The following is a 72089-nucleotide window of genomic DNA, read 5'->3' on the forward strand; positions in this document are numbered from 1 at the left end:
TTTTTCTAATAATTCCAACTGATACTTTTAATTAATATCCTGACTAAGACTAATAAAATAAACATAGCTTGCTTCAAACCAATAATCTCCGTGGGATCGACCCTTACTTACGTAAGGTATTACTTGGACGATCCAGTGCACTTGCTGGTTAGTGGTACGAAGCTGTGTTAAATAGTCCATTAATATTGGCATACACAATTTCGTGCACCAGTCCTAATTACATCAAACTAGCTCCTATTTATACACTTTCTATTCTTGGATTTTGGAATTTGGATGGGCTTTTGAATTGGTGGAGAAATGAATTAAGTTGGATTTTTAATTGAATTTTCAGCCCATGTGAAAATTCCTCCCAGGAGGATGCTCAGCTCAAGTGGGGAGCAGAGCATTAAAACTTTGTGTGGTGATCCTTTGTAGCGTGCCTTGGCTGGGAGAAGCACCAGGGGAATGCTCTGCTCACAAGGGGAGCTGAGCATTGGGGCCTTGTGCGCATGTCTTGCGCCCTCAACTCCCTGGCCGTGTCAAATGTTGCGCCTTGCCTTCCTTGGTCCGTGTCAAGCTCTTGTGTGATGCACCAAGGAGTAGCGCTCAGCTCTCCAAGTGAGCTGAGCATTGGAGCTTCCAAGGGAGGTCCTTGGTTTAAAACTTGAGGGAAGCATGCGCTGGTGGTATTTTCTTAGTTTCCTTGTAGCTCCTTGCTCCTTTCCTTGGGTCATGGGTTCAAACCTTGGAGCAAGCATTTGGCAAACAATTTCCTTGAATTTCTTGTGATGAATGCCCGATAATGCTCCCTTGGTGAGCTGAGCATTGTTTTTCCTTTCCTTGTTTCTTGGCTTCAAATTGTGCTCAGCTCACAAGGTGAGCAGAGCATTGAAACATTGCTTCCTTGGAATTTTTTGTTGTGCTCCTTTGGAGAGCGCTGAGCTCTTGGGGAGAGCATTGTGGCTTCCCTCCTTTCATGTGCCACGCTTCCTCATGTTATTTTCTTTTCCTTGAGCCACACTTCTTAAGCCACGCTTTCTTGTTTTCTTCTTTTCTTCACCTACAATTAATCAAAACAACCAATCAAAGTATCACCAAATTCACAAGGTTTATAAATCATCAAAAATATCAATTAAATTTAGCTTGAACCTCATGATTTAGCATCAATTAAAGGGTGGTTGAGTGATTCAAATAAAACATGCAATTCCACTCTAAATTACTTACTTATAAAGCAAGAAAGTGCATAAAAACTAGTGAAACAAGTGAAATTAGCTAAGAAAAATGGGTATAAGATGATGTGTCATCACAACACCAAACTTAATCTTGCTTGTCCCCAAGCAAGCATAAAAAATAAGAGGAAATGAAGTGAAAAAGAGAAGCTTGCATATCGTTATTAGGCATATAGTTGAACTTGGTTTATGGAGTTTTTATGCAGACAATGAAAGCTCACTTATTGTTTGCTGTTACATAATATACACTTTTCCTCAAAGGCTTACTAAACTTGCTGTTGTAAGGTTTCCTTTTTACTTGCTCCCTTGCTAACTTTTCTTTTCTTATTTTGCTTAACAAGCTTATTATTCTTTGAAGGCTTGGTGTCAAATGCTACAGCAGCCTTTGGCTTTATTTTTGCCCAACATTTCTTCACCACAGACACATGGCTCACCTTTTTCCTCCTAGGATTATTGATGCACAGCATCTCTTTGGATAACTAAATGCTTTGTAACTAGGTTGCTCTTTATTATGGACTTTCAATTGGCCATCCCAAATCAGTTGATCTAAGTGGCCAGGTTTTGAAATACCCCTTAGAATTTACTTATCCAAGCATATCCTAGTACAAGAACACCACAGGCATGTGTCCTAGGGTCCAAGCTATTGGTGCCTAGCCTTATTCTTTGTTTTTCTTGCCACATTGGCTTTTTCTTCTTCCTTTTCTTTCTGTGTTATTTTGTTCTCAAGGGATTTTTATTGATAAAAAAACTTTATGACAGCAGGCTAGTTCACACTTTTATGCAAATGATATTATGCAGCAATTATTTCATGAGTCTTACATTTAATCAAACACATATACCACTACTAACTTCCATTCTAACTTATGCAACATTGGATATTCGCTTTCTAATTCAAACATAGCTCTTTTATTTAGGCATATGGGAAACAAAACAAAATTTAAACTCAATGAAGGATGACAAAATTATGCAGATTATTATACTTAGCAATTTATTTCACTTTCAAACAAATGGACACTTCAGCAAGACGTACAAGATTCCCAAATCAAAATAATTCACAACAGCAAGGATTAAGTTTAGATACAACCTTTGAAGTTGCAACCCTTTGGTTCTTCCTTCCGTTGTGTCCTTTTTGAGTTAAGATGCACAATATCTTCAATGGTTGACTAATGTCCTGCATAATTCTCAAAGGTTACTTGCTTCTCAAGCCTTTGTGCAACTAGTTAGTCTAAAAATGATTATGGCTTCTCGAACTTACTTTGGTGTGTTGATGAGCGGATAATTTGTATGCTTTTTGGCATTGTTTTTAGTATGTTTTTAGTATCTTTTAGTTAGTTTTTAGTATATTTTTATTAGTTTTTAATTAAAATTCACTTTTCTGGACTTTACTATGAGTTTGTGTGTTTTTCTGTGATTTCAGGTATTTTCTGACTGAAATTGAGGGTCCTGAGCAAAAATCTGATCCAGAGACTGAAAAGGACTGCAGATGATGTTGGATTCTGACCTCCCTGCACTCAAAGTGGATTTTCTGGAGCTATAGAAGCCCAATTGGCGCGCTCTCAACGGCATTGGAAAGTAGACATCCTGGGCTTTCCAGCAATATATAATAGTCCATACTTTGCCCAATATTTGATGGCTCAAACCGGCGCTCAAAGTCACCTACAGAAATTCCAGCGTTAAACGCCGGAACTGGCATAAAATTTGGAGTTAAACGCCCAAACTGGCATGAAAGCTGGCGTTTAACTCCAGAAAAGGTCTCTACACGAAATTCCTTCATTGCTCAGCCCAAGCACACACCAAGTGGGCCCGGAAGTGGATTTTTCTGTCATTTACTCAATTCTGTAAACCTTAGGACACTAGTTTACTACTTATAGGATCTGTTGACATTGTATCCGTACCTTATGACCTCATAACATTTTGTACACGTTTCTTTCCACAGTATGAGCCTCTAAACCCCATGGTTGGGGGTGAGGAGCTCTGCTGTGTCTTGATGGATTAATGCAATTACTACTGTTTCTTATTCAATCATGCTTGCTTCGATTCTAAGATAACACTTGTTCTTAATCCGGATGAATGTGATGATCCGTGACATCATCATCATTCTCAACTATGAACACGTGCCTGACAACCACCTCTGTTCTATCTTAGATTGAGTAGTTATCTCTTGGGTTCTTTAATCGGAATCTTCGTGGTATAGGCAGGACCTGATGGCAGCATTCAAGAGAATCCGGAAGGTCTAAGCCTTGTCTGTGGTATTCTGAGTAGGATTCAATGATTGAATGACTGTGACGTGCTTCAAACCTGTAACCTACTGGGCGTTAGTGACAGACGCAAAAGAGGGATTCTATTCCAGTAGGGGAGGGAACCAAACCGGTGATTGGCAGTACTGTGACAGAGTGCGTGCATTAGCTTTCACTGCGCGGATGGGAGGTAGCCATTGACAACGGTGAAACCCTACATGAGCTTGCCATGGAAGGAGGCTTGCGTGTTTGATGAAGAAGACAGTAGGAAAGCAGAGATTCAGAAGATGGAGCATCTCCAAACCTCAACCCATTCTCCATTACTGCAATACAAGTAACCATTACATGTTCTTTTGCTTTTTACAATCAATCCTGATAATTTCTGATATCCTGACTAAGATTTACAAGATAACCATAGCTTGCTTCAAGCCGACAATCTCCGTGGGATCGACCCTTGCTCACGCAAGGTATTACTTGGACGACCCAGTGCACTTGCTGGTTAGTTGTGCGGGATTGCAAAAGTGTTATTGCAATTTCGTGCACCAAGTTTTTGGCGCCGTTGCCGGGGATTGTTCGAGTTTGGACAACTGACGGCTTATCTTGTTGCTTAGATTAGGACTGTTTTATTTTTGTTGGTTTAGAGTCTTTTAGTTGAGTCTAGTTTCATATTCTAAGTTTGGTGTCAATTGCATGCTTTTATTTTTTTCTTTTAAAATTTTCGTTTTTGCATAGTCTTAGTCCCTTTTTGATTCATAAAAATTCTAAGTTTGGTGTCCTCTTTGTGTTTTTCTCTTAAAATTTTCGAAAATTTAGTGTTTGATTTTCTAAAAATTTTAAGTTTGGTGTCTTTTGTGTTTTTCTCTTTCCTCTTTTTAAAAATCAAATCTTTTTCATAAAAATTTTTCAATCATATCTTCTTAATTGCTGTTTTCAAAATCTTTTTTTTCACTAATTGATTCAGTTCTCAATTTACTTTGATCTTATTTTATTTTTAATTTTCGAATTTTATTTTATTTTCCTTTTATTTTATTTTATTGTATTTTATTTTTTCGGTTATTTCAAAAAAAAAAAATAAAAATAAACAAAATTTATCTATTTGCAATCATTCTCATTTCCCTTTTGTCCATTATGGACTTAAGTGGAATTAATCAGTCCAAGAGGACTCTGGGGTCTTATGCTAACCCCATTACAGCTGCATATGGGAGCAGCATCTGTATACCTCCCATCAAAGCAAGCAGCTTTGAGCTAAATCCTCAACTCATTATCATAGTGCAGCAAAATTGCCAGTATTCCGGTCTTCCACAGGAAGAACCTACTGAGTTTCTGGCACAGTTTTTACAAATTGCTGACACAGTACATGATAAAGAGGTGGATCAGGATATCTACAGACTATTACTGTTTCCATTTGCTGTAAAAGATCAAGCTAAAAGGTGGTTGAATAACCAACCTACAGCAAGCATAAAGACATGGAAACAGTTGTCAGACAAATTCCTGAATCATTTTTATCCTCCAAAGAGGATGACACAGCTAAGGCTGGACATCCAAGGCTTTAAACAAGAGGATAATGAATCCCTTTACAATGCCTGGGAGAGGTATAGAGGTATGCTAAGAAAATGTCCCTCTGAAATGTTTTCAGAGTGGGTACAGTTAGACATTTTCTACTATGGGCTTACAGAAAAAGCTCAGATGTCTTTAGACCACTCAGCTGGTGGATCTATACACATGAGGAAGACAATTGAAGAAGCTCAAGAGCTTATAGGCACTGTTGCTAGAAACCAATATCTGTACTCTAGCAATGAGTTCTCTCCAGAAGAGGAAGTCATGACAGTAGTCACTGACTCTAATCCTCAAGAACAGATAATGGAGCTCAATCAACAACTACTCCTGATGACAGAACAGTTAGCAGAATTTAAAGAAATGCTCCATGATACTAAGGTTGCTAATAAGAGCATAGAACTGCAGTTGAATCAAGCAAAACAACAAATATCTAAACAAATAACAGAGGAATGTCAAGCAGTTCAATTGAGGAGTGGGAAGACCTTGAATAACACTGCTCAAAAGAGCAAAAAGCCAAACAAGGAACAATTGACAGAGGACAACCAAACCTCTGTTCAAAATCCCTCTGAGGACAGTAAGAGCCCAGAGAGGAATATTGGCGTTCAAACGCCAGAAAGGGAAGGAAAGCTGGCGTTAAACGCCCATTCCTTGCCCAGTTCTGGCGTTCAAACGCCAGAAAAGGAAGGGAAGTTGGCGTTTAACGCCCAAACTTCACCCATTCCTGGCGTTCAAACGCCAAGGGAGGATCAGACACCTGAGAGTGCTGACAGTAATCCCTCTAACAAGGCTTCTTCAACCACTTCTGTAAGGAATAAACCTGCAGCATCTAAGGTTGAAGAATATCAAGCCAAGATGCCTTATCCTCAGAAACTCCGCAAAGCGGAACAGGATAAACAATTTGCCCGCTTTGCAGACTATTTAAGGACTCTCGAAATAAAGATTCCGTTTGCAGAGGCACTTGAGCAAATACCTTCTTATGCTAAGTTCATGAAGGAAATCTTAAGTCATAAGAAGGATTGGAGAGAAACTGAAAAAGTGTTTCTCACTGAAGAATGCAGTGCAGTCATTCTAAAAAGCTTACCAGAAAAGCTTCAAGATCCTGGAAGCTTTCTGATACCATGCACATTAGAAGGCACTTGCACCAAGACAGCTTTATGTGATCTTGGAGCAAGCATCAATCTAATACCTGCATCCACTATCAGAAAGCTTGGGCTGATTGGAGAAGTCAAACCAACCAGGATATGCCTCCAACTTGCTGATGGCTCCATTAAACACCCATCAGGCATAATAGAGGACATGATTGTCAAGGTTGGGCCATTTGCCTTTCCAACTGACTTTGTGATGCTGGAAATGGAGGAGCACAAGAGTGCAACTCTCATTCTAGGAAGACCTTTCCTAGCAACTGGACGAACTCTCATTGATGTACAAAAAGGGGAAGTAACCTTGAGAGTCAATGAGGATGAGTTCAAGTTGAATGCTGTAAAAGCTATGCAGCATCCAGACACACCAGAGGACTGCATGGGCGCTGACATTATTGACTCTCTGGTAGAAGAGATCAATATGGCTGAAAGCCTAGAATCAGAGCTTGAGGACATCTTCAAAGATGCTCAAACTGATCAGGAAGAGCCAGAGGAGGCAAAGGAATTTTCGAAAATTCCTCAGGAGGAGGATAAGCCTCCTAAGCCTGAACTCAAACCATTACCACCATCCCTGAAATATGCATTTCTGGGAGAGGGTGAAACTTTTCCAGTGATTATAAGCTCTGCTTTAAATCCACAGGAAGAGGAAGCACTGATTAAAGTGCTAAGGACACACAAGACAGCTCTTGGGTGGTCCATAGGTGATCTCAAGGGCATTAGCCCAGCCAGATGCATGCACAAGATCCTATTGGAGGATAATGCCAAACCAGTGGTTCAACCACAGAGGAGGCTAAATCCAGCCATGAAGGAGGTGGTGCAGAAAGAGGTCACTAAATTACTAGAGGCTGGGATTATTTATCCTATTTCTGATAGCCCCTGGGTGAGCTCTGTCCAAGTTGTTCCCAAAAAGGGAGGCATGACAGTGGTTCATAATGAAAAAAATGAACTGGTTCCTACAAGAACAGTCACAGGGTGGCGCATGTGTATTGACTACAGAAGGCTCAATACAGCCACCAGAAAGGATCATTTTCCTTTACCATTCAAAGACCAAATGCTAGAAAGACTAGCTGGTCATGATTATTACTGCTTTTTGGATGGCTACTCAGGCTACAACCAAATTGCAGTAGATCATCAAGACCAAGAGAAAACAGCATTCACATGCCCTTCTGGCGTGTTTGCCTATAGGAGAATGCCTTTTGGTCTGTGCAATGCACCTGCAACCTTTCAAAGATGCATGCTCTCTATCTTCTCAGATATGGTAGAGAAATTTCTGGAAGTCTTCATGGATGACTTCTCAGTATATGGAGACTCATTCAGCTCCTGTCTTAACCACCTATCACTTGTCCTGAAAAGATGCCAAGAGACCAACCTAGTTTTAAACTGGGAGAAATGTCACTTTATGGTGACTGAAGGAATTGTCCTTGGGCACAAAATTTCAAGCAGGGGAATAGAGGTGGATAAGGCAAAGGTAGAGGTAATTGAAAAATTACCACCACCTGCCAATGTTAAGGCAATCAGAACCTTTCCGGGGCATGCAGGATTCTACAGAAGGTTTATCAAGGATTTTTCGAAAATTGCTAAACCTTTGAGTAACCTGTTAGCTGCTGACACACCATTTGTGTTTGACACACAGTGTTTGCAGGCATTTGAGACCCTGAAAGCTAAACTGGTCACAGCACCAGTCATCTCTGCACCAGATTGGGCATTACCATTTGAATTAATGTGTGATGCCAGTGATCATGCCATTGGTGCAGTGTTGGGACAGAGGCATAACAAACTTCTGCATGTCATTTATTATGCTAGCCGTGTTCTAAATGATGCACAGAAGAATTACACAACCACAGAAAAAGAATTACTTGCAGTGGTCTATGCCATTGACAAGTTTAGATCCTACCTAGTGGGATCAAAGGTGATTGTGTACACTGACCATGCTGCTCTTAAATACTTACTCACAAAGCAGGATTCAAAACCCAGGCTTATCAGATGGGTGTTGCTTCTGCAAGAGTTTGATATAGAAATAAGAGACAGAAAAGGGACAGAGAATCAAGTAGCTGATCATCTGTCTAGAATAGAACTAGTAGCTGGGGCGTCCCTCCCTTCTACTGAGATCTCTGAGACTTTCCCAAATGAGCAACTCTTTGCCATCCAGGAAGCTCCATGGTTTGCAGATATTGCAAACTATAAAGCTGTGAGGTTCATACCCAAAGAGTACAGTTATGTGCAGAGAAAGAAATTAATTTCAGATGCCAAATACTACCTTTGGGATGAACCATATCTCTTTAAGAGATGTGCTGACGGAGTGATCCGCAGGTGTGTACCCAGAGAGGAAGCACGAAGGATCCTATGGCACTGCCATGGATCACAGTATGGAGGACATTTTGGAAGTGAGCGAACAGCCACTAAAGTTCTCCAGTGCGGCTTCTACTGGCCTACTCTCTATAAAGATTCCCGAGAGTTTGTGCGTAACTGTGATAGTTGCCAAAGAGCTGGTAACCTGCCTCACGGATATGCCATGCCTCAACAAGGAATATTAGAGATAGAATTGTTTGATGTATGGGGAATTGATTTCATGGGACCATTCCCACCATCATACTCAAACACTTATATTCTGGTGGCAGTGGACTATGTATCTAAGTGGGTAGAAGCAATTGCTACACCCACTAATGATACCAAAACCGTGCTGAAATTTCTCCAGAAAAACATTTTCAGCAGGTTTGGCGTCCCCAGAGTGCTAATCAGTGATGGGGGCACTCATTTCTGCAATAAACAGCTATACTCTGCTATGGTTAGATATGGAATCAGCCATAAAGTGGCAACTCCGTATCATCCACAGACAAATGGGCAAGCTGAAGTCTCTAACAGAGAGCTAAAAAGAATCCTGGAACGGACTGTAATGGCCCGAAGAAAGGATTGGGCAAAGAGCTTGGATGATGCTCTGTGGGCATACAGAACAGCATTCAAGACTCCTATAGGAACCTCTCCATACCAATTGGTGTATGGGAAGGCCTGTCATTTGCCTGTGGAACTGGAACACAAAGCCTACTGGGCAACCAGATTCCTCAACATGGATGCACAGTTAGCTGGTGAGAAAAGACTGCTCCAGCTAAATGAGCTAGAGGAGTTCAGACTCAATGCCTTTGAAAATGCAAAAATTTATAAGGAAAAGGCAAAGAAGTGGCATGACAAGAGATTGTCAACCAGAGTCTTTGAGCCAGGACAGAAAGTTCTGCTCTTCAACTCCAGGCTCAAACTGTTTCCAGGGAAACTCAAGTCCCGGTGGAGGGGTCCGTATGTGATTACAGGAGTATCACCATATGGATATGTTGAGCTTCAGGATATTGATTCTGACAAGAAGTTCATTGTTAATGGACAGAGAATCAAGCACTATCTTGAAGGAAATTTTGAGCAGGAATGCTCAAAACTGAGACTTGAGTGATTCTCAGTGAAAGTCCAGCTAAAGACAGTAAAGAAGTGCTTGCTGGGAGGCAACCCAGTCATTAGGAAGGTGTATGATTAGTTCTTACAGAGGCAAGTATCAAAAATGAAGGAATTCACAGAGTTACAGAAGGATTCAGCTCAAAAAGCAGAGAAAATGAGCTTACTGGCGAAAAAACGCCAGTAAGGGGCATTTTGGGCGTTAAACGCCAGAATGGGCACCATTCTGGGCGTTTAACGCCAGTAATGGTACCATTTTGGGCGTTAAACGCCAGAATGGGCACCATTCTGGGCGTTTAACGCCAGGTGTGCAGCATCCTGGGCGTTTTGGAAAAACGCCCAGTGATAAAGGATTTCTGGCGTTTAACGCCAGCCAGGGCACCTGGCTGGGCGTTAAACGCCCAAAAGGGGTAGGAAATGGGCGTTAAACGCCAGAATGGGTGCCATTCTGGGCGTTTAACGCCAGAAAGGTGGGGGACCACATTTTTGTTTTCAACTCAATTTTTTTCAAACTTTCCTCTTTTTAACCATACTCTTCTACATAAATGCACTTCAACCTTTCATTATTCACTTTCAAATCTTCACAAATCAAAACCATTCTTCAAATCTATTTCAAATTAATCCCAAATCTTCTTCAAAAACTCACCCTTTTCTCAATTTCTTTTCATATCTTCTCAAATCTCCTTTCAAATTTCTATTTTTTTCGAAATCTCTTCTCCCCTCCCTTATAAATTCACGTTTGGGACCCCCTTTCACCCACACCATTCGAATTTTCTCTTCCTCCCCCTCTCTTCTCTCTTTCCTTTTGCTTGAGGACAAGCAAACCTCTAAGTTTGGTGTGCTTTTCCGTGATCACTAAGCCAAGATTCATCAATATCATGGCTCCTAAGGGAAAACAAACCAATTTAAGAGGCAAGAAAGAGAATAATCCAAAGAATCTTTGGAATGAAGAGAAGTTCTTAACCAAAGAACATGAAGACCATTATCATAAAATAATGGGTCTGAGGTCAGTGATCCCGGAAGTTAAATTTGATCTGAAAGAAGATGAATATCCGGGGATCCAAGAGCAAATTCGAAACAGAGGATGGGAAGTTCTAACCAATCCCGAAACAATGGTTGGAAGGAACATGGTTCAGGAATTCTACTCAAATCTGTGGCTAACAGATAAGCAGAGAATGACTGGAACTGCTTACCATACCCATAGAACCATGGTCAGAGGGAAAGTTATATACTTCCATCTGGACAAAATAAGAGAAATCTTCAAGTTGCCTCAACTACAAGATGATCCTGATTCCTTTAATAGGAGGATGGTGAGAGTAGATAAGGGGTTGGATCAGGTTCTAGAGGACATATGCCTCCCTGGAACTAAGTGGATAACCAATTCTAAGGGTGTCCCAAACCAACTCAAGAGGGAGACCTCAAACCAATTGCAAGAGGTTGGCTAGACTTTATTGGGCATTCCATATTGCCCACTAGCAACCGTTCTGAGGTCACCATCAAGAGAGCAGTGATGATTCATTGCATTATGCTTGGAAAAGAGGTGGAGGTCCATCATGTGATTGCCTGTGAGATTTACACAATTGCAAATAAGAATTCCACTGAAGCCAAATTGGCTTATCCAAGCTTGATTTCCTTGCTCTGTAAAGAGGCTGGGGTGAAGATGGGGGTAGATGAGTTCATACCCATTGAACACCCAATCACCAAGAAGTCAATGGAAGGACAAGTGTAAGACAACTCCATCAAGAGGAGAGCGCAGGAATTCCTCCCTGAATTCCCAAGAATTGACTACTCGTCCAACCTAGAAGCATCTATTAACAAGTTGCAAGAGACTATGGAGCAACTGAAGGAAGAACAGCAGAATCAGAACTGCATGCTCTGCAAATTGCTGAAGGAACAAGAGAAGCAGGGGCGTGAAATTCAAGAGATGAAACGCCAAAAGCTCTCCTCTCAAGCTGAGGGAGCATCCACTTCTCAAAATCAAGGTTGTTGAGTTCTAACTCTGTGAAAACCTCTATCATTAGGAGCCTATTTTTTTTTCGTTTTTGTTCTTATTTTTCTATTCTTAGTCTCATCTTATATCTATATTTGAGTCTTGTTCTTAATTAATAAAATTAATAAAGTTTATGCCTTAAAGCTATGAATGTCCTATGAATCCATCACCTCTCTTAAAAGAAAAATGCTTTAATCACAAAAGAACAAGAAGTACAGGATTTCGAAATTTATCTCTGAAACTAGTTGAATTAGTTTGATGTGGTGACAATACTTTTTGTTTTCTGAATGAATGCTTGAACAGTGCATATGTCTTTTGAATTTGTTGTTTTAAGAATGTTAAAATTGTTGGCTCTTGAAAGAATGAGGAGAAAGAGAACTGTTATTGAGGATCTGAAAAATCATCAAATTGATTCTTGAAGCAAGAAAAGCAGTGAAAAAAAAAATAATTTTCAAAAAAAAAAAATCGAAAAAAAAGAAGAAAGAAAAAGAAAAAAAAAAAAGAGAAGGAAATAAAGTTGTGATCCAAAGCAACAAGAGTGTGCTTAAGAACCCTGGACACCTCTAATTGGGGACTTTAGCAAAGCTGAGTCACAATCTAAGAAGGTTCACCCAATTATGTGTCTGTGGCATGTATGTATCCGGTGGTAATACTGGAAGACAGAGTGCTTTGGGCCACAGCCAAGACTCATACACTAGCTATGTTCAAGAATCAATATACTTAACTAGGAGAATCAATAACACTATCTGAGTTCTGAGTTCTTATAGATGCCAATCATTCTGAACCTCAAAGGATAGAGTGAGATGCCAAAACTGTTCGGAGGCAAAAAGCTACTAGTCCCGCTCATCTAATTGGAGCTATGTTTCTTTGATATTTTGGAGTCTATAGTATGTTCTCTTCTTTTTATCCTATTTTGATTTTCAGTTGCTTGGGGACAAGCAACAATTTAAGTTTGGTGTTGTGATGAGCGGATAATTTGTATGCTTTTTGGCATTGTTTTTAGTATGTTTTTAGTATCTTTTAGTTAGTTTTTAGTATATTTTTATTAGTTTTTAATTAAAATTCACTTTTCTGGACTTTACTATGAGTTTGTGTGTTTTTCTGTGATTTCAGGTATTTTCTGACTGAAATTGAGGGTCCTGAGCAAAAATCTGATCCAGAGACTGAAAAGGACTGCAGATGCTGTTGGATTCTGACCTCCCTGCACTCAAAGTGGATTTTCTGGAGCTACAGAAGCCCAATTGGCGCGTTCTCAACGGCATTGGAAAGTAGACATCCTGTGCTTTCCAGAAATATATAATAGTCCATACTTTGCCCAAGATTTGATGGCCCAAACCGGCGCTCAAAGTCACCTACAGAAATTCCAGCGTTAAACGCCGGAACTGGCATAAAATTTGGAGTTAAACGCCCAAACTGGCATGAAAGCTGGCGTTTAACTCCAGAAAAGGTCTCTACACGAAATTCCTTCATTGCTCAGCCCAAGCACACACCAAGTGGGCCCGGAAGTGGATTTTTCTGTCATTTACTCAATTCTGTAAACCTTAGGACACTAGTTTACTACTTATAGGATCTGTTGACATTGTATCCGTACCTTATGACCTCATAACATTTTGTACACGTTTCTTTCCACAGTATGAGCCTCTAAACCCCATGGTTGGGGGTGAGGAGCTCTGCTGTGTCTTGATGGATTAATGCAATTACTACTGTTTCTTATTCAATCATGCTTGCTTCGATTCTAAGATAACACTTGTTCTTAATCCGGATGAATGTGATGATCCGTGACAATCATCATCATTCTCAACTATGAACACGTGCCTGACAACCACCTCTGTTCTATCTTAGATTGAGTAGTTATCTCTTGGGTTCTTTAATCGGAATCTTCGTGGTATAGGCAGGACCTGATGGCAGCATTCAAGAGAATCCGGAAGGTCTAAACCTTGTCTGTGGTATTCTGAGTAGGATTCAATGATTGAATGACTGTGACGTGCTTCAAACCTGTAACCTACTGGGCGTTAGTGACAGACGCAAAAGAGGGATTCTATTCCGGTAGGGGAGGGAACCAAACCGGTGATTGGCAGTACTGTGACAGAGTGCGTGCATTAGCTTTCACTGCGCGGATGGGAGGTAGCCATTGACAACGGTGAAACCCTACATGAGCTTGCCATGGAAGGAGGCTTGCGTGTTTGATGAAGAAGACAGTAGGAAAGCAGAGATTCAGAAGATGGAGCATCTCCAAACCTCAACCCATTCTCCATTACTGCAATACAAGTAACCATTACATGTTCTTTTGCTTTTTACAATCAATCCTGATAATTTCTGATATCCTGACTAAGATTTACAAGATAACCATAGCTTGCTTCAAGCCGACAATCTCCGTGGGATCGACCCTTGCTCACGCAAGGTATTACTTGGACGACCCAGTGCACTTGCTGGTTAGTTGTGCGGGATTGCAAAAGTGTTATTGCAATTTCGTGCACCATGTGTGAACACCAAACTTAGTTCCTTGCCACTATTTTTCATGCATCAACTCAACCAGTTATGGATTTTCTTGATCTTGCTAAAAGTAATGGAACTAAAAAACTAGAAAATAACTAGATGGTTGAATGAATTGTCTAGTTGCTTGGAGCCAGCATTCTGCATAAGATGAGAATGTGCTTTTAGTTAAATTATGGTGGAACACCAAACTTAAAATCATTCATTCTCCCTTAACTTGTTTTGGTGTGAAACACCAAACTTAGCTCCTTGCATTACAGACCAATTATTCAACCTTCTTATTGAAATAAGCTAGAAAAAGGAAACTACCTCAGGTTGGGTTGCCTTCCAACAAGCGCTTCTTTATTGTTATTAGCTTGACATCCTCCATTCTTTGATCATGGAGGCTGAAAATCATAGTGCCTTAGATTTTCACCTCTTATTGTGAACTTGTTCATACCCTGGGTCGAGCTGTCCGACCCGGGATGTTCTACAAGACAAAGCGACCGACCTCTTCAGGTCAGGACAACCCGACCTCTTCTCAAAGAGCTCGGCCAAGTCACAGAAAAGCCCAAACAAAGGGTCCAAATAAGGGAACGCACCCCAAATCCAAGGGCAGCCCAAGCCCATAGAGATAAAGGCGGTTCCCTTAAAGATGACCTCACTTAAAGATAAGATAAAGATAAGATAAGATAACTAACTTATCTTATCCGCAGGAGGCCACATCTCACCATTATAAATACACTGGAGCACCCAGGTATAACTCATACTCTGATTCTACTCAATGCCTGCTTAATACCCTTGCTAACTTAAGCATCGGAGTCCCTTGCAGGTACCCCCCACCCTCTGGGGACGAAGGATCAGCACCACCACCAAGTTCAACAAGTCGGACACATCAGCTCTGGCCGCCGTACACCTACCGGACACGTCGGCTCCGACCAACACAGAAGATCTCATCCGAGATCAACCTACAGTTTCAGGTAACCCTCGGAACATTGGCGCCGTTGCCGGGGAACCTGAAAGTCATCCCATTAACATGGCGGATGACCATGACAACGACCACGATTCAGGTTTGGAAGACAGAACGCCGCATAAAAACGCGGACACGATACTCAAAGATACTCCAGAAACCAACGGAGACAAAAATTCATCAAATCTAGGAGTAATAGAAGCACTTCAAAATCGATTGGAGCAACTTGAGAAAGAAGGCCAACATCGACATGAAAAAGAAGAAGATCTACGCCGGGAGATAAGGCGGCGCCGAGAATTAGAAGATAAGCTTATAAAACTCGAAGCTGGTCTCAAAACTAAAGCTACTCGACCATCCACAGAGGATAGCTCTCAGAAAGATCAAGATCCATTCACCAGAGAAATTATGAAAACCAAAATTCCAAAAGATTTCAAGCTTCCGGATATGACTCTATATGACGGCACCTCGGACCCCAACCATCATCTCAGCAACTTCAAAAGTAGAATGTACCTCACTGATGCCTCAGATGCAGTTCGCTGCAAAGCCTTTCCAACAACTCTAACTAAGACAGCCATCAAATGGTTTGATAACCTACCTCCAAAATCCATCTCGAGTTTCGACGACCTGGCCAAGAAGTTCCTGGCCCGATTCTCCATACAAAAGGACAAAGCCAAACACGCACCTAGCCTACTAGGGATCAAGCAAGGAGATCGGGAGAGCCTTCGCAACTACATGGAAAGATTCAACAAAACATGCATGGACATACAAAGTCTTCCAACAGAAGCTGCCATTATGGGCCTCATAAATGGCCTACGAGAAGGACCATTTAGCCAATCTATATCAAAGAGATACCCGACATCCTTAGACGAAGTACAAGAACGAGCACAGAAATACATCAATATGGAGGAAAATTCTCGACTTGGCGAAGCCTCAAGGTTCGGTTCTGCATACCGAGATAAAGAATCCAAGAAAAAGGAGGATCGCTCCGGAGAGAAAATCAAAAAATATCATAACTATACTCCTCTTAGGGTATCCTTGGTAGATGTTTACATAGAAGTCTGCCATACAGAGAAAATCCCTCCAGCTCGGCCACTTAAAGGCAAAAGAGGAGGAGGAAATCGGAATGAATACTGTGAATATCACCGACTTCGAGGGCATTCCACCAATGAATGCTTTGATTTGAAAAACGTCATAGAAAAACTAGTAAGAGAAGGAAAACTAGATTGGTTTTTGGCTAATCGGGATGACGAACCAAGAAAAAGAAGAAGGGATGAGGATGTTGGACGATCTAAACGATCACCTCGCACACCGGAAAGACACGTTCACGTAATACACGGCGGATTTGTTGGAGGAGGAATCTCCAAATCATCTCGCAAGCGACACCTCAAAGAGGTGTACCACGTCGAAGGAAAAAAGGAAGCCCCAGACATCCCAGCAATCACGTTTACCAAGGAAGACGCATCCGGAATCATCTCGGGACATGACGACCCCATGGTCATTGCGATCATACTGGCAAATGCCAACCTTCACCGTACACTAATTGACCAGGGAAGCTCTGCCGACATCTTATTCAAAACTGCCTTCGACAAACTCGGTTTAGAAGAAAAAGAGCTAAGAGCGTACCCGAACAGCCTGTTCGGACTAGGAGATGCCCCAGTTCAACCGCTGGGATACGTATCGCTGCATACAACCTTCGGAAAGGGGAACCAATCCAGAACACTCAAGATAGACTACATCGTGGTCGACGTAAGCTCAGCCTACAATGCCTTAATAGGTCGGACAACGTTAAATCAACTCGACGCAATAGTTTCAACTCCACATCTATGTATCAAATTCCCAACTGCGGAAGGGATAGCTACAATAAAGGCATATCAAAAGATGGCACGTCGCTGTTATAACGAAAGCCTAAACCTCCGAGGTGAAGGAGGAGAGTTCCACACAATCGAGCTTGGTGGAGTTCAGAGGCGAGAAGAATTCCGACCACAACCCGAAGGAGAAGTAAAAAGAATCCAGATCGGAGACACCTCGGATAAAACAACTAATATTGGCACGATCTTGAAAGGAGATATAAAGGAATCACTAATACGGTTCCTACGAGATAATGTTGATCTCTTCGCATGGAAAGCTGCCGACATGCCAGGTATTGATCCCGAACTAATGAGCCACAAATTGGCAGTTTATCCGGGATCCCGGCCGGTACAACAAAGACGAAGAAAACTTGGACCAGAATGAGCTCAGGCTGTAGAAGAACAAGTACAAGCACTACTTGAGGCCGGGTTCATAAGGGAAGTCAAATATCCACTATGGCTAGCAAATGTCGTCTTGGTGAAAAAGTCAAATGGGAAGTGGCGAATGTGCACCGACTACACCGACCTCAACAAAGCCTGCCCAAAAGACCCCTACCCACTCCCAAGCATCGACGCTCTAGTGGAATTACCGTGACGCGCTCGCGTGCCTGATGCGACCACGCGGATTGGAAGCTGCACGAATGACGTGAAAGCATGGACGACGTGCATGCGTGGTACGAGAAATGCTGAGTGACGCGAACGCGTGGACAACGCAGACGCGTGACGAGCGCGATCTGCAAAATTACAGATGTCGTTGGCACAGATTCTGGGCCGCATTTCAAACCCAGTTTTCGGCCCAGAAACACAGATTAAAGTCCGGGAACATGCAGAGACTCAGAACATCAATTCATATCAAATCATAATTCAATTTTAGGTTTTTAGATGTAGTTTTTAGAGAGGGAGGTTCTCTCCTCTCTCTTAGGATTTAGGATTAGGATTCCTCTTAAAGGATTTAGGATTTCAACTCTTCATCAGGTTCAATATTCTTTTTACTTTATATTTCTCTTTTATTTTCAGATACTTTAATGCTTGTATTACATATGTTGCCTCTTTGGCTTATGAGCCATTCATGTTAGGATTTTTTTTATTTAATATAAATTGAGGTATTTCAGACTTATATGTTATGAATGCTTTAGCTTTATCCAATTTATTTTCATTCAAGTAGATTTTATTCCCTTTTGGCTTTGGTTGATTAATTGGTAACTCTTGAGTTATCAAACTCATTGTTGACTGAAAATTAGAATTCTTCAAGAATTAATTCGAGTTTCAATAACTCTAGCCTTTCCCAAGAAAAGATTAGGACCTGAGGAATCAAAATTAATTCATCCACTTGACTTACCTTCATAGTTAGAAGTTGACTTAGTGGGAGAAAAATCCAATTCTCATCACAGTTGATAAGGATAACCAGGATAGGACCTCCAGTTCTCATACCTTGCCAAAAGCTTTATTAGTTATTATTTTAACGACTTGTTATTTTACATTACTTGTTCAACCCTTTTCAAAACCCCAAAATATACCTTTGCATAACCAATAATAAGAACATACCTCCCTGCAATTCCTTTAGAAGACGACCCGAGGTTTGAATTCTTTGGTTATCAAGTTATTTAGGGGTTTGTTACTTGTGACAACCAAAATATTTGTACGAAGGGATTTTCTGTTGGTTTAGAATCTATACTCACAACGCGACTATATTTTTACAAAATTCTTTACTAGCAAAAATCCTAACGTCAAAATGGCACCATTGCCGGGGAATTGCAAACGTGTGCCTTATTATTGGTTATTGTAAATATTTTTCAAAATAAAAAAATAAAAAAATAAAAATATTAAATCTTTTTCAAAATATTTTCTTTTTGTTAGTTTTTGTTTTTATTTTCTCCTACTACTATAAACTCTCACCCCTTTGGCTATGAGTCTGGTTACAACTATGTTGCAGGAAGAGAAAGCTATAACAGGAATATGCATCAAGGTCAAAGCAATCAAAGATGGACGGAGCCAAGAGGATCTGATCAACCCTTTAGGCGACAGCACCTTCCAAGATATCATGGACGAAGACCACACTATAATGCATACCAAGATGATAGATATGGTGGACCCCCTTGTAGTTACCAACAAGCCCCATCATATTCCAATGAAACACCTCCTCAACATAGCTTTGAACCACCACAGTCACAAGCCCCTTTCCACCATTCACCTCCATATGACCCCAACCCTTGTCCACCACACCAACCACCATATGAACCATACCCAAAACCACCACCTCAATATACACCATCTCCATATCCTTATCAAGAGGAACCACCTCTGTGTTATGAACCTTTTCTCCCAACAAATGAACCCTCCTATCCACCTCAAACCTCCATGGAGAAAGCATTTGCCGATCTAAACTCTGCTATACAAGCTCTCGCCACCCAAATCGGACCACCAAATACCCCTAATATTCAACCCTCAAGCTCCAATGCACTTCCATCTCAACCACATAATGATCCACCCATCCCATCACCACCATCCATGGAAGAGCACCAACATCCATCAATCCAAGAGGAGCATGATCCCACTGATACTATTGACATGGAACAAGAGAGAGAGGATCATCTTCGCGAATCCATACTTCATAAGGAGCTAGAGGAGGCACTAAAGGTGAAGGTAGTAGAGACCCTTGAAGTTGACAGCGTGATTGAAGAACTAGTGAAAGAATATAACAAGGAGGATTTTGTACTTGAAGGTGAAGAAATAGTTGAACAGAAAATCATCAAGGATGAATACGATTTTATACTTAAACACCTAGAGCAATAAATCGATTACCTTTCCGATGTTCGGACATTCAAGGAACCCCCAAGGCTTCATGTGGAGAATCTACTGAAGAACGTAGAAGGAAGGAGAAGATAGGCACTCCGGTGGATAGTGAGCAGCATGACTTGGTATTGGAACAAGTGGAGGAAGCCGGAATTATTGAAGAAAAAGAGGAGGCAGTGATTGAAGACTTAGGAGATGCTGAACCTCCATGGGAAAGTCAAGTTATAGAGCCTCCTTCAAAGACATTTGAAACTAATATTGAGGAGGGTGTACAACCTCCAAGGCATCTCATGGTTGAAGACTTTGAATGGGATGATCAAGAGATGGATTCAATCATTGATGAATTCTTATCTACATTTGAATTCTCTTCCATTGGACTTGATATGGAGTTTAAAAAAGAAGAAGCACAACCTCCCATGCCCCTGGTAAACAATGAAGAAGAGATTGAATTGGAGGCAAGCCACCAAGAAAAAGAGGTTAAAATTGAAGAAGCTTACAAAGAGGTGGAAGATGTCAAAGACGAGCACAAGGGAGTGGAGCTTGCACGTTCATTAGAAACACCTCCCCCTAAGTTACCATCATCCTTCACAACATTCAAGTGGGTAAAATTCATATCCCTTAGCTTTCTAATTCCACTTGAATATGGGCTACTGGAGACGGATGGTCAACTTAGAGCTCTTTGTGGCATTAAGAGCAAGAAGAAGATGGTTAGTGGTTGGAGTTGTCAAGCAAGGTTCAACATAGTTGTATGTTCCAAGTTGACATGCAAAGTTTGGTGTAAAGCTCAACTGAATGGGTCTAGGAAGTTGTTTGGCCACTTTAGTGAGAATTCAGATTGCCTGCCACCCAGTTGGAACAATAATGATCAACAAGAAGACGGGTGCAAAAGCAAAGTTTGGGACCCCGAAATTCAATCTAGAAGTCAATACTCTTAGGGCCTTGTCACTTGCTTTAGCTTGCTTGAAGGCTTTCTGCGCCTAGTTTGGGATCCCGGAGGCTGTGGAAATTCCAAACACTGGTGGAGATTCTTGGATGAATACAAGCACAAGCCACCATAACAAGAAGCTCCCAAATGTCCAACTTAAGGACTTTAATTAAAAGTGCTAGGTGGGAGACAACCCACCGTGGTATGATCGTCCCTTTTTCATTTTTATTTTTATTTGTATTCGAGTTTTTTTTATTGAACCTGGAATTACTCATAACATCCATATCATTTTGCATTCTGCATACTGCATAAAAAAAAAGCACGCATTGATGATTAGATTTTTGGCGGTTTAGAATTTCACAAATGAAATCTCGTTGAAGTATAGTCTCTAAACCAACAATAATCCTTTCATGCAAACATTTGTTTGTCACAAGTACAAACCCCTAAAATCTATAAATCGAAGTATTTAAACCTCGGGTCGTCTCTCAAAGGACTTGCAGGGTAGTGTTCTTGTTATTGGTTATGGATTTATTTATTTTGGGGTTTTAGATGAGAAAAATGAATAGCAAATGGTAATGAAATTGTATTAACAAAATGGTCTTGGCAAGGTTTGGTTGTCAAGGGTCTTCATCATTATCACTAGCCACAAGCATGGTAGTTGCAAGGATTAATCTCACTAAGTCATCCTTTAATCAAGTAGCAAAGGAAAGTCAAGTGAGTAATATCAATCCAAGTCCATAAGTCCTAGCTTTTCACTAATTGGATTATTGAAGGCAAGAGTCAATGGCTATCAACTATCAATCAATTGGACACTAGAAACTCAAGAAATCCTAAGTCACCTTCTCAAGCCAAGAACATAGAATTCTACTCTAACATCCTCTCAAGCATTTCATCAAACACTTGGAGGGTAATGAAAGAAAGCATTTTTATTTGTAAGAATAAAAGGAATCAACAACCAACAATTACAAAGAATTAACAAAACAACAATCAACAACATCACAATCACATGAATTATCTCAAATTGCATTATTAAAAGAAAACAAAAGAACAAAAATATCTCAATTACAAAACCTAGAAACAAAATAAGAGAAATTACAACAAGAGGATAGGGATAGAAAGAAGAACCAAAGTGTAGTAATCATCAATTGAAGGTAGAAGTGGAAGGAGACTTGAATTAAACCTAGAACTATAAGATCCTAATCTAACCCTAATTCCTAATCCTAATTCTAGAGAGAAGAGAGAGCTTCTCTCTTTAACTCTAACTACTTTTAAAACTAAACTATGACTAATGATTAAAAGTATGTTGATTCCTCTTCAATCCTTGGCTTAAATAGCATCAGAAATGAGTTGGATTGGGCCCACAAGGCTTCTAAAATCGCTGACCACGTGTTGCATTAAGTGGGTCATGTGCCACCATCGGTGCGTCCGTGTACCGTGCGCGTGCGCGCCCCTATGTGCGATGCAACTATGGCAAATCTTATATCGTTTCGAAGCCCCGGATGTTAGCTTTCCAACCCAACTGAAACCGCATCATTTGGACTTCTGTAGCTCAATTTATGGTCATTTAAGTGCGAAGAGGTCGGCTTGACAGCTTTCCGGTTCTTTCATTTCTTCATGAGTTCTCCAACTTTTCATGCTTTCTTTCTTCATTCCCTTGATCCAATCTTTGCCTCCTAAACCTTAAATCACTTAAAAAACATATCAAGGCATCTACTAGAATCAAGGTGAATTAAATTTAGCTATTTTGAGTCCTAAAAAGTATGTCTTCACTCTTAAGCACAATTAAGGGAGAAGTTATAAAACCATGCTATTTCATTGAATAAATGTGGGTAAAAGGTGATAAAATCCCAAAAAATCAATACAAGATAAACCCTACAAATGGGGTTTATCACGCATGTGACGCGGCAGCGTCGCTGACGTGTCCGCGTCACCAATGCTTTTTGAAGAAAAGAGAGTTGAACAGAGAGTCACGTGAAAGCGTGGCAGGAGGTGTGCCTTTGGCAAAACTTGATCGACATGACCGCGTCACTGACGCATCCACGTCATGTGGGAAAAATGCCTCCCACGCATCCGCGTCACCCACGCGAACGCGTGCCCTGAAATCAACGTAAAAAGGGTGTATGGCCGAAAGTTGAGCTAGAATTGGGCTGGACTTGTGCTAGACGCACAAGCCTTGCCACGCGTACGCGTGCCCCACGCGTCCGTGCCATTTTCAAATTCAGGGCATCCACACGATCGCGTCACCCAAGGATTTGGCAATATGCATTTCAAACAGAGAGTTGCGCGACCGCGAGGCTACCCTCGCGCTAATGGCACAAATTAATCCACGCGACCGCGTGGATGATGCGTCCGCGTCATTTCATAGAAGCGCTATCCACGCGAATGCGTCACTCACGCGTTCGTGTCACCAGCGGCGCATAGCTTATCTTAATCTGCCAAAATATCTTATCTTTTTCTTCCCCAAATCCTACTTTTTCTTTTCCTTTCTTATTTCTTCCTTCCCCCTTCCTCCTTCCTCCTTCTTTCTTCTTCCTTCTTTCTCCTTTTTTTTTTTATTTTCATGCATTTTTATATTGGTGTTGGAGCTTTATTTGTATTCTACTTTATTATAACTGAGCTTGTGGATATTATAAGGATTGATTTGACAATTGATATTTTAAATTTGGCTCTGATATATATTTGGATTTATTACTTTCATTCCTCTTTTAACTCACAATACTTGTAGTCCACCTGTATTTGAGATTATCATTCACAATTATCATCATACAAGTGCTCTTTAATCCAGCTTATTTTAACAATTGATGCTTGACCTATGCTTCTCATGCCTTTGCCTTCATGCTTTTACACATCTTGCATCTAATTGCTTTAATATGCCTTGCTATATTTCCATTGATGTCCTAATTGCATGTAGTCGCGACCATGTATTTAAGACATTATCCCTTACATTGGCATTGATTATCACTTATATCTTCCTCCTCCCGGTTCACTACAACAAATAAGGCTTTTCGCAACGGTCAAAAACTGTTGCCGTAGACTGAAAAACCGTTCCCTAAACTTTAGGCAACGCTTTGGCAACGGTTTTTGACCTGTGGTATATGCGGCCGTTGCCAATGCTCAAAGGCAACGGTTTTTGACCTAAGGCAACGATAACCAAAAAACCGTTGCCAAAGTTACTGGTATAGGCAACGGTTTTGAACACAAATTTTAAACAACGGTTTCAAACCGTTACTCGGAAAGCAACGGTTTTAGACCGTTCTCTATCTTGATACAACGGTTTAAAATCGTACCTGGATTGGCAACGGTTTTAAACTGTTGTAGTTTTGTTATCCACAACAGCAACGGTTTTAAAGCATTACCGTTGGTGTCGTTTTTTGGTAACGGTTTTTGTACTGTTGCCAATTTATAGTTGTCTAAGACAACGGTTTAAAACCGTTACCAGCTGGTTTTATGGCAACGGTTTTGAAACCATTGCCATTATATAGTCATCTAAGACAACGGTTTAAAAGCGTTACCATTAGTTTTTTTGGCAACAGTTTTAAAATATTGCCATTTTATAGTAATGTAAGACAAACGGTTTTAAAGCGTTACCGTTGTTGTTATTTTTTGGCAACGGTTTTAACACTGTTGTCCTTTTTAACTTTTGACAACGGTTTTTTGTAATATATAATTCTTTATTTACAATAGTAGTTTTTTCGTGAATGAAATTAATTTCATTTTTTTAATTATTTATAGTCAATAAATAATCTAAACTATTTGAATAAAGTCACAAAAAAAAATAATTGAACATTTTTCATCAAATTTGACTTACAAAGATTGTTGTAAGATCCACAATCACATTCAAGATACCACAATACTATCATGACAACCTCAACTATATCATCTAATGTTGCAAAAAATATAACAAAGAAGATTTAAAATAGCTAAGTAGCAAATAGATTTATCATCATGTCCGATCCACAAGTTCATGACTTTTACTCTGTAACACTTGCTCTTAAAAATTTGACCTTAACCAAGTTCGATTTCCCCTTCAACATAGTTTTCCTGTAAAAAAAGAAAAAAAATCAAATATAAAACTACACATCTTTAATACTAATAATGTCTACTAAAAATGTTTGAGAGAGAGAGGAGAAACATATATCATAACAATATAGAAACTTTAACAATAAATAATACCTCCTCATGCGCATCATTGTTCGGATTGCCTAAAGTGCTTCCTAGTTGAGCAGCTAACATCTCAAGGTCCACTCCTGAACTTTTTTGTTGCAACATCATCTTAACAAGTGATTTTAGTTCATCTACTTCTTTTTGCATCACATCAACTTTACCCTCTAATGATGCTTTCTCAACTGCATGTTGCTGCTTAAGGGTGGCAATTTCTTCATTTTTCTTCAACAAAGTTGGTGTGGTAACTCTTCCATGACATCGCACTCTCCCTGCCTTCTCTTTGCCAAATATGGATTGAAAAGCTCTAATTGCTGATTCTTTAGACTTTTTATTCTCAGCTTGCAGATGTGCCTATATTAATGTGAAGAAAAAATAATAATAACAAAAAAGAGTAACTACACACTTGGACTCAAAACATATATCATTTGACAACATCAAATCAAATAATAGCAATTAAGAATAGTATCAGCATTGTTTTAACTCAACTGCAAGCATAAAGATAACCACAAATGATGGACAAATTACCAAGACACAAGAAATCCATAACCTATTTTAATCAAATTAACTCCCAATACTTACAATAACATCCAAAGTGTCTTCATCCAATGATTTTCCCTTTGTGCTTTGGCGAGTCTCAACAAACATTTCTGCTTGAGTAGGTGGTTCATTATTTTCCTTAGAAGCAGCCTATAAGTCCAGTTCAACAAGCATTTATATAGAGTTAAAAATGCACGTATTCTTGCACCCCACATACACATACAAATGCATAAAGAATAAAAATTTGTACCAATCTTGCACGTATTCTTGCAAAATTTATTGGTCCCTTTCGATGGCTAAATTTCTGTTGTGCCCTATTTTTCTTATTCTGCGCAGACATTTTCTACATAGCAAGAGACAAGTATTATCAAAAAATTATCATATTTCACTCATAAATTCATATAACTCATAATTGCATAAACAGACTACAATAAGTTGCACATGTCTTACCTTAACTTTCTCAGTTCTCCAATAAGCAATCAACTTGCGAAAATGACTCTCAGGTATGCTTTTAGGACGATTTTTCAGCATTTCGTTAACACATTTGTATGGCAGAAAATGATTTTGCTTGATTGTGGTCTTATACCGTCTCCAGTTGTCATTGATACGAGCAAGGACTATCCTCTTTCCTTCAGTTGGAATAATGAACTTAGCCTATAAAACACAAAAATTGTTTGCTAGTAAGAATAAAATACATGTGTACATTTCCAAAAAGTTTCTAAAAGAAACAATAATAATATTCTCACTTTAACATATTCCCAAATGGCTTCTTTATCTTTAATCCCCTTCCAATTTGTGTAAATTAATGGACAAAAATCTGAATTCCTTGCCACTGTGCCCAAAAATTTGTTCAAGTTATTTACAGCTTCATCAGTAGGACCAATTGCCTCTCCTTCATTATCTAGAGTAATTTCTTCTCTATCCTCCATCTGTCTTGCATGAATCTTCAAGCATTGTGTAGGACCTCGTGTTTTCTTCACTGTTGTCTCTATACAAAGAGCTCAGAATAAGGCCATCAGCATCATTGCTCAATCAAAACAAGGCATGAAATCAGCCATTAACAAGGATAAAGCAGCACTAAATAGCAAAATCAACCCATATGAACTCACTAAAACCAAATCAGCACTTATAAAATAGCTCAGAATAAGGCCATTATCATCATCATTGCTCAATAAAAACAAGGCAAGAAATCTGCCATTAACAAGGATAAAGCAGCACTAAACAGTAAAATCAACCCATATGAACTCACTAAAACAAAATTAGCACTAATAAAATAGCTCAGAATAAGGCCATTATCATCATCATTGCTCAATAAAAACAAGGCAAGAAATCTGCCATTAACAAGGATAAAGCAGCACTAAACAGCAAAATCAACCCATATGAACTCACTAAAACCAAATCAGCACTTATAAAATAGCTCAGAATAAGGCCATCATCATCATCATTGCTCAATAAAAACAAGGCATGAAATCTGCCATTAACAAGGATAAAGCAGCACTAAACAGTAAAATCAACCCATATGAACTCACGAAAACCAAATCAGCACTTATAAAATAGCTCAGAATAAGGCCATCATCATCATCATTGCTCAATAAAAACAAGGCAAGAAATCTGCCATTAACAAGGATAAAGCAGCACTAAACAGTAAAATCAACCCATATGAACTCACTAAAACAAAATTAGCACTAATAAAATAGCTCAGAATAAGGCCATTATCATCATCATTGCTCAATAAAAACAAGGCAAGAAATCTGCCATTAACAAGGATAAAGCAGCACTAAACAGCAAAATCAACCCATATGAACTCACTAAAACCAAATCAGCACTTATAAAATAGCTCAGAATAAGGCCATCATCATCATCATTGCTCAATAAAAACAAGGCATGAAATCTGCCATTAACAAGGATAAAGCAGCACTAAATAGCAAAATCAACCCATATGAACTCACTAAAACCAAATCAGCACTTATAAAATAGCTCAGAATAAGGCCATTATCATCATCATTGCTCAATAAAAACAAGGCAAGAAATCTGCCATTAACAAGGATAAAGCAGCACTAAACAGTAAAATCAACCCATATGAACTCACTAAAACAAAATTAGCACTAATAAAATAGCTCAGAATAAGGCCATTATCATCATCATTGCTCAATAAAAACAAGGCAAGAAATCTGCCATTAACAAGGATAAAGCAGCACTAAACAGCAAAATCAACCCATATGAACTCACTAAAACCAAATCAGCACTTATAAAATAGCTCAGAATAAGGCCATCATCATCATCATTGCTCAATAAAAACAAGGCATGAAATCTGCCATTAACAAGGATAAAGCAGCACTAAACAGTAAAATCAACCCATATGAACTCACTAAAACAAAATTAGCACTAATAAAATAGCTCAGAATAAGGCCATTATCATCATCATTGCTCAATAAAAACAAGGCAAGAAATCTGCCATTAACAAGGATAAAGCAGCACTAAACAGCTAGGATCAACCCAGATGAACTCACTAAAACCAAATTAGCACTTATAAAATAGCTCAGAGTAAGGCCATCATCATCATCATTGCTCAATCAAAACAAGGCATGAAATCAGCCATTAACAAGGATAAAGCAGCACTAAACAGTAAAATCAACCCATATGAACTCAGTAAAACAAAATTAGCACTAATAAAATAGCTCAGAATAAGGCCATTATCATCATCATTGCTCAATAAAAACAAGGCAAGAAATCTGCCATTAACAAGGATAAAGCAGCACTAAACAGCAAAATCAACCCATATGAACTCACTAAAACCAAATCAGCACTTATAAAATAGCTCAGAATAAGGCCATCATCATCATCATTGCTCAATAAAAACAAGGCATGAAATCAGCCATTAACAAGGATAAAGCAGCACTAAACAGCAAAATCAACCCATATGAACTCACTAAAACCAAATCAGCACTAATAAACCGGCTTAGAATAAGGCCATCAGCATCATTGCTCAATCAAAACAAGGCATGAGATCAGCCATTAATAGGGATAAAGCAGCACTAAACAGCTGGGATCAACCCATATGAACTCGCTAAAACCAAAGCAGCATTAATAAACCGGCTCAGAATAAGGCCATCAGCATCATTGCTCAATCAAAATAAGGCATGAAATCAGCCATTAACAAGGATAAAGCAGCTCATAAAACCATTCATAAAAGGCATCAGCAGCAACCAAAAAGTTCAACCTAAATCCACTACAATTCAGATAAAACTTCCTAACCACCTATAATCCACTAAGCATGCATAACTATACTGACTAATTTAACAAAAACTGAACAAACTAACTAAACTAAGAAAAAGTAAACAGGAAAAAAAATTGAGAACCTGCAAAAAGTTTACCTTTCAAAGTATTGTCTATGTTCTCAGCCTCAGTTGGATTAATATAATCCTTGTCCTGCTCCTCTATAATATCTCCTTCATTCTCATCCAATTGCTCTTCATCATCAGGTTCATTGTTAAGTTGAAGAAAAGTATCAATCGGCATTGAAGCAAATTGACGTGTTTTTCCCTTCTTAGTTGGCCTTTCTTGCAAACTGCCACACTCTTCAATATCATCTTCATTTGTGGTCTCTTTTCTCTTCAAATCTTGAGTCATTCTAGAATCTACTTCGTTAGTAATCTTGTGAGCCACAGCAGTAGATTTAGAAGGAAGTTCTTTTTCTTGTCTACATGTTGATCCTTGTGAGTGAGTCATACTTGCTTCCATCTGTACTTTACCTTTCTTCAAATTCTGCCCTTTTTCTTTTGCAATTTTTGGCTTTTCTACAAAATTCTGCTTATCATTTGGTTGGACACCAGTTTTCCTTAACTTCTGCTCCCTTTCCCTATTAGTAAGGGTTTTTATCCTCTTTAGTGGTGGTGGTGGTTGATGTTGCTGCTGACTAGAAGACATCTTTTCTCGCTTAACTTCTATATTCTTGAAGAACTTTGCACGCAATTCAGCACTTGACTTTGAATCAATCTCATTTTCAATGAAGTTTTTGAACATTTTCTGAAAAAGGAAATAAAATAATGAGATTATTATACATCGTAAAAAATCTATTAACATAATATTAAAAAACCAAATCACATATTAAAAGAACCAAGAATCTATAAGAAATGCACCTGTTTATAATCAATTACACCAAAAATAAAAGTAAAAAAAATTATTCTATGTTGAGAAGAGAAATCTCTTTAAAGATCAGAATCATCATCATATTCAGCTTGTTGTAGAACAAGTGAAGGTTTCTCAATGATTGTATTTGGCATGTCTTCTCTAGTCCATTGAACTTCACAATTATCCTTTGGCACAAACAAATTATTCGCTTGATCAAAGGGGTCCTTCTGATTAGACTCTTCGGCTTCAACATCATACCCATCACACACATTGAATAAATCCCTTGGCACTGTGTCCATGACATAATGCTTGTCTTTGTTAAAAGGGTCTTGAATATAAAAACATTGGTGGACTTGTGAAGCTAATACAAAAGGATCATCCCGAGAACATCTTTTATTAAAGTGAACTGAAGTTAGACCAAAATTCTCTTCCTCAACTTCAAACCAATCACAATTGAAAAGAACAAATTTGAAACATGCATAATAGTCTAACTCAATTATGTCTTTTATTGCACCAAAATATGTTACAGCTTTGGTCATTGGGTTGTTGTCCTTGGCACTAGCAAAGCTTGGTGTTTCGCACACCAAAGTCACACCACTGTTTTGAGTTGTGTGGCTTGCATCATGTTCTCTAGTTTGAAATTTGTAGCCATTGATTACATAACTAGAAAATTGTTTTGCAACTGTGTTTGGGCCTCTAGACAAATCTTTAAGTTGTTTCGGAACACCTTCATGAGAAGCACGCTCTTTGAACCATTCACTAAAATCATGGCTTAGAGTTTTTGCCTTCTTCCATTTTCTACCTTTAGTTTGATTGTTGACATGTTCCTCATACTCTCTAAAGTAAGCAAAGAGCGAGTAAGTAAAAATAGCTAATAGAGAATTCGTAACTGGAAAATATATAAGAAAAATACCTAATGTAGTCTTTAACTTTATCACAATTGAATAAGATGTACCGATGAGCTTGTATTTTTGAGTTGGTATCTAGAGAAAAAGGTTGCCCTTTCCTCTTTCCACCAATTGGTCGCCCCAAGCATGCAAAATAGCTATCATGACATACGTCAGCTTCACTGCAATTATCATAATTTTGTGTCCTCCTACTCAGCCTTGTATCCACATCAGGACTTAAATACCTTGAGCAAAATGTCAAGCATTCCTCAGCTAAATATCCTTCAGCAATTGAACCTTCGGGGCGGCTCTTATTGCGAACGTAGGACTTTAACCTACACAGATATCTCTCGATGGGGTACATCCACCTAAATTGAACTGGGCCACCCAACCTCAACTCATTTACCAGATGAATAGGCAAATGGACCATTATATCAAAGAAACTAGGAGGAAATATTCTTTCCAATTGGCACAAAATCTCTCTAATATCTACTTCCAAATGATCTATTGTATCATTTTCAACAACTTTTTGGCACAAGGAACGAAAGAATGAACCTAGATAAATTAAAGGGCCAGCTACTTGATTCTGCATTGTGCATTTTATAGCTACTTGCAATAAATAATGCAACATAAAATGAGCATCATGACTTTTGTAGCCTGATATCTTTTTTTCAGCAACATGAACACACCGAGAAATATTTGAGGCACTACCAGACGGCAATTTTACTGACTTCAAAATATCACAAAAAATGGTTTTTTCTTGATTAGTAAGGTTAAAACAAGCCTTAGCAATTTTGGCTTTCTTGCCACCATCTATCTCCTTTGGTTGAAGTTTTTTTCTTATGCCCATATCTTTGAGATCGTAACGAGCATTTGCATGATCTTTGGACTTTCCTGGAATGTCTAATAAAGTTCCAATTATGTTATCACATACGTTTTTCTCGATGTGCATAACATCAAGACAATGGCGCAATGTGTTTTGCTTCCAATATGGCAACTCAAAGAAAATGGACTTTTTCTTCCATGGACCATCAATTTTATTTTTTTGCTTCTTTCCAAATACATTTTCAAAATCTTTCAAATCTTCAAAAATTTGTTACCCATCTAATAAAGCTGGTGTTGACCTCAATTCAACATCGCCATTGAAAGATCTTTTGTCCATCCTATATGGATGATCCATAGCCAAAAATTTACGGTGATCCATGTAGCACATCTTCCGGCTATGTTTTAAATAACAAGAGGAGGTGTCATAATTACAGCAAGGACATGCTAACTTTCCCTTTGTGCTCCAACCGGATAACATAGCATAAGCTGGAAAGTCACTTATGGTCCATAAAAGTGCTGCATGTAGTTGAAAAGTTTGATTCTTTGAAGCATCATATGTTTCCATTCCAACTTCCCATAAAACCTTCAACTCTTCAATTAATGGCTGAAGATACACATCAATGCTTTTTCCAGGCGAACACGGACCAGGGATGAGCAAGGACATCATGACATATTCTGGTTTCATGCAACACCATGGAGGAAGATTGTATGCGACCAAAACTACCGGCCATGTACTATGGGAGATGCTCATGGTTCTAAATGGATTAAATCCATCGCTAGCTAGCCCTAATCTTATGTTACGAGATTCCTTAGCAAAATCGGGATGAAGCCTGTCAAAGTCTTTCCATGATTGGCCATCAGCTGGGTGTCTTAACTTTCCATCCTTTGAATGATGTTCATTGTGCCACCTTAATGATTCAGCTGTTTTGGAACACAGGAACAGCTTCTTAAGCCTTGGAATCAAGGGAAAATGCCTCAAAACCTTGGCAGGCACAGGTTTTTTCTTCAACTTATCAACTTCTATATCTACCTCAACATTTTCTATGTACCTGGAAGCTCCACAAATTGGACAAAATTCATCATCTTCATATGTATCCCGGAACAGAACACAATCGTTCGGACAAGCATGAATTTTATTATAACCAAGTCCTAAATCTTTTACCATGACCTTGATTTTATTGAAAGAATCAGGAATATTCAAATGAGGAATCGCATCTTTCAGTAATTCAAGTAGAGCAGTAAAGGATGCGTTGCTCCAACCATTAAGAGTCTTCAACAAATACAAACGGATAACGAATGATAATGTCGAAAATTTTTTACAGCCAGGATATAACTCTTGTTTTCCTTCTTCAAGCAAGTTATAAAACTTTTTTGCATCTTCGTTTGGCCCATCAGCATCTTTATCTCCTTCCAGCACATGCCGAAACGTCTCGTTTAGCAGCCCATCAATGTCGTCGACAAATCCTTCATGGATTTCACTCTCATCGGATTCACTTTCCATGTGACTTATCCTTTCGCCGTGATGAACCCACACAGTGTAACCTTTTTGAAATCCCTTACTTATTAAATGATCATAAACTTCATCCCTTCGCCCCCAACTAAAGTTATTACATATAGAACAAGGACAAAGAATTTCTTGTCCTTGTGGTCTACCTTTAGAAAAGGCAAAATCCAAAAATGAATTAACACCAATTTGGTAACCCTCAGTATGTCTTGGTAAACTAGTCCACCCTTTGTCCATTACTTTGTCAACTAAAATAAAAGAACACGAGCATATGTTTTAGACTAACTATAAGTGATTTTTCTAATCAAGAGCTTATTGCCTCTAAAAAATTTCTAGAAGTCAACCACACATGTTCGAAAGAGAACATCTCAACCAATCAAGAGACTAACAATTTATATCTAACAAACTATGCAAAGAAGCTTAAGCAAACAATTAATCAGTAAATATTCTTAACAATTAAATGTTCAAACAAAATTAAAAAAATAATATATTAAGTGATTTACCTGTAGTGTAGCTCAATGTCTAAGGTAGTCGCAGCTACAGAGAGATCCGCTATTTGATTCTCTTTTTCTGGTTTTAAAGAGACAAACTAAAACAGCAACAAAGAATAAAAATATAAGTAATTTATAACCAGATTTTTTAACAAAAAATTCACTTTTAAAATCAGTTTTTAGAAATCTTATTTTTAAAAGTGATATATAACTAAAAAATCAAACAATAGAATTATCAAGAGCAGAATAATATTATCATTACTCTTTAAATATTAGTTCACAAACTAACACATCATAATTTCAATTGTGGTTGATAAGAAGATTTTAGAAAAGAAAGAGAGGAAGGTGGGGTTCCTAATGTGTGATGAGTCACAAGTGACACTTGTTGAAAATGAAAGGCTGATATTGGTGTGGGGGTTCCCTTCACAAGACATGCATCGGGCACCATAATTAATTATTAAGAAAAGTATATAAAACGGTTGGAACTTCATTATTTGTTAACAACAATTTAAAGAAAAATGAAATAGCTCAAATGAAATGATGTTGTTTTTGGTTTTTTGCTAAAGCTTAACTTGCAATAAGATTCAGGCTTATAAAATTGATTTATCCATTGATATGCTTAAGAAAAGAAGAGCAGAAATCGGAGAAGCAGCAAGCCAATTGGTCATTAAAACCAGTATTATATACATATATTCAAAGGGGTCATCGATTGGTATTTGGTCATTGTAACTGCGAATCAAGAATGGGGAGCATCTACAAACATCACATTTTCCATCAAATATTTAACTTAATAAAAATTTATCCTGATTAATTGAGGCATGTAGGAAGAAGAGCAGAATTTATGCTAATCTCTAAGTTGAATAGTTGGAATAAGCATGAAATTCCTCTGTTATCCCAGATGAAACCAACCAACATGAAAAGCAGTCCACAACTCACTCAAATAATAACATTATAAAATAAGGCTAAAATAAACAAAGCAGATAAATAATTGGGCATCCACCATAGAACACCTCAAAGAAAGCAAAGAAACAGAACCATAATGCCACTGAACACACTACTAGCAGATAATAAAAATTTTGCTACCTTAAATAACAGACTAACCTAAGCCCCAGGTTCATTTCACAAGTACACAGTCGAAATTCAAACAAGAACAGAAACTCAGTCGACATTCAACACTCATCTTGCTCATGTTCACAAACATCACCACTTTCCACAGCCAACAAAATCACCCAACAGCCAAACAAACCTTGATATATAACAGAAATCAGAGATGAAGACCACTTACCACATATGACAAACCACGGCCAATGCAGCGAAGCAGCAGCAGCAACGAAGCAGCAGCAGCAGCAACGAAGCACCAGCAGCAGCGAAGCACCAGCAGCAGCGAAGCACAATCTACAACCAGCGAAGACAGTGAAGCAGAAATAGCGACGTAGAAACAGAACAGGGAGAAGTAAGGACGCCGTGGAGAAGCAGTGAAGCCACGGAGCGGGGAGAAGCAGCGACGCCGCGGAGAGACTCAGCGACGCCGGGAAGAAGGAGGCAGCGACGATATCGGGAAGAATGGAGTGACGATGATGGTGCGATGATAGTGAGTGGCGATTTGGGGCTTCCTGGTGACTTGCGATGATGGTGCCATTTACGGCTTCATGGAGAGCTGCGGTGCGATGACTTCTCCGATTCTGAGGCGTAGGTTAGGGTTCGGTACGGTGGAGGGGGAGGAAGCTCTTTGGTTTCGAAGAGAAGGAGGGCTTTCTTATTAGCCTTATTTTTTGGTGACTACTTAGCTTAAGCCTTATTTGCGCTGTTATGTTTCATTCCTTTATTAATTAGGAAAAAATTAATAATCAATAATAGATATATAATATTTATTTTAAAACTATTTTAATTTTATTTTTTTATATTAATATTTATTATATATTTATAATAAAAATATATAATATTTATTATAAATTTATTTTAGCTATATGTGTTAAAAATATAATATTTTTTATATATTTATAATAATATATAATATTTATAATAAATTATTTTATTTTTTTTTTTTAAATAATATTTGTTATTTATTTATAAAAATAATTTTTGAGTATTTTATAAATTCAATATTTATAAAAAAATAGTTTCAATTTATATAATTATCTGAAATTATTTTTATTAGTATTATTTAATTTGTCTAATTATTTAAATAATTTAAAAAATAGTTGTTTCATAAATAATTGTTGTAATGGTTGTAAAACCGTTCTTTAAAATAGGCAAAGAGAACGGTTTTATTTGGTTACTATAGCATAATGAAAAAATAAACTTCAACAGCAACACTGTAAAAACCGTTGTCTAAGACCATCTAATGGAACGGTTTTAAAGTGTAGCATTTCAGCAACGGTTTTAATGCGTTTTCTTTGTGCAATTCTTTAAACAACGATAAAAAACCGTTGCTTAAAGCCAAATCATGGTAACGGTCATAAAACCGTTCTTTAAAATAGTCAAACAGAACGGTTTTAATTTGTTGCTATAAATTGATGAAAAATTGAATTCAACAGTAACACTTTAAAAAACCGTTGTCTAAACCTATCTAAGAGAACGGTTTTAAAGCGTTGCAAAATTTAGCGTTGCTAAAGGCCATATTTGTTGTAGTGGTTCTAGCTATTTGAATTACATGTCCCTTTCCTTTTTCCCTTTTTCAGGATGGCCACCAAGAAGGGTAGAGAGAAAGATACTCCTAAACCACCGGCAAGGAAAGGAACACAAAGAGCACCAGCTGAGGAACCACAACCCCCATCCACCTGTACATCTCAGCATGCACCGAAGACGGTGCAATCTTTAAGTGTGGGGAGGTCGATACCGATCTCCACGGGTTAGTTATTGATGAGCGGATAATTTGTACGCTTTTTGGCTTTGTTTTTAGTATATTTTTAGTATATTTAGTTGAGTTTTTAGTATATTTTTATTAGTTTTTAATTAAAATTCACTTTTCTGGACTTTACTATGAGTTTGTGTGTTTTTCTGTGATTTCAGGTATTTTCTGGCTGACATTGAGGGACCTGAGCAAAAATCTGATCCAGAGACTGAAAAGGACTGCAGATGCTGTTGGATTCTGACCTCCCTGCACTCGAAGTAGATTTTCTGGAGCTACAGAAGCCCAATTGGCGCGCTCTCAACGGCGTTGGAAATTAGACATCCTGGGCTTTCCAGCAATATATGATAGTCCATACTTTGCCCAAGATTTGATGGCCCAAACCGGCGTTCAAATTCACCCTCAGAATTCCCAGCGTTAAACGCCGGAACTGGCACCAAAATGGGAGTTAAACGCCCAAACTGGCACAAAAGCTGGCGTTTAACTCCAAGAGGAGTCTCTACACGAAAAATGCTTCATTGCTCAGCCCAAGCACACACCAAGTGGGCCCGGAAGTGGATTTTTATGTCATTTACTCATCTATGTACATCCTGGGCTACTAGTTTCCTATAAGTAGGACCTTTTACTATTGTATTTACATCTTCTGGTCTTTGGAACCTTTTTCTTTAGATCTTTTGATCACTTTGGGAGGCTGGCCATTCGGCCATGCCTAGACCTTGTTCTTATGTATTTTCAACGGTGGAGTTTCTACACACCATAGATTAAGGTGTGGAGCTCTGCTGTACCTCGAGTATTAATGCAATTACTATTGTTCTTCTATTCAATTCCGCTTGTTCTTTGTCCAAGATATCACTTGTTCTTCAACTTGATGAATGTGATGATCCGTGACACTCATCATCATTCTCACCTATGAACGTGTGACTGACAACCACCTACGTTCTACCTTAGATTGGGTGAATATCTCTTGGATTCCTGATACACGATGCATGGTTGATCGCCTGACAACCGAGTGCTCGCCTGACAAATGAGCCAGCCATTCCGTGAGATCAGAGTCTTCGTGGTATAGGCAAGAACTGATGGCGGCATTCAAGAGAATCCGGAAGGTCTAACCTTGTCTGTGGTATTCTGAGTAGGATTCAATGATTGAATGACTGTGACGTGCTTCAAACTCCTAGCAGGCGGGGCGTTAGTGACAGACGCAAAAGAATCAATGGATTCTATTCCGGCCTGACCGAGAACCGACAGATGATTAGCCATGCTGTGACAGAGCATAGGAACGTTTTCACTGAGAGGATGGGAGGTAGCCACTGACAACGGTGAAACCCTTGCATAAGCTTGCCATGGAAAGGAGTAAGAAGGATTGGATGAAGACAGTAAGAAAGCAGAGAGACGGAAGGGAAAGCATCTTCATACGCTTATCTGAAGCTCTCACCAATGATATACATAAGTACCTCTATCTTTATCTTTATGTTTATTCATATATCATCTATACCCATTTGAGTCTGCCTGACTAAGATTTACAAGGTGACCATAGCTTGCTTCATACCAACAATCTCCGTGGGATCGACCCTTACTCGCGTAAGGTTTATTACTTGGACGACCCAGTGCACTTGCTGGTTAGTTGTGCGAAGTTGTGTTTATGCCATGGTATTGAGCACCAAGTCTTTGGAGCCATTACTAGGGATTATTTGAGTTGTAGTGATCACAATTTCGTGCACCAAGTTTTTGGCGCCGTTGCCGGGGATTGTTTTGTGTATGGACAACTGACGGTTCATCTTGTTGCTTAGATTAGGTATTTTTTCTTCAGAGTTCTTAAGAATGAGTTCTAGTGTTTCATGATGATCTGTTTAAATCTGGCTGGCTGTGAAGCCATGTCTAATCTTATTGGACCGAGTTTTCAACTTATCATCACAAGAGCTTGTTGTTCTCTATCAATCTTGCTATTGGAGCAATGATCTGCTAAGGCTTGGCTGGCCATTGGCCATGTCTAGTGTTTTGGACCGGAGCTTTCTATGAAAGCTTGGCTGGCTGTGAAGCCATGTCTAATTCCTGGACCGGAGTCTTAGACTAGCATTGCAATGATTCCTGGAATTCAAACTAAGAATTCTGAAACCTTTACTTTCTACTTCCATATAATTTTCGAAAAAAGCACAAAAAAAAAATTTCAAAATCATAAAAAACCAAAAATATTTCTTGTTTAAGTCTAGTGTCTCGTTTTAAGTTTGGTGTCAATTGCATGTTTCTGTCTTCTTGCATTTTTCGAAGTTATGCATGTGTCTTCATTAATCTTCAAGTTGTTCTTGATGATTTCCTTGTTTTGATCTTTGAATTCTATTGACTTGAGTATTTTTGTTGTTTGTCATATGCATTCTCATTTTGTTAGTGTCAATAGTATACAAACTGCTAAGTTTGGTGTCTTGCATGCATTATTATTTGATTTTAGATGCATTTTTGATTATTAAAAATCCAAAAATATTTTTAATTTGTGTCTTTTCAAGTCAATAGTACAGGGAAATGAAGATTCAGAACATGCAACAGAGGAATTATACAGAAAAAGCTGGGCGTTCAAAACGCCCAGTGAAGAAGGACAGACTGGCGTTTAAACGCCAGCCAGGGTACCTGGTTGGGCGTTTAACGCCCAAAAGGGTAGAGTTTGGGCGTTAAACGCCAGAATGTGCACCATTCTGGGCGTTTAACGCCAGGATGGCACAAGGGGGAGGATTTTGTTTTCAAATCAATTTTTTTCAAGTTTTCAAAGTTTTTCAAAATCAAATCTTTTTCAAATCATATCTTTTCAATCAAATGTTTTCAAAATCAATTTCTTTCCTTTTTCAAAGATACTTGCTAACAATTAATGATTTGATTGAACATTTCAAGTATGTTGCCTTTTCTGTTGAGAGAGGTTTAATGTTTGAATCATATCTTTTCTTGTTAGGCAAGTTATTAATTTTTAAAATCAAATCTTTTTAAAATTGTTTTCAAATCATATCATTTCAATCATATCTTTTTAAAAGCATAACTTTCCAATCAAATCTTTTTAATCACATTTTTTTTAAAATAGTTTTCAATCATATCTTTTTGATTTCTAATTTCAAAATATTTTTCAAAGATCACTTGATTTCTTTCCCACTTTTATTTTCGAAAATCAATTAAGTGTTTTTCAAAATGTTTTCAAAATCTCTTACTCAAATTTTCGAAAATTACTTCCCTCCTTCTCACATCCTTCTATTTATGACTAACACTATTCCTTAATGCAAAATTCGAACTCCATCTTCTTTGATAAGTTCGAATTTTCTACTTCTGACTTCTATTTTTCTTTTCCTCTGACACCTCAAGGAATCTCTATACTGTGACATAGAGGATTCCATATTTTCTTGTTATCTTCTCTTTCATATGAGCAGGAGCAGAGACAAAGGCATTCTTGTTGAAGCTGACCCTGAACCTGAGAGGACCTTGAAGCGAAAGCTAAGAGAAGCTAAGGCACAACTCTCTGTAGAGGACCTAACAGAAATCTTTTAACAAGAAGAACCCATGGCAGCCGAAAACAACAACAATGCAAACAATGCAAGGAAGGTGCTGGGTGACTTTACTGCACCTACTCCCGACTTCTATGGGAGAAGCATCTCTATCCCTGCCATTGGAGCAAACAACTTTGAGCTTAAGCCTCAATTAGTTTCTCTAATGCAACAGAATTGCAAGTTCCATGGACTTCCATTGGAAGATCCTCATCAGTTCTTAGCTGAATTCTTGCAAATCTGTGACACTGTCAAGACTAATGGGGTTGACCCTGAAGTCTATAGACTTATGCTATTCCCTTTTGCTGTAAGAGACAGAGCTAGAATATGGTTGGACTTACAACCTAAAGACAGCTTGAACTCTTGGGAAAAGCTAGTCAATGCCTTCTTGGCAAAGTTCTTTCCACCTCAAAAATTGAGTAAGCTTAGAGTGGAAGTCCAAACCTTCAGACAAAAGGAAGTTGAATCCCTCTATGAAGCTTGGGAAAGATACAAACAATTGATCAGAAAGTGTCCCTCAGACATGCTTTATGAATGGAGCATCATAGGTATTTTCTATGATGGTCTCTCTGAACTATCCAAGATGTCTTTGGATAGCTCTGCTGGAGGATCTCTTCATCTGAAGAAGACGCCTACAGAGGCTCAAGAGCTAATTGAAATGGTTGCAAATAACCAATTCATGTACACTTCTGAAAGGAATCCTGTGAACAATGGGACAAGTCAGAAGAAAGGAGTTCTTGAGATTGATACTCTGAATGCCATATTGGCTCAGAATAAAATATTGACTCAGCAAGTCAATTTGATTTCTCAAAGTCTGTCTGGAATGCAAAATGCACCAAGCAGTACTAAGGATGCTTCATCTGAAGAAGAAGCCTATGATCCTGAGAACCCTTCAATGGAAGAGGTGAATTACCTAGGAGAACCCTATGGAAACACCTATAATTCTTCATGGAGAAATCACCCAAATTTCTCATGGAAGAATCAAGAGAGACCTCAACAAGGTTTCAACAACAATAATGGTGGAAGAAATAGGTTTAGCAATGGCAAGCCTTTTCCATCATCTTCTTAGCAACAGACAGAGAATTCTAAGCAGAACCCCTCTGACTTAGCAACCATGGTCTCTGATCTAATCAAAACCACTCAAAGTTTCATGACTGAAACAAGGTCCTCCATTAGGAATTTGGAGGCACAAGTGGGACAGCTGAGCAAGAAAGTTACTGAACTCCCTCCAAGTACTCTTCCAAGCAACACAGAAGAAAATCCAAAAGGAGAGTGCAAGGCCATAAACATGACCGAATTTGGAGAGGAAGGAGAGGGAGTGAACGCCACTGAGGAAGACCTCAATGGGCGTGCACTGACCTCCACTGAGTTCCCCAATGAGGAACCATGGGAATCTGAGGCTCAAAATGAGACCATAGAGATTCCATTGGACTTACTTCTGCCTTTCATGAGCTCTGATGAGTATTCTTCCTCTGAAGAGGATGAGTATGTCACTGAAGAGCAAGTTGCTAAATACCTTGGAGCAATCATGAAGCTAAATGACAAGTTATTTGGAAATGAGACTTGGGAGGATGAACCCCCTTTGCTCACCAAAGAACTGGATGACTTGTCTAGGCAGAAATTACCTCAAAAGAGACAAGATCCTGGGAAGTTTTCCATACCTTGTACCATAGGCACCATGACCTTCAAGAAGGCCCTGTGTGACTTAGGATCAAGTGTAAACCTCATGCCTCTCTCTATAATGGAGAAGCTAGGGATCTTTGAGGTGCAAGCTGCAAGAATCTCATTAGAGATGGCAGAAAACTCAAGAAAACAAGCTCATGGACTTGTAGAGGATGTTTTGGTGAAGATTGAAGACCATTACATCCCTACTGATTTCATAGTCCTAGAGACTGGGAAATGCATGGATGAAACCATCATCCTTGGCAGACCCTTCCTAGCCACAGCAAAGGCTGTGATTGATGTTGATGGAGGTGAACTGATCATTCAAGTGAATGAAGAATCCTTTGTGTTTAAGTCTCAAGGATATCCCTCTGTCACCATGGAGAAGAAGCATGAAGAGCTTCTCTCAAATTAGAGTCAAGCAGAGCCCCCACAGTCAAACTCTAAGTTTGGTGTTGGGAGGCCACAACCAAACTCTAAGTTTGGTGTTGAACCCCCATATTCAAACTCTAAGTTTGGTGTTGGGAGGTTCCAACATTGCTCTGAGTATCTGTGAGGCTCCATGAGAGCCCTCTGTCAAGCTACTGACATTAAAGAAGTGCTTGTTGGGAGGCAACCCAATGTTATATTTTATTTATTTTCTTTTGTTATTTTATTTTATTTTGTAGGTTGATGATCATGAGAAGTCACAAAATCAATTGAAAAAGCAAAAATAGAATGAAAACAGGAAGAAAAATAGCACACCCTGGAGGAAGAACTTACTGGCGTTTAAACGCCAGTAAGGTTAGCAGTTGGGCAATTAACGCCTAGTCTGGCACCATTCTGGGCGTTTAACGCCAGAAAGGGGCACCAGACTGGCGTTAAACGCCAGAAAAGGGCAAGAACCTGGCGTTAAACGCCAGAAATGGGCACCAGCCCGGCGTTTAACGCCAGAATTGGCTCAAAATGTGATTTTGAATGCCGTTTGGTGCAGGGATGACTTTTCCTTGACACCTTAGGATCTGTGGACCCCACAGGATCCCCACCAACCCCACCACTCTCTCTCTTCTTCACCCATTCACCAATCACCTCAACACCTCTTCCCCAAAAACCCTTCACCTATCAAATCCCATCTTTCTCCTCACCACTCACATCCATCCTTCATAAAACCCCACCTACCTCACCCTTCAAATTCAAACCACTTTCCCTCCCAAACCCACCCATACATGACCGAACCATAAGCCTCCTCCATCTCCTCCATTTTCTTCTTCTTCTACTCTCTTCTTTCTTCTTTTGCTCGAGGACGAGCAAACCTTTTAAGTTTGGTATGGTAAAAGCATTGCTTTTTGTTTTTCCATTACCATTTATGGCATCCAAGGCCGGAGAAACCTCTAGAAAGAGGAAAGGGAAGGCAAAAGCTTTCACCTCCGAGTCATGGGAGATGGAGAGATTCATCTCAAGGGTGCATCAAGACCACTTCTATGAAGTTGTGGCCTTGAAGAAGGTGATCCCTGAGGTCTCTTTCAAACTCAAAAAGGGTCAACTTTGATCAAAGGTTGGACCAAGTCCTCACAGTCATTTGTGAAAAGGGCACCCAATGGAAGAGAAACTCAAGAGGGAAGCCGGTTCAACTGAGAAGGCATGACCTCAAGCCTATCACTAAGAAAAGGATGGAGCAAGCATGAGAAAATTCCTCCTCATGAAATCCCTGAGATGCCTCAAGGGATGCACTTTCCTCCACAAAACTATTGGGAGCAACTAAATACCTCCCTAGGAGAATTGAGTTCCAACATGGGACAACTAAGGGTGGAGCACCAAGAACATTCCATCCTCCTCCATGAAATTAGAGAAGATCAAAGAATCATGAGAGAGGAGCAACAAAGGCAAGGAAGAGATATTGAGGAGCTCAAGCACTCCATAAGACCTTCAAGAAGAAGAACAAGCCGCCATCACTAAGGTGGACCCGTTCTTTAATCTCCTTGTTCTTTATTTTCTTGTTTTTCGAAAATTTATGCTTTATGTTTGTCCATGTTTGTGTCTTATGATCATTAGTGTCTTAGTGTCTATGCCTTAAAGTTATGAATGTCCTATGAATCCATCACCTTTCTTAAATGAAAACTGTTTTTATCACAAAAGAACAAGAAGTACAGGATTTCGAATTCATCTTTAAAACTAGCTTAATTAGTTTGATGTGGTGACAATACTTTTTGTTTTCTGAATGTATGCTTAAACAGTGCATATGTCTTTTGAATTTGTTATTCATGAATGTTAAAATTGTTGGCTCTTGAAAGAATGATGAAAAAGGAGACATGTTACTGAGGATCTGAAAAATCATAAAAATGATTCTTGAAGCAAGAAAAAGCAGTGAATACAAAAAAAAAAAAAGAAAGAGGAAACGAAAAAAAAAGGGGGAGAAAGAGAAAAAGAAAGAAAAAGAAAGAAAAAGAAAGAAATAAAGTTGTGATCCAAGGCAAAAAGAGTGTGCTTAAGAACCCTGGACACCTCTAATTGGGGACTCTAGCAAAGCTGAGTCACAATCTGAAAAGGTTCACCCAATTATGTGTCTGTGGCATGTATGTATCCGGTGGTAATACTGGAAGACAGAGTGCTTTGGGCCACGGCCAAGACTCATAAAGTAGCTGTGTTCAAGAATCATCATACTTAACTAGGAGAATCAATAACACTATCTGGACTCTGAGTTCCTAAAGAAGCCAATCATTCTGAACCTCAAAGGATAAAGTGAGATGCCAAAACTGTTCGGAGGCAAAAAGCTACTAGTCCCGCTCATCTAATTTGGAGCTAAGTTTCATTGATAATTTGGAGTCTATAGTATATTCTCTTCTTTTTATCTTATTTGATTTTCAGTTGCTTGGGGACAAGCAACAATTTAAGTTTGGTGTTGTGATGAGCAGATAATTTGTACGCTTTTTGGCATTGTTTTTAGTATATTTTTAGTATATTTAGTTGAGTTTTTAGTATATTTTTATTAGTTTTTAATTAAAATTCACTTTTCTGGACTTTACTATGAGTTTGTGTGTTTTTCTGTGATTTCAGGTATTTTCTGGCTGAAATTGAGGGACCTGAGCAAAAATCTGATCCAGAGACTAAAAAGGACTGCAGATGCTGTTGGATTCTGACCTCCCTTCACTCGAAGTGGATTTTCTGGAGCTACAGAAGCCCAATTGGCGCGCTCTCAACGGCGTTGGAAACTAGACATCCTGGGCTTTCCAGCAATATATGATAGTCTATACTTTGCCCAAGATTTGATGGCCCAAACTGGCGTTCAAAGTCACCCTCAGAATTCCCAGCGTTAAACGCCGGAACTGGCACCAAAATGGGAGTTAAACGCCCAAACTGGCACAAAAGCTGGAGTTTAACTCCAAGAGAAGTCTCTACACGAAAAATGCTTCATTGCTCAGCCCAAGCACACACCAAGTGGGCCCGGAAGTGGATTTTTATGTCATTTACTCATCTATGTACACCCTAGGCTACTAGTTTCCTATAAGTAGGACCTTTTACTATTGTATTTACTTCTTCTGGTCTTTGGAACCTTTTTCTTTAGATCTTTTGATCACTTTGGGAGGCTGGCCATTCGGCCATGCCTAGACCTTGTTCTTATGTATTTTCAACGGTGGAGTTTCTACACACCATAGATTAAGGTGTGGAGCTCTGCTGTACCTCGAGTATTAATGCAATTACTATTGTTCTTCTATTCAATTCCGCTTGTTCTTTGTCCAAGATATCACTTGTTCTTCAACTTGATGAATGTGACGATCCGTGACACTCATCATCATTCTCACCTATGAACGTGTGACTGACAACCACCTCCGTTCTACCTTAGATTGGGTGAATATCTCTTGGATTCCTGATACACGATGCATGGTTGATCGCCTGACAACCGAGTGCTCGCCTGACAAACGAGCCAGCCATTCCGTGAGATCAGAGTCTTCGTGGTATAGGCAAGAACTGATGGCGGCATTCAAGAGAATCCGGAAGGTCTAACCTTGTCTGTGGTATTCTGAGTAGGATTCAATGATTGAATGACTGTGACGTGCTTCAAACTCCTAGCAGGCGGGGCGTTAGTGACAGACGCAAAAGAATCAATGGATTCTATTCCGGCCTGACCGAGAACCGACAGATGATTAGCCATGCTGTGACAGAGCATAGGAACGTTTTCACTGAGAGGATGGGAGGTAGCCACTGACAACGGTGAAACCCTTGCATAAGCTTGCCATGGAAAGGAGTAAGAAGGATTGGATGAAGACAGTAAGAAAGCAGAGAGACGGAAGGGAAAGCATCTTCATACGCTTATCTGAAGCTCTCACCAATGATATACATAAGTACCTCTATCTTTATCTTTATGTTTATTCATATATCATCTATACCCATTTGAGTCTGCCTGACTAAGATTTACAAGGTGACCATAGCTTGCTTCATACCAACAATCTCCGTGGGATCGACCCTTACTCGCGTAAGGTTTATTACTTGGACGACCCAGTGCACTTGCTGGTTAGTTGTGCGAAGTTGTGTTTATGCCATGGTATTGAGCACCAAGTCTTTGGAGCCATTACTAGGGATTATTTGAGTTGTAGTGATCACAATTTCGTGCACCAAGTTTTTGGCGCCGTTGCCGGGGATTGTTTTGTGTATGGACAACTGACGGTTCATCTTGTTGCTTAGATTAGGTATTTTTTCTTCAGAGTTCTTAAGAATGAGTTCTAGTGTTTCATGATGATCTGTTTAAATCTGGCTGGCTGTGAAGCCATGTCTAATCTTATTGGACCGAGTTTTCAACTTATCATCACAAGAGCTTGTTGTTCTCTATCAATCTTGCTATTGGAGCAATGATCTGCTAAGGCTTGGCTGGCCATTGGCCATGTCTAGTGTTTTGGACCGGAGCTTTCTATGAAAGCTTGGCTGGCTGTGAAGCCATGTCTAATTCCTGGACCGGAGTCTTAGACTAGCATTGCAATGATTCCTGGAATTCAAACTAAGAATTCTGAAACCTTTACTTTCTACTTCCATATAATTTTCGAAAAAAGCACAAAAAAAAAATTTCAAAATCATAAAAAACCAAAAATATTTCTTGTTTAAGTCTAGTGTCTCGTTTTAAGTTTGGTGTCAATTGCATGTTTCTGTCTTCTTGCATTTTTCGAAGTTATGCATGTGTCTTCATTAATCTTCAAGTTGTTCTTGATGATTTCCTTGTTTTGATCTTTGAATTCTATTGACTTGAGTATTTTTGTTGTTTGTCATATGCATTCTCATTTTGTTAGTGTCAATAGTATACAAACTGCTAAGTTTGGTGTCTTGCATGCATTATTATTTGATTTTAGATGCATTTTTGATTATTAAAAATCCAAAAATATTTTTAATTTGTGTCTTTTCAAGTCAATAGTACAGGGAAATGAAGATTCAGAACATGCAACAGAGGAATTATACAGAAAAAGCTGGGCGTTCAAAACGCCCAGTGAAGAAGGACAGACTGGCGTTTAAACGCCAGCCAAGGTACCTGGTTGGGCGTTTAACGCCCAAAAGGGTAGAGTTTTGGGCGTTAAACGCCAGAATGTGCACCATTCTGGGCGTTTAACGCCAGGATGGCACAAGGGGGAGGATTTTGTTTTCAAATCAATTTTTTTCAAGTTTTCAAAGTTTTTCAAAATCAAATCTTTTTCAAATCATATCTTTTCAATCAAATGTTTTCAAAATCAATTTCTTTCCTTTTTCAAAGATACTTGCTAACAATTAATGATTTGATTGAACATTTCAAGTATGTTGCCTTTTCTGTTGAGAGAGGTTTAATGTTTGAATCATATCTTTTCTTGTTAGGCAAGTTATTAATTTTTAAAATCAAATCTTTTTAAAATTGTTTTCAAATCATATCATTTCAATCATATCTTTTTAAAAGCATAACTTTCCAATCAAATCTTTTTAATCACATTTTTTTTAAAATAGTTTTCAATCATATCTTTTTGATTTCTAATTTCAAAATATTTTTCAAAGATCACTTGATTTCTTTCCCACTTTTATTTTCGAAAATCAATTAAGTGTTTTTCAAAATGTTTTCAAAATCTCTTACTCAAATTTTCGAAAATTACTTCCCTCCTTCTCACATCCTTCTATTTATGACTAACACTATTCCTTAATGCAAAATTCGAACTCCATCTTCTTTGATAAGTTCGAATTTTCTACTTCTGACTTCTATTTTTCTTTTCCTCTGACACCTCAAGGAATCTCTATACTGTGACATAGAGGATTCCATATTTTCTTGTTCTCTTCTCTTTCATATGAGCAGGAGCAGAGACAAAGGCATTCTTGTTGAAGCTGACCCTGAACCTGAGAGGACCTTGAAGCGAAAGCTAAGAGAAGCTATGGCACAACTCTCTGTAGAGGACCTAACAGAAATCTTTTAACAAGAAGAACCCATGGCAGCCGAAAACAACAACAATGCAAACAATGCAAGGAAGGTGCTGGGTGACTTTACTGCACCTACTCCCGACTTCTATGGGAGAAGCATCTCTATCCCTGCCATTGGAGCAAACAACTTTGAGCTTAAGCCTCAATTAGTTTCTCTAATGCAACAGAATTGCAAGTTCCATGGACTTCCATTGGAAGATCCTCATCAGTTCTTAGCTGAATTCTTGCAAATCTATGACACTGTCAAGACTAATGGGGTTGACCCTGAAGTCTATAGACTTATGCTATTCCCTTTTGCTGTAAGAGACAGAGCTAGAATATGGTTGGACTTACAACCTAAAGACAGCTTGAACTCTTGGGAAAAGCTAGTCAATGCCTTCTTGGCAAAGTTCTTTCCACCTCAAAAATTGAGTAAGCTTAGAGTGGAAGTCCAAACCTTCAGACAAAAGGAAGTTGAATCCCTCTATGAAGCTTGGGAAAGATACAAACAATTGATCAGAAAGTGTCCCTCAGACATGCTTTATGAATGGAGCATCATAGGTATTTTCTATGATGGTCTCTCTGAACTATCCAAGATGTCTTTGGATAGCTCTGCTGGAGGATCTCTTCATCTGAAGAAGACGCCTACAGAGGCTCAAGAGCTAATTGAAATGGTTGCAAATAACCAATTCATGTACACTTCTGAAAGGAATCCTGTGAACAATGGGACAAGTCAGAAGAAAGGAGTTCTTGAGATTGATACTCTGAATGCCATATTGGCTCAGAATAAAATATTGACTCAGCAAGTCAATTTGATTTCTCAAAGTCTGTCTGGAATGCAAAATGCACCAAGCAGTACTAAGGATGCTTCATCTGAAGAAGAAGCCTATGATCCTGAGAACCCTTCAATGGAAGAGGTGAATTACCTAGGAGAACCCTATGGAAACACCTATAATTCTTCATGGAGAAATCACCCAAATTTCTCATGGAAGAATCAAGAGAGACCTCAACAAGGTTTCAACAACAATAATGGTGGAAGAAATAGGTTTAGCAATGGCAAGCCTTTTCCATCATCTTCTTAGCAACAGACAGAGAATTCTAAGCAGAACCCCTCTGACTTAGCAACCATGGTCTCTGATCTAATCAAAACCACTCAAAGTTTCATGACTGAAACAAGGTCCTCCATTAGGAATTTGGAGGCACAAGTGGGACAGCTGAGCAAGAAAGTTACTGAACTCCCTCCAAGTACTCTTCCAAGCAACACAGAAGAAAATCCAAAAGGAGAGTGCAAGGCCATAAACATGACCGAATTTGGAGAGGAAGGAGAGGGAGTGAACGCCACTGAGGAAGACCTCAATGGGCGTGCACTGACCTCCACTGAGTTCCCCAATGAGGAACCATGGGAATCTGAGGCTCAAAATGAGACTATAGAGATTCCATTGGACTTACTTCTGCCTTTCATGAGCTCTGATGAGTATTCTTCCTCTGAAGAGGATGAGTATGTCACTGAAGAGCAAGTTGCTAAATACCTTGGAGCAATCATGAAGCTAAATGACAAGTTATTTGGAAATGAGACTTGGGAGGATGAACCCCCTTTGCTCACCAAAGAACTGGATGACTTGTCTAGGCAGAAATTACCTCAAAAGAGACAAGATCCTGGGAAGTTTTCCATACCTTGTACCATAGGCACCATGACCTTCAAGAAGGCCCTGTGTGACTTAGGATCAAGTGTAAACCTCATGCCTCTCTCTATAATGGAGAAGCTAGGGATCTTTGAGGTGCAAGCTGCAAGAATCTCATTAGAGATGGCAGAAAACTCAAGAAAACAAGCTCATGGACTTGTAGAGGATGTTTTGGTGAAGATTGAAGACCATTACATCCCTACTGATTTCATAGTCCTAGAGACTGGGAAATGCATGGATGAAACCATCATCCTTGGCAGACCCTTCCTAGCCACAGCAAAGGCTGTGATTGATGTTGATGGAGGTGAACTGATCATTCAAGTGAATGAAGAATCCTTTGTGTTTAAGTCTCAAGGATATCCCTCTGTCACCATGGAGAAGAAGCATGAAGAGCTTCTCTCAAATCAGAGTCAAGCAGAGCCCCCACAGTCAAACTCTAAGTTTGGTGTTGGGAGGCCACAACCAAACTCTAAGTTTGGTGTTGAACCCCCATATTCAAACTCTAAGTTTGGTGTTGGGAGGTTCCAACATTGCTCTGAGTATCTGTGAGGCTCCATGAGAGCCCTCTGTCAAGCTACTGACATTAAAGAAGCGCTTGTTGGGAGGCAACCCAATGTTATATTTTATTTATTTTCTTTTGTTATTTTATTTTATTTTGTAGGTTGATGATCATGAGAAGTCACAAAATCAATTGAAAAAGCAAAAACAGAATGAAAATAGGAAGAAAAATAGCACACCCTGGAGGAAGAACTTACTGGCGTTTAAACGCCAGTAAGGTTAGCAGTTGGGCAATTAACGCCTAGTCTGGCACCATTCTGGGCGTTTAACGCCAGAAAGGGGCACCAGACTGGCGTTAAACGCCAGAAAAGGGCAAGAACCTGGCGTTAAACGCCAGAAATGGGCACCAGCCCGGCGTTTAACGCCAGAATTGGCTCAAAATGTGATTTTGAATGCCGTTTGGTGCAGGGATGACTTTTCCTTGACACCTTAGGATCTGTGGACCCCACAGGATCCCCACCAACCCCACCACTCTCTCTCTTCTTCACCCATTCACCAATCACCTCAACACCTCTTCCCCAAAAACCCTTCACCTATCAAATCCCATCTTTCTCCTCACCACTCACATCCATCCTTCATAAAACCCACCTACCTCACCCACTTTCCCTCCCAAACCCACCCATACATGACCGAACCATAAGCCTCCTCCATCTCCTCCATTTTCTTCTTCTTCTACTCTCTTCTTTCTTCTTTTGCTCGAGGACGAGCAAACCTTTTAAGTTTGGTTTGGTAAAAGCATTGCTTTTTGTTTTTCCATTACCATTTATGGCATCCAAGGCCGGAGAAACCTCTAGAAAGAGGAAAGGGAAGGCAAAAGCTTTCACCTCCGAGTCATGGGAGATAGAGAGATTCATCTCAAGGGTGCATCAAGACCACTTCTATGAAGTTGTGGCCTTGAAGAAGGTGATCCCTGAGGTCTCTTTCAAACTCAAAAAGGGTCAACTTTGATCAAAGGTTGGACCAAGTCCTCACAGTCATTTGTGAAAAGGGCACCCAATGGAAGAGAAACTCAAGAGGGAAGCCGGTTCAACTGAGAAGGCATGACCTCAAGCCTATCACTAAGAAAAGGATGGAGCAAGCATGAGAAAATTCCTCCTCATGAAATCCCTGAGATGCCTCAAGGGATGCACTTTCCTCCACAAAACTATTGGGAGCAACTAAATACCTCCCTAGGAGAATTGAGTTCCAACATGGGACAACTAAGGGTGGAGCACCAAGAACATTCCATCCTCCTCCATGAAATTAGAGAAGATCAAAGAATCATGAGAGAGGAGCAACAAAGGCAAGGAAGAGATATTGAGGAGCTCAAGCACTCCATAAGACCTTCAAGAAGAAGAACAAGCCGCCATCACTAAGGTGGACCCGTTCTTTAATCTCCTTGTTCTTTATTTTCTTGTTTTTCGAAAATTTATGCTTTATGTTTGTCCATGTTTGTGTCTTATGATCATTAGTGTCTTAGTGTCTATGCCTTAAAGTTATGAATGTCCTATGAATCCATCACCTTTCTTAAATGAAAACTGTTTTTATCACAAAAGAACAAGAAGTACAGGATTTCGAATTCATCTTTAAAACTAGCTTAATTAGTTTGATGTGGTGACAATACTTTTTGTTTTCTGAATGTATGCTTAAACAGTGCATATGTCTTTTGAATTTGTTATTCATGAATGTTAAAATTGTTGGCTCTTGAAAGAATGATGAAAAAGGAGACATGTTACTGAGGATCTGAAAAATCATAAAAATGATTCTTGAAGCAAGAAAAAGCAGTGAATACAAAAAAAAAAGAAAGAGGAAACGAAAAAAAAAGGGGGAGAAAGAGAAAAAGAAAGAAAAAGAAAGAAAAAGAAAGAAATAAAGTTGTGATCCAAGGCAAAAAGAGTGTGCTTAAGAACCCTGGACACCTCTAATTGGGGACTCTAGCAAAGCTGAGTCACAATCTGAAAAGGTTCACCCAATTATGTGTCTGTGGCATGTATGTATCCGGTGGTAATACTGGAAGACAGAGTGCTTTGGGCCACGGCCAAGACTCATAAAGTAGCTGTATTCAGAATCATCATACTTAACTAGGAGAATCAATAACACTATCTGGACTCTGAGTTCCTAAAGAAGCCAATCATTCTGAACCTCAAAGGATAAAGTGAGATGCCAAAACTGTTCGGAGGCAAAAAGCTACTAGTCCCGCTCATCTAATTTGGAGCTAAGTTTCATTGATAATTTGGAGTCTATAGTATATTCTCTTCTTTTTATCTTATTTGATTTTCAGTTGCTTGGGGACAAGCAACAATTTAAGTTTGGTGTTGTGATGAGCAGATAATTTGTACGCTTTTTGGCATTGTTTTTAGTATATTTTTAGTATATTTAGTTGAGTTTTTAGTATATTTTTATTAGTTTTTAATTAAAATTCACTTTTCTGGACTTTACTATGAGTTTGTGTGTTTTTCTGTGATTTCGGGTATTTTCTAGCTGAAATTGAGGGACCTGAGCAAAAATCTGATCCAGAGACTAAAAAGGACTGCAGATGCTGTTGGATTCTGACCTCCCTTCACTCGAAGTGGATTTTCTGGAGCTACAGAAGCCCAATTGGCGCGCTCTCAACGGCGTTGGAAACTAGACATCCTGGGCTTTCCAGCAATATATGATAGTCTATACTTTGCCCAAGATTTGATGGCCCAAACTGGCGTTCAAAGTCACCCTCAGAATTCCCAGCGTTAAACGCCGGAACTGGCACCAAAATGGGAGTTAAACGCCCAAACTGGCACAAAAGCTGGAGTTTAACTCCAAGAGAAGTCTCTACACGAAAAATGCTTCATTGCTCAGCCCAAGCACACACCAAGTGGGCCCGGAAGTGGATTTTTATGTCATTTACTCATCTATGTACACCCTAGGCTACTAGTTTCCTATAAGTAGGACCTTTTACTATTGTATTTACATCTTCTGGTCTTTGGAACCTTTTTCTTTAGATCTTTTGATCACTTTGGGAGGCTGGCCATTCGGCCATGCCTAGACCTTGTTCTTATGTATTTTCAACGGTGGAGTTTCTACACACCATAGATTAAGGTGTGGAGCTCTGCTGTACCTCGAGTATTAATGCAATTACTATTGTTCTTCTATTCAATTCCGCTTGTTCTTTGTCCAAGATATCACTTGTTCTTCAACTTGATGAATGTGACGATCCGTGACACTCATCATCATTCTCACCTATGAACGTGTGACTGACAACCACCTCCGTTCTACCTTAGATTGGGTGAATATCTCTTGGATTCCTGATACACGATGCATGGTTGATCGCCTGACAACCGAGTGCTCGCCTGACAAACGAGCCAGCCATTCCGTGAGATCAGAGTCTTCGTGGTATAGGCAAGAACTGATGGCGGCATTCAAGAGAATCCGGAAGGTCTAACCTTGTCTGTGGTATTCTGAGTAGGATTCAATGATTGAATGACTGTGACGTGCTTCAAACTCCTAGCAGGCGGGGCGTTAGTGACAGACGCAAAAGAATCAATGGATTCTATTCCGGCCTGACCGAGAACCGACAGATGATTAGCCATGCTGTGACAGAGCATAGGAACGTTTTCACTGAGAGGATGGGAGGTAGCCACTGACAACGGTGAAACCCTTGCATAAGCTTGCCATGGAAAGGAGTAAGAAGGATTGGATGAAGACAGTAAAAAAGCAGAGAGACGGAAGGGAAAGCATCTTCATACGCTTATCTGAAGCTCTCACCAATGATATACATAAGTACCTCTATCTTTATCTTTATGTTTATTCATATATCATCTATACCCATTTGAGTCTGCCTGACTAAGATTTACAAGGTGACCATAGCTTGCTTCTTACCAACAATCTCCGTGGGATCGACCCTTACTCGCGTAAGGTTTATTACTTGGACGACCCAGTGCACTTGCTGGTTAGTTGTGCGAAGTTGTGTTTATGCCATGGTATTGAGCACCAAGTCTTTGGAGCCATTACTAGGGATTATTTGAGTTGTAGTGATCACAATTTCGTGCACCAGTTATTCTCTTCTCAACACCAATATTCTATTTTCTTTGTTTGTTCATTGTTGCATTGCATAATAAATTGCATGTGTAGTTGATTGTTTGCATTTAAATACTACTTGGTTGAAACATAATAAGTTTCTTTTTAAGACCCCATTTTTGAATAATTTCACTAATTTAAATTAAAAACTAAAATTTTTCATGTGTTAAATTTGTTTGAAGTTGTATTTGGAACATGATTTTTGAGCTAAAGAACACACATCCTGCAAGATTTTGAGCTTATTTATATGGTTACATTATTTAACCATAAATTTTTATTCTTGTGTGTTTTCTTCTCTATGATTATAATCTTTATTTTGTTCTAATCTATATGTCCAATATTTAGTGTATTTACATGCTTGCATATGATTGAGGCCATCATTTGAAATTTTTATCACTTACCCCAAATTAGCCTACCTTTTGCATCACCTTTGTTAGCCCCCTTGAGCTTTTTATCCCCTCTTGTTCTATAAACCACATTACTAGCCTTAAGCAGAAAAACAAAATAAAAATCCCAAGTTGAATTCTTGGTTAGCTTAAGATAGATATTGTGTATAATTTAAGTGTGGGGAATTTTATGGGAACATGGGATGATAGAAAAAAGTAGGGAATTGAATTGAATAAGTTATTTGAAAATTTGGGAAGCATGCTCATGTGAAATCAAAATAATTAAATTACCATGTGCATTGATAAGAAAAAAAGAAAAAAAAATAAAAAAATAATAAAATATTATTAAGTAATTAAATAAGGGGATACAAAAAATATATATATTTCCCCGAATGCAAAATAAAAAGAATCAATGCACATGGGACAAAATTCAAACAATAAGTTTGATACATGAGCATGTAATACAAAAGTGAAAAAATTTGGGTAGCTAGGTAAAGCATTTTAAATTGTATAAAGTATGTATATGTTAGGTGAGATCTTAGACTAATCAAGGATTCGCTTTGTTAGCTCACTTAGCCTTATATATACATCCTCACCTTTACCTCAGCCCCATTACAACCTTGAAAAGACCTCATGATGTTTGCATTGGTATACTAAATATTTGTTGATTGGTTAGCTGAAGAACAAAGTTTAGAAAGCATGATTAGAGAAGATTAGAGTGAAGTACCCTATACACTTGAGAGACTAGAGTGATATACACTACCAGTGAGGGTTTAGTGCTTGATTCTATGTTCCCTGCTTTCATCAGCTATATTCTTACAAGTTTACTTGGTTTTTATTGTACGATTTGAATTAGTGGAATTTGATCCATATTTGTCTTAGAGAACTTATTTACTTTTTCACCAAGTAGGTAGAATCATTTTAGCATGTAGTTGCATTCACATTCATAGGTTGCATTGCATGAGTCTTGCCTTTCCCTACTCATTTATTTAGTCTCCTTGAGTTTAGCATGAGGACATGCTAACGTTTAAGTGTGGGGAGGTTGATAAACCACTATTTTATGGTTTATATTGTGCTTTATTGAGTGGTTTTATCAAGCTTTTCACCCACTTATTCATATGATTTGCATGTATTTACAATTCCTTCCTAAAAATATCCTATGATTAATAACTTGCTTCCTAAGGACCTTTTTGTTGTATATTTTTATCTTCCTTCGTACCATTCGATGCCGTGATCTGTATGTTAAGTGTTTCAGGCTTCATAGGGCAGGAATGGCGCAAGGAATGAAGAGGAAGCATGCAAAAATGGAAGGAATATAAGGAATTGAGGAGATGACCAGCGAGAAGTCACGCGGTCGCATGGCTCACGCGACCGCACGAAATAGAAGGAATTACCGTGACGCGCTCGCGTGCCTGACGCGACTGAGTGGATTGGAAGCTGCACGAATGACGCAAAAGCGTGGACGACGCGCACGCGTGGTACAAGAAATGCTGAGTGACGCGAACGCGTGGACGACGCAAATGCGTGACGAGCGCGATCTGCAGAATTACAAAAGTCGCTGGCACAGATTTTGGGCCGCATTTTAAACCCAGTTTTCGGCCTAGAAACACAGATTAAAGTCCGGGAACATGCAGAGACTCAGAACATCAATTCATATCAGATCATAATTCAATTTTAGGTTTTTAGATGTAGTTTTTAGAGAGGGAGGTTCTCTCCTCTCTCATAGGATTTAGGATTAGGATTCCTCTTAAAGGATTTAGGATTTCAACTCTTCATCAGGTTCAATATTCCTTTTACTTTATATTTCTCTTTTATTTTCAGATACTTTAATGCTTGTATTACATATGTTGCCTATTTGGCTTATGAGCCATTCATGTTAGGATTTTCTTTTTTAATATAAATTGAGGTATTTCAGACTTATATGTTATGGATGCTTTAGCTTTATCCAATTTATTTTCATTCGAGTAGATTTTCTTCCCTTTTGGCTTTGGTTGATTAATTGGTAACTCTTGAGTTATCAAACTCATTGTTGACTAAAAATTGGAATTCTTCAAGAATTAATTCGAGTTTCAATAACTCTAGCCTTTCCCAAGGAAAGACTAGGACCTGAGGAATCAAAATTAATTCATCCACTTGACTTACCTTTATAGTTAGAAGTTGACTTAGTGGGAGAAAAATCCAATTCTCATCACAATTGATAAGCATAACCAGGATAGGACCTCCAGTTCTCATACCTTGCCAAAAGCTTTATTAGTTATTATTTTAACGACTTGTTATTTTACATTACTTGTTCAACCCTTTTCAAAACCCCAAAATATACCTTTGCATAACCAATAATAAGAACATACCTCCCTGCAATTTCTTGAGAAGATGACCCGAGGTTTGAATACTTCGGTTATCAATTTATTTAGGGGTTTGTTACTTGTGACAACCAAAATGTTTGTACGAAGGGATTTTCTGTTGGTTTAGAATCTATACTCACAATGCGACTATATTTTTACAAAATTCTTTACTAGCAAAAATCCTAATGTCATACCCTCTTCTTCAACCACTTTCACCACACTTCACACTCTTCTATCTTTCTTCCTTACCTTTCACCATACACACTTCCTTTTCCCCTTTTTCCTTTCTTTCCCTACCAAGGCCGAAGCCTCCCTCCCCATTCTCCTCTATTTCTTTTCTTGTTATTTTCTTTTCGTTTTGTTATTTTCTGTTTTTATTTTGCTTGAGGACGAGCAAAGATTTTAAATTTAGTGTCAAGCGCTCTGCTTTGGCCCTTCATTTTTTCACTATCTCCATGGCACCCAAGACCGGAGAATCTTCATCGAGGAAGAGAAAAGAGAAGGCTCCTACATCTGACCCTTGGGATTTCACTAGGTTCTCCTCTCCGACACATGAGTTGCACTTTTATGAGGTGGTGCACAAGAAGAAGGTAATTCCCGAGGTCCTCTTCGATATGAAGGATGATGAGTACCCGGAGATCCTATATCAGATTCTGAGATGGGGTTGAAAAGCTCTAGCCAACCCTGTGATTGAGGTTGGAGCATTGATGGTGCCAAAGTTCATTGAAAAGCTCTAGCCAACCCTGTGATTTAGCCTAGAGAGTGAGAGGGTGGCACTATAGTTACCACCATCCGGAGAAGACCCTCATTCATACACTCGAAGGGTCAACACTGACCAGCGACGGGAACAGGTCCTTGAGGACATTTGCCTCCCCAGAGCTTAGTAGAGGAGGAATTTTAGACACAAGCCATACCAGCTGGGTAGGCATGACCTCAAGCCAGGGGCTAGAGGATGGTTAGAGTTCATCCAATGCCCTATCATCCCTAATAGTAACCGTTCAGAGGTTACAGTCGAGCGAGCAATGATGATTCATTGTATTATGCTCACCAATAAGGTGGAGGTACACGAGGTGATTGGTGCACGAAATTGTGATCATCAATGGCGCCATCAACATGGTACGCTCATTGTAATCTCAACTCTCTATCACAACTCCGCACAACTAACCAGCAAGTGCACTGGGTCATCCAAGTAATAAACCTTACGCGAGTAAGGGTCGATCCCACGGAGATTGTTGGTATGAAGCAAGCTATGGTCACCTTGTAAATCTTAGTCAGGCAGACTCAAATGGGTATGGGTGATATATGAATAAAACATAAAGATAAAGATAGAGATACTTATGCAATTCATTGGTGAGAACTTCAGATAAGCGAATGGAGATGCTTGGTCCCTTCCGTCTCTCTGCTTTCCTACTATCTTCATCCAATCCTTCTTACTCCTTTCCATGGCAAGCTTATGCAAGGGTTTCACCGTTGTCAGTGGCTACCTCCCATCCTCTCAGTGGAAATGTTCAACGCACCCTGTCACGGCACGGCTATCCATCTGTCAGTTCTCAATCAGGCCGGAATAGAATCCAGTGATTCTTTTGCGTCTGTCACTAACGCCCCGCCCTCAGGAGTTTGAAGCACGTCACAGTCATTCAATCATTGAATCCTACTCAGAATACCACAGACAAGGTTAGACCTTCCGGATTCTCTTGAATGCCGCCATCAGTTCTTGCCTATACCACGAAGACTCTGATCTCACGGAATGGCTGGCTCGGTTGTCAGGCGAGCACTCGGTTGTCAGGCGATCAACCATGCGTCGTGTATCAGGAATCTAAGAGATATTCACCCAATCTAAGGTAGAACGGAGGTGGTTGTCAGTCACACGTTCATAGGTGAGAATGATGATGAGTGTCACGGATCATCACATTCATCAAGTTGAAGAACAAGTGATATCTTGGAACAAGAACAAGCGGAATTGAATAGAAGAACAATAGTAATTGCATTAATACTCGAGGTACAGCAGAGCTCCACACCTTAATCTATGGTGTGTAGAAACTCCACCGTTGAAAATACATAAGAACAAGGTCTAGGCATGGCCGAATGGCCAGCCTCCCAAAGTGATCAAAAGATCTAAAGATCAAACGATTCCAAAGATCAGAGGATTCAAATACAATAGTAAAAGGTCCTATATATAGAGAACTAGTAGCCTAGGGTGTACAGAGATGAGTAAATGACATAAAAATCCACTTCCGGGCCCACTTGGTGTGTGCTTGGGCTGAGCATTGAAGCATTTTCGTGTAGAGACTCTTCTTGGAGTTAAACGCCAGCTTTTGTGCCAGTTTGGGCGTTTAACTCCCACTTTGGTGCCAGTTCCGGCGTTTAACGCTGGGAAATCTGAAGGTGACTTTGAACGCCGGTTTGGGCCATCAAATCTTGGGCAAAGTATAGACTATCATATATTGCTGGAAAGCCCAGGATGTCTACTTTCCAACGCCGTTGAGAGCGCGCCAATTGGGCTTCTGTAGCTCCAGAAAATCCACTTCGAGTACAGGGAGGTCAGAATCCAACAGCATCTGCAGTCCTTTTCAGTCTCTGAATCAGATTTTTGCTCAGGTCCCTCAATTTCAGCCAGAAAATACCTGAAATCACAGAAAAACACACAAACTCATAGTAAAGTCCAGAAAAGTGAATTTTAACTAAAAACTAATAAAAATATACTAAAACTAACTAGATCATACTAAAAACATACTAAAAACAATGCCAAAAAGCGTATAAATTATCCGCTCATCAAAACACCAAACTTAAATTGTTGCTTGTCCTCAAGCAACTAAAAATCAAATAAGATAAAAAGAAGAGAATATGCAATGAATTCCAAAAACATCTATGAAGATCAGTATTAATTAGATGAGCGGGGCTTTTAGCTTTTTGCCTCTGAATAGTTTTGGCATCTCACTCTATCCTTTGAAATTCAGAATGATTGGCTTCTTTAGGAACTCAGCATCCGGATAGTGTTATTGATTCTCCTAGTTAAGTATGATGATTTTTGAACACAGCTACTTTATGAGTCTTGGCCGTGGCCCAAAGCACTCTGTCTTCCAGTATTACCACCGGATACATACATGCCACAGACACATAATTGGGTGAACCTTTTCAGATTGTGACTCAACTTTGCTGGAGTCCCCAATTAGAGGTGTCCAGGGTTCTTAAGCACACTCTTTTTGCCTTGGATCACAACTTTATTTCTTTCTTTTTTCTTTCTTTTTCTCTTTTCCCCTTTTTTTTCGTTTTTCTCCTTCCCTTTTTTTTTCGCTTGCTTCTTTTTTTGTATTCACTGCTTTTTCTTGCTTCAAGAATCATTTTTGTGATTTTTCAGATCCTCAGTAACATGTCTCCTTTTTCATTATTCTTTCAAGAGCCAACATTCATGAACCACAAATTCAAAAGACATATGCACTGTTTAAGCATACATTCAGAAAACAAAAGTGTTGCCACCACATCAAAATAATTAAACTGTTATAAAATTCAAAATTCATGCAATTCTTTTTCTTTTTCAATTAAGAACATTTTTTTTTTAAGAGAGGTGATGGATTCATAGGACATTCATAACTTTAAGGCATAGACACTAAGACACTAATGATCATAAGACACAAACATAAACAAACATAAGCATGAAAATTTCGAAAAACAGAAAAATAAAGAACAAGGAGATTAAAGAACGGGTCCACCTTAGTGATGGTGGCTTGTTCTTCCTCTTGAAGGTCTTATGGAGTGCTTGAGCTCCTCAATGTCTCTTCCTTGTCTTTGTTGCTCCTCTCTCATGATTCTTTGATCTTCTCTAATTTCATGGAGGAGGATGGAATGTTCTTGGTGCTCCACCCTTAGTTGTCCCATGTTGGAACTCAATTCTCCTAGGGAGGTGTTAATTTGCTCCCAATAGTCTTGTGGAGGAAAGTGCATCCCTTGAGGTATCTCAGGGATCTCATGATGAGAGGGGTCTCTTGTTTGCTCCATCCTTTTTTTAGTGATGGGCTTGAGGTCATGCCTTCTCAGTTGAACCGGCTTTCCTCTTGAATCTCTCTTCCATTGAGCGCCCTCTTCACAAATGTCAGTGAGGACTTGGTCCAACCTTTGATCAAAGTTGACCCTTCTTGAGTTTGAAAGGGACCTCGGGGATCACCTTCTTCAAGGCCACAACTTCATAGAAGTGGTCTTGATGCACCCTTGAGATGAATCTCTCCATCTCCCATGACTCGGATGTGGAAGCTTTTGCCTTCCCTTTCCTCTTTCTAGAGGTTTCTCCGGCCTTGGATGCCATAAATGGTTATGGAAAAACGAAAAGCAACGCTTTTACCACACCAAACTTAAAAGGTTTGCTCGTCCTCGAGCAAAAGAAGAAAGAATAGAGGAGAAGAAGAAGAAAATGGAGGAGATGGAGGAGGTTGCGTGGTTTGGCCAAAAAGGGGGAAGAAGTAGTGTTTAGGGTGTGTGAAAATGAAGGAGTGAAGATGGGTTTATATAGGGGTGAAGGGAGGGGTAGGGTTCGGCCATTATGGGTGGGTTTGGGAGGGAAAGTGGTTTGAATTGGAATGGTAAGGTAGGTGGGGTTTTATGAAGGATGGATGTGAGTGGTGGAGAGAAGATGGGATTTGATAGGTGAAGGGTTTTTAGGGAAGAGGTATTGAGGTGATTGGTGAATGGGTGAAGAAGAAAGAGGGTGGTGGGGTTGGTGGGGATCCTGTGGGGTCCACAGATCCTGAGGTGTCATGGAAAAATCATCCCTGCACCAAATGGCATGCAAAAATGCGTTTTGAGCTAATTCTGGCGTTAAACGCCGGGCTGGTGCCCATTTCTGGCGTTTAACACCAGGTTCTTGCCCTTTCCTGGCGTTTAACGCCAGTCTGGTGCCCCTTTCTGGCGTTAAACGCCCAGAATGGTGCCAGACTGGGCGTTAAACGCCCATCTGCTAGCCTTACTGGCGTTTAAACGCCAGTAGGTTCTTCCTCCAGGGTGTGCTGTTTTTCTTCCTGTTTTTCATTCTGTTTTTGCTTTTTCAATTGATTTTGTGACTTCTCATGATCATCAACCTACAGAAAACATAAAATAACAAAGGAAAATAGATAAAATATGACATTGGGTTGCCTCCCAACAAGCGCTTCTTTAATGTCAGTAGCTTGACAGAGGGCTCTCATGGAGCCTCACAAATGCTCAGAGCAATGTTGGAACCTCCCAACACCAAACTTAGAGTTTGAATGTGGGGGTTCAACACCAAACTTAGAGTTTGGTTGTGGCCTCCCAACACCAAACTTAGAGTTTGACTGTGGGGGCTCTGTTTGACTCTGATTTGAGAGAAGCTCTTCATGCTTCCTCTCCATGGTGACAGAGGGATATCCTTGAGCCTTAAACACAAAGGATTCTTCATTCACTTGAATGATCAGTTCACCTCCATCAACATCAATCACAGCCTTAGCTGTGGCTAGGAAGGGTCTGCCAAGGATGATGGATTCATCCATGCATTTCCTAGTCTCTAGGACTATGAAATCAGTAGGGATGTAATGGTCTTCAATTTTCACCAGAACATCCTCTACAAGTCCATAAGCTTGTTTTCTTGAACTGTCTGCCATCTCTAGTGAGATTCTTGCAGCTTGCACCTCAAAGATCCCTAGCTTCTCCATTATAGAGAGATGCATGAGGTTTACACTTGACCCTAAGTCACACAGAGCCTTCTTGAAGGTCACGGTGCCTATGGTACAAGGTATGGGGAACTTCCCAGGGTCCTGCCTCTTTTGAGGTAATTTTTGCCTAGACAAGTCATCCAATTCTTTGGTGAGCAAAGGGGGTTCATCCTCCCAAGTCTCATTTCCAAATAACTTGTCATTTAGCTTCATGATTGCTCCAAGGTATTTAGCAACTTGCTCTTCAGTGACATACTCATCCTCTTCAGAGGAGGAATACTCATCAGAGCTCATGAAAGGCAGAAGTAAGTCCAATGGAATCTCTATGGTCTCATTTTGAGCCTCAGATTCCCATGGTTCCTTATTGGGGAACTCAGTGGAGGCCAGTGGACGTCCATTGAGGTCTTCCTCAGTGGCGTTCACTGCCTCTTCCTCCTCTCCACATTCGGCCATATTGATGGCCTTGCACTCTCCTTTTGGATTTTCTTCTGTATTGCTTGGAAGAGTACTAGGAGGGAGTTCAGTAACTTTCTTGCTCAGCTGACCCACTTGTGCCTCCAAGTTTCTAATGGAGGATCTTGTTTCAGTCATGAAACTTTGAGTGGTTTTGATTAGATCAGAGACCATGGTTGCTAAGTCAGAGGTGTTCTGCTTAGAACTCTCTATCTGTTGCTGAGAAGATGATGGAAAAGGCTTGCCATTGCTAAACCTGTTTCTTCCACCATTATTGTTGTTGAAACCTTGTTGAGGTCTCTTTTGATTCTTCCATGATAAATTTGGATGATTTCTCCATGAAGAATTATAGGTGTTTCCATAGGGTTCTCCCATGTAATTCACCTCTTCCATTGAAGGGTTCTCAGGATCATAAGCTTCTTCTTCAGATGAAGCATCCTTAGTACTACCTGGTGCATTTTGCATTCCAGACAGACTTTGAGAAATCAAATTGACTTGTTGAGTCAATATCTTGTTCTGAGCCAGAATGGCATTCAGAGTATCAATCTCAAGAACTCCTTTCTTCTGATTTGTCCCATTGTTCACAGGATTCCTTTCAGAAGTGTACATGAATTGGTTATTTGCAACCATTTCAATTAGTTCTTGAGCTTCTGTAGGCGTCTTCTTCAGATGAAGAGATCCTCCAGCAGAGCTATCCAAAGACATCTTGGATAGTTCAGAGAGACCATCATAGAAAATACCTATGATGCTCCATTCAGAAAGCATGTCAGAAGGACATTTTCTAATCAATTGTTTGTATCTTTCCCAAGCTTCATAGAGGGATTCTCCATCCTTCTGTCTGAAGGTTTGGACTTCCACTATAAGCTTACTCAATTTTTGAGGTGGAAAGAACTTTGCCAAGAAGGCATTGACTAGCTTTTCCCATGAGTCCAGGCTTTCTTTAGGTTGTGAGTCCAACCATGTCCTAGCTCTGTCTCTTACAGCAAAAGGGAATAGCATAAGTCTGTAGACCTCAGGGTCAACCCCATTAGTCTTGATAGTGTCACAGATTTGCAAGAATTCAGCTAAGAACTGATGAGGATCTTCCAATGGAAGTCCATGGAACTTGCAATTCTGTTGCATTAGAGAAACTAATTGAGGCTTAAGCTCAAAGTTGTTTGCTCCAATGGCAGGGATAGAGATGCTTCTCCCATAGAAGTCGGGAGTAGGTGCAGTAAAGTCACCCAACACCTTCCTTGCATTGTTTGCATTGTTGTTGTTTTCGGCTGCCATGTCTTCTTCTTTGAAGATTTCTGTTAGGTCCTCTACAGAGAGTTGTGCCTTAGCTTCTCTTAGCTTTCACTTCAAGGTCCATTCAGGTTCAGGGTCAGCTTCAACAAGAATGCCTTTGTCTTTGTTCCTGCTCATATGAAAGAGAAGAGAACAAGAAAATGTGGAATCCTCTATGTCACAGTATAGAGATTCCTTGAGGTGTCAGAGAAGAAGAAAATTAGAAGGAAGAGGTAGAAGAATTCGAACTTAATCAGATAGAGTTCGAATTGTGCATTGAGAAGGAGTGGTACTCCATAATAGAAGGATGTGAGAAGAGAGGAAGAAATTTTCGAAAATTAAGTGAAAGATTTTGAAAACATTTTGAAAAACTTTAATTGATTTTCGAAAACCAGGAGTGGGAAAGAAATCAAGTAATTTTTGAAAAAGATTTTGAAATTAGAATTTAAAAAGATATGATTGAAAATTATTTTGAAAAAGATGTGATTAAGAAGATTTGATTGAAAAGTTATGCTTTTAAAAAGATATGATTGAAATGATATGATTTGAAAACAATTTTAAAAAGATTTGATTTTAAAAATTAATGACTTGCCTAACAAGAAAAGATATGATTCAAACATTAAACCTTCCTCAACAGAAAAGGTAACATACTTGAAATGTTGAATCAAATCATTAATTGTTAGCAAGTATCTTTGAAAAAGGAAAGAAATTGATTTGAAAAAGATTTGATTGAAAAGATATGATTTGAAAAAGATTTGATTTTGAAAAACTTTGAAAACTTGAAAAAAAATTGATTTGAAAACAAAATCCCCCCTCTTGTGTCATCCTGGCGTTAAACGCCCAAAATGGTGCACATTCTGGCGTTTAACGCCCAATGCACTACCTTTTTGGGCGTTAAACGCCCAACCAGGCACCCTGGCTGGTGTTTAAACGCCAGTCTGTCCTTCTTCACTGGGCGTTTTAAACGCCCAGCTTTTTCTATGTAATTCCTCTGCTGCATGTTCTGAATCTTCAGTTCCCTGTACTATTGACTTGAAAATAGAACCAAGATTAAATAAACAATGCATGCAAGACACCAAACTTAAAATTAGACACTAGACTCAAACAAGAAACATAAAATATTTTTGGTTTTTATGATTTTGACATTTTTTTTTGGATTTTTCGAAAATTATATGGAAATAGAAAATAAAGGTTTCAGAATTCTTAATTTGGATTCCAGGAATCATTGCAATGCTAGTCTAAGACTCCGGTCCAGGAATTAGACATGGCTTCACAGCCAGCCAAGCTTTCAAAGAAAGCTTCGGTCCAAAACACTAGACATGGCCAATGGCCAGCCAAGCCTTAGCAGATCATTGCTCCAATAGCAAGATTGATAGAAATCATCAAGCTCTTGTGATGATCAGTTGAAACCTCGGTCCAATAAGATTAGACATGGCTTCACAGCTAGCCAGACTTCAACAGATCATCATGAAACTCTAGAACTCATTCTTAAGAATTCTGAAAAATACCTAATCTAAGCAACAAGATGGACCGTCAGTTGTTCATACACGAAACAATCCCCGGCAACGGCGCCAAAAACTTGGTGCACGAAATTGTGATCATCAATGGCGCCATCAACATGGTACGCTCATTGCAATCTCAACTCTCTATCACAACTCCGCACAACTAACCAGCAAGTGCACTGGGTCGTCCAAGCAATAAACCTTACGCGAGTAAGGGTCGATCCCACGGAGATTGTTGGTATGAAGCAAGCTATGGTCACCTTGTAAATCTTAGTCAGGCAGACTCAAATGGGTATGGGTGATATATGAATAAAACATAAAGATAAAGATAGAGATACTTATGCAATTCATTGGTGAGAACTTCAGATAAGCGAATGGAGATGCTTGGTCCCTTCCGTCTCTCTGCTTTCCTACTATCTTCATCCAATCCTTCTTACTCCTTTCCATGGCAAGCTTATGCAAGGGTTTCACCGTTGTCAGTGGCTACCTCCCATCCTCTCAGTGGAAATGTTCAACGCACCCTGTCACGGCACGGCTATCCATCTGTCAGTTCTCAATCAGGCCGGAATAGAATCCAGTGATTCTTTTGCGTCTGTCACTAACGCCCCGCCCTCAGGAGTTTGAAGCACGTCACAGTCATTCAATCATTGAATCCTACTCAGAATACCACAGACAAGGTTAGACCTTCCGGATTCTCTTGAATGCCGCCATCAGTTCTTGCCTATACCATGAAGACTCTGATCTCACGGAATGGCTGGCTCGGTTGTCAGGCGAGCACTCGGTTGTCAGGCGATCAACCATGCGTCGTGTATTAGGAATCTAAGAGATATTCACCCAATCTAAGGTAGAACGGAGGTGGTTGTCAATCATACGTTCATAGGTGAGAATGATGATGAGTGTCACGGATCATCACATTCATCAAGTTGAAGAACAAGTGATATCTTGGAACAAGAACAAGCGGAATTGAATAGAAGAACAATAGTAATTGCATTAATACTCGAGGTACAGCAGAGCTCCACACCTTAATCTATGGTGTGTAGAAACTCCACCATTGAAAATACATAAGAACAAGGTCTAGGCATGGCCGAATGGCCAGCCTCCCAAAGTGATCAAAAGATCTAAAGATCAAACGATTCCAAAGATCAGAAGATTCAAATACAATAGTAAAAGGTCCTATATATAGAGAACTAGTAGCCTAGGGTGTACAGAGATGAGTAAATGACATAAAAATCCACTTCCGGGCCCACTTGGTGTGTGCTTGGGCTGAGCATTGAAGCATTTTCGTGTAGAGACTCTTCTTGGAGTTAAACGCCAGCTTTTGTGCTAGTTTGGGCGTTTAACTCCCACTTTGGTGCCAGTTCCGGCGTTTAACGCTCGGAAATCTGAAGGTGACTTTGAACGCCAGTTTGGGCCATCAAATCTTGGGCAAAGTATGGATTATCATATATTGCTGGAAAGCCCAGGATGTCTACTTTCCAACGCCGTTGAGAGCGCGCCAATTGGGCTTTTGTAGCCCAGAAAATCCACTTCGAGTGCAGGGAGGTCAGAATCCAACAGCATCTGCAGTCCTTTTCAGTCTCTGAATCAGATTTTTGCTCAGGTCCCTCAATTTCAGCCAAAAAATACCTGAAATCACAGAAAAACACACAAACTCATAGTAAAGTCCAGAAAAGTGAATTTTAACTAAAAACTAATAAAAATATACTAAAAACTAACTAGATCATACTAAAAACATACTAAAAACAATGCCAAAAAGCGTATAAATTATCCGCTCATCAGTGATCCCTTAGGAGTTTTACAGAGTAGATGACAAGTCATCCACCACTATGACACTGGCTTTTCCACATCTCATCTATCGCCTATGTGTAGTAGCTGGAGCTTACATTGATAGAGATACCCGATTGAAATTGAGAGATCGATAACAAAGAAGGGTATGGAGCAGATTAGAGAGCTTGGGAATGGACCACAGAAGGAGGCAGTTCTACCGCCTCCATATGATCCATCGGAGATGCCTTAGGGAGTTTACTTCTCTCCCTATGACTACTGGAATCAGTTGACCACATCGTTAGGAGAGCTGACATTATCAGTTGATCAGTTGAGGCTGGAGTATCAGGATCACGCTGCACTCCTCTATCTGATGATGGAAGAGCAGTGGAGGCAGGGGCATGACATAGAGGAGCTTAAGCGCTCCAGAGGATTTTCCGAAGGGAGCAGTAGCCACCATCACTGAGGTGGTTGAGTTTCATTCTCCGTTCTTTTATCTTATTTCTGTTTTTTAGTATCTCATTCCATTTTTTGTTTTCTTGTCGACATTTGCATGATGACTATTTGGATTTCCTTGCTTTCTAATTAGTATTTATTTTAGTAGTTTATGTTTATTTTAATAAAAGATGTCTTCTGTATCACCTACTGAGTTTAAAGGAAAATAAAAATAAAAAGAAGTAGTAAAATACATGAGATTTTGAGTTATATATTGCGTGGTCTAGTACTATGAAGTGGTGGCATTATCTCTGTTTCTTAATGTATGAATTTAGACAAGTATTATTGATTTTCTCAATTAAGAAAATGATTGATTGTTGAAGCAAAAGAAACAGCAAAAAAGAATTGAAAAGAAAAGAAAAATCAAAAGAAAAAGGTCCAAGTATTTGAGCATCAATGGTTAGAAGGGTCAAAACTGATCTAAAGCTCAAAAGAATGGTTCTCCCTAATCATATGCTTGTGGTATGAAAGTGTTAAGTAACCCTTGAGACTAAACACTTAAAGTCGTGACGCATTGCTATGCAGAGTATGCCTAAGGCTCTGAGCACGACTATTTGGGAGAAAAAGAAAGAAAAAAATTTGAACCCAAGAGGTTCCCCAGTTAAGTTCTTGTGGTGTGATGCTTGGGCATCTTGGTTAGTTTTACAAGCCATTTTAGTTAGTTTAAAGCTTAGTTTCATGCTTTTCTTAGGTAATAAGGAAGTATTTGTAGTCAATATCTTTGCATGCATTCATGCATCAAAAGTGTAGTAAATTCATGAGAATATGAGAGCATATAATGCATGAAATAGTGATGAGCGGATAATTTGTATGCTTTTTGGCATTGTTTTTAGTATATTTTTAGTATGATCTAGTTAGTTTTTAGTATATTTTTATTAGTTTTTAGTTAAAATTCACTTTTCTGGACTTTACTATGAGTTTGTGTGTTTTTCTGTGATTTCAGGTATTTTCTGGCTGAAATTGAGGGACCTGAGCAAAAATCTGATTCAGAGACTGAAAAGGACTGCAGATGCTGGTGGATTCTGACCTCCCTGCACTCGAAGTGGATTTTCTGGAGCTACAGAAGCCCAATTGGCGCGCTCTCAACGGCGTTGGAAAGTAGACATCCTGGGCTTTCCAGCAATATATAATAGTCCATACTTTGCCCAAGATTTGATGGCCCAAACCGGCGTTCAAAGTCACCTCAAGAAATTCCAGCGTTAAACGCCGGAACTGGCACCTAATTGGGAGTTAAACGCCCAAACTGGCACTAAAGCTGGCGTTTAACTCCAAGGAGAGTCTCTACACGAAATTTCTTCATTGCTCAGCCCAAACACACACCAAGTGGGCCCGGAAGTGGATTTTTATGTCATTTACTCATCTATGTACTAGTTTTCTATAAGTAGGACCTTTTACTATTGTATTTTCATCTTCGGACATCTAGTTCTTAGATCAGATCTGGGTTCTTCTGGTTCCCTCTTTGGGGCCGAAACCAATGATCACACTATCACTTATGTATTTTCAACGGTGGAGTTTCTACACACCATAGATTAAGGTGTGGAGCTCTGCTGTACCTCGAGTATTAATGCAATTACTATTGTTCTTCTATTCAATTCCGCTTGTTCTTTTACCAAGATATCACTTGTTCTTCAACTTGATGAAGGTGGTGATTGACACTCATCATCATTCTCACCTATGAACAAGGTGACTGACAACCATTCTTGTTCTACAAGCATTCGAGGCTTGGTGAATATCTCTTGGATTCTTTAATCGGAATCCTCGTGGTATAGGCAGGACCTGATGGCAGCATTCAAGAGAATCCGGAAGGTCTAAACCTTGTCTGTGGTATTCTGAGTAGGATTCAATGATTGAATGACTGTGACGTGCTTCAAACCTGTAACCTACTGGGCGTTAGTGACAGACGCAAAAGAGTGATTCTATTCCGGTAGGGGAGGGAACCAAACCGGTGATTGGCAGCACTGTGACAGAGTGTGTGCATTAGCTTTCACTGCGCGGATGGGAGGTAGCTGCTGACACAGTGAAACCCTACACGAGCTTGCCATGGAAAGGAGTAGGAAGGATTGGATGAAGACATTAGGAAAGCAGAGAGACGGAAGGGAAGGCATCTTCATACACTTGTCTGAAGCTCTTACACCAATGATATACATAAGTATCTCTATCTTTATCTTTATGCTTTATTCGTTTATCACTATACCCATTTGAGTCTGCCTGACTGAGATTTACAAGGTGACCATAGCTTGCTTCATACCAACAATCTCCGTGGGATCGACCCTTACTCACGTAAGGTATTACTTGGGCGACCCAGTGCACTTGCTGGTTAGTTGTGCGAAGTTGTGTTTATGCCATGGTAGTGAGCACCAAGTCTTTGGAGCCATTACTAGGGATTGTTTATGTTTTGAAAAGTATTGATCACAATTTCGTGCACCAAGTTTTTGGCGCCGTTGCCGGGGATTGTTCTTGTGTATGGACAACTGACGGTTCATCTTGTTGCTCAGATTAGGTATTATTTTTCTTCAGAGTTCTTAAGAATGAATTCTAGTGTTTCAAGGTGATGTTCTTATCATCACCAAAGCTGATTGATCATCATCAATTTAGCTCTTGAATGCAATGTCCTGCTGAAGCTTAGCCGGCCATGTCTAATTCCTTTAGACTAAAGCTTTAGACTAACATTGCATGATTCCTGGAATTCTCATTTAGAATTTTGATACCTTTATTTTCCTTTTCACTTAAATTTCGAAAAAGCACAAAAAAAAAATTACAAAATCATAAAATCCAAAAATATGTCTTGTTTGAGTTTAGAGTCTCATCTTAAGTTTAGTGTCAATTGCATGTTTCTATTCTTATTGCATTCATGCATGTGTCCTCATTGATCTTCAAGTTGTTCTTGATGATTTCCTTGTTTTGATCTTTGAATTCTATTGACTTGAGTGTTTTGTCATATGCATTCTCATTTTGTTAGTATCAGTAGTGTACAAACTGCTAAGTTTGGTGTCTTGCATGCATTGTTATTTGATTTTAGTTGCATTTCTTATTATTAAAAATCCAAAAATATTTTTAATTTGTGTCTTTTCAAGTCAATAATACAGAGAATTGAAGATTCAGAACATACTGCAGAGAAATTATACAGAAAAAGCTGGGCATTCAAAAATGCCCAGTGAAGAAGACAGACTGGCATTTAAACGCCAGCCAGGGTGCCTGGCTGGGCGTTTAACGCCCAAAAGGGTAGTAGTTTGGGCGTTAAACGCCAGAATGTGCACCATTCTGGGCGTTTAACGCCAGGATGGCAAAGGGGGAAGATTTTGTTTTCAAAAATCAATTTTTTTCAAGTTTTCAAAGTTTTTCAAAATCAAATCTTTTTCAAATCATATCTTTTCAATCAAATGTTTTCAAAATCAATTTCTTTCCTTTTTCAAAGATACTTACTAACAATTAATGATTTGATTGAACATTTTTTGCCTTTTTTGTTGAGGAAGGTTTTATGTTTGAATCATATCTTTTCTTGTTAGGCAAGTCATTAATTTTTAAAATCAAATCTTTTTAAAATTGTTTTCAAATCATATCTTTTAAAATTGTTTTCAAATCATATCTTTTAAAATTGTTTTCAAATCATATCTTTTCAATCATATCTTTTTAAAACCATAATTTTTCAATCACATCTTTTTCAAAATAAGTTTTCAATCATATCTTTTTGATTTCTAATTTCAAATCTTTTTCAAAAATCACTTGATTCTTTTTCTATTTTTAGTTTTTGAGAATCAATTAGTGTTTTTCAAAATGTTTTCAAAATCTTTTACTTAAATTTTCGAAAATTACTTCCCTCCTTCTCACATCCTTCTACTTTTGGACTAACACTATCCCTTAATGCAAAATTCGAACTCCATCTTCTTTGATAAGTTCGAATTTTCTACTTCTGTCTTCTATTCCTCTTCTTCCTCTGACACCTCAAGGAATCTCTATACTGTGACATAGAGGATTCCATATTTTCTTGTTCTCTTCTTCTTCATATGAGCAGGAACAAAGACAAAGGCATTTTTGTTGAAGCTGACCTTGAACCTGAGAGGACCTTGAAGCGAAAGCTAAGAGAAGCTAAGGCTCAACTCTCTTTAGAGGACCTGACCGAATTCTTCAAAGAAGAAGAACACATGGCAGCCAAAAACAACAACAATGCCAACAATGCAAGGAAGGTGCTGGGTGACTTTACTGCACCTACTCCTGATTTCTATGGGAGAAGCATCTCTATCCCTGCCATTGGAGCAAACAACTTTGAGCTAAAGCCTCAATTAGTTTCTCTAATGCAACAGAATTGCAAGTTCCATGGACTTCCAATGGAAGATCCTCATCAGTTTTTAGCTGAGTTCTTGCAAATCTGTGACACAGTCAAGACTAATGGGGTTGACCCTGAGGTCTATAGACTGATGCTATTCCCTTTTGCTG

At 39.2% G+C, this 72089-nt stretch overlaps 3 protein-coding genes and 1 non-coding gene across 4 annotated transcripts; 1 reads left to right on the forward strand and 3 right to left on the reverse strand.

The window, feature by feature from the left end:
* Positions 1-24578: 24578 nt before the first annotated feature.
* On the reverse strand, positions 24579-29297 carry LOC130966661 (uncharacterized). Its single transcript, XM_057891479.1, has 7 exons — positions 28649-29297; positions 26021-26262; positions 25725-25928; positions 25525-25617; positions 25317-25424; positions 24747-25088; positions 24579-24614 (listed from the first exon to the last, which is right to left on the reverse strand). The coding sequence occupies exons 1-7, from the start codon at positions 29295-29297 to the stop codon at positions 24579-24581; spliced, it is 1674 nt and encodes a 557-aa protein (XP_057747462.1).
* A 185-nt stretch (positions 29298-29482) lies between these two features.
* On the reverse strand, positions 29483-31244 carry LOC130966662 (uncharacterized). The gene is made up of 2 exons (XM_057891480.1): positions 30361-31244; positions 29483-30242 (listed from the first exon to the last, which is right to left on the reverse strand). The coding sequence occupies exons 1-2, from the start codon at positions 31242-31244 to the stop codon at positions 29483-29485; spliced, it is 1644 nt and encodes a 547-aa protein (XP_057747463.1).
* A 144-nt stretch (positions 31245-31388) lies between these two features.
* LOC130966665 (uncharacterized) lies at positions 31389-34751 on the reverse strand. The gene is made up of 4 exons (XM_057891485.1): positions 34640-34751; positions 34398-34507; positions 33125-33210; positions 31389-32715 (listed from the first exon to the last, which is right to left on the reverse strand). The coding sequence occupies exons 1-4, from the start codon at positions 34749-34751 to the stop codon at positions 31389-31391; spliced, it is 1635 nt and encodes a 544-aa protein (XP_057747468.1).
* Positions 34752-63384: 28633 nt separating this feature from the next.
* Positions 63385-63492, forward strand: LOC130971946 (small nucleolar RNA R71). Its single transcript, XR_009083150.1, has one exon. It is a non-coding gene; the product is annotated as a small nucleolar RNA R71 (small nucleolar RNA).
* The last annotated feature ends 8597 nt before the right edge of the window (positions 63493-72089 follow it).

The sequence above is a fragment of the Arachis stenosperma genome, chromosome 3 (assembly GCF_014773155.1).
Source record: "Arachis stenosperma cultivar V10309 chromosome 3, arast.V10309.gnm1.PFL2, whole genome shotgun sequence".
Lineage (NCBI taxonomy): Eukaryota > Viridiplantae > Streptophyta > Magnoliopsida > Fabales > Fabaceae > Arachis > Arachis stenosperma.

Excerpts from the sequence above, each read along its gene's own strand:
- LOC130966661 (XM_057891479.1), bottom strand. The coding sequence starts at position 29,297 with ATGTTCAAAAACTTCATTGAAAATGAGATTGATTCAAAGTCAAGTGCT. Across the intron at positions 25,929-26,020 it reads CCATTTGGGAATATGTTAAA|GCTAAGTTCATTATTCCAAC; the intron begins GTGAGAATATTA and ends TGTGTTTTATAG. Across the intron at positions 25,425-25,524 it reads CAAGAATACGTGCAAGATTG|GCTGCTTCTAAGGAAAATAA; the intron begins GTACAAATTTTT and ends CTGGACTTATAG.
- LOC130966662 (XM_057891480.1), bottom strand. The coding sequence starts at position 31,244 with ATGCACATCGAGAAAAACGTATGTGATAACATAATTGGAACTTTATTA. Across the intron at positions 30,243-30,360 it reads TCAAAAATACAAGCTCATCG|AGAGTATGAGGAACATGTCA; the intron begins GTACATCTTATT and ends TGCTTACTTTAG.
- LOC130966665 (XM_057891485.1), bottom strand. The coding sequence starts at position 34,751 with ATGGCACCATCATCGCAAGTCACCAGGAAGCCCCAAATCGCCACTCAC. Across the intron at positions 33,211-34,397 it reads GCCGTGGTTTGTCATATGTG|TTTGTCTCTTTAAAACCAGA; the intron begins GTAAGTGGTCTT and ends TTGCTGTTTTAG. Across the intron at positions 32,716-33,124 it reads GACATTGAGCTACACTACAG|TTGGGGGCGAAGGGATGAAG; the intron begins GTAAATCACTTA and ends TAATAACTTTAG.